Genomic DNA, 71,513 nt, shown 5'->3' on the forward strand with positions numbered 1-71,513 from the left:
GGAACTCGATGGAGTAGTCAGCGACCGACCGCCCTCCCTGCTGCAGGGCGAGCAGCCGACCCTCCGCCTCTCTGCCCCGCACGGGATGGTGGAACACTCGACGGAAGGCTGCCACGAAGTCAGGATAGGAGGTGCGGAGATTCGGCTTAGCGTCACTGGTCGCGATAGCCCACGACGCCGCCGGACCTGTTAAAAGACTCATGACATAAGCCACCTTGGCGGCGTCAGTAGCGTAGGCGGACGGCTGTTGGTCAAATATGAGCGAGCAACTGTGTAGGAAGTGTCCACACTGCCCGTGCTCACCCCCGTAACGAGGGGGATGTGGAAGCGAGGGCTCCCTCGACATAGTGGGGTACGAGGAGGGAGCCTCCGGGGTGGTAGGACGAAGCCCGGAAGGAGGTCTTTGTTCCTCCACCCGAAATAGGCGAGGTTCGAGATCATCGAACCGATGAGCCAGCATGGAGACCGCGCCGCGGAGTTCCGTAAGGGCTTGGCTGTGCTGACTCATTTGCCGCTCTTGTCGAGCAAGAGCGGACAAGATTCTTTCGGCGTCTGCGGGATCCATGGTGGCCGGAGAATTCTGTCACGTTGAGCCCGAGGCGGTGAGGAATCGCCTCGTGCACAACAGAAAAAAAGAGACGAGGTGGATCCCCGGAAAAAGCAGACAACGAAGGAATCTTGTAAGAAATAAAGGGTTTTAATAAAGAACAAAAAGAGCCCGAACAGGGAAAACGGTAACAGAAAACGCTGGTCAATTAAGGACCAGGACAATAAGGAAGATAACCGAAAACGCTCGCGAAACGATAAAGGGCGAGGAACTACCGAAATAGGAGAGTCGTAACGTTAAACCAATTTGGTTACAACACGAAATGCGCGAAGGTAGAGGCCGTAAGGCAATAGGGCAGCGAGAAATAATCAAGCGACGAGATTAGCGATAGCGAGCAATGGCACGGTATGGAATTCTCCGGCAGTGAGATGACTGCCGGAGTCGCTTAATAAAGGCAGGTAATCAGCCCGAAATTGAGAGCAGGTGCACCGAACAGGCGGAGGGAAAACTCCGCCACCTGTCAGCGAGCACGCGACGTGACAAGTGGTAGCAAATTTTTTGGCATGTTGTGTTCTTCTAAGATTATAAAAATGATTAGGAAGGGTTAAGATTGGTGAGCTTTGCAAAGTCATATACGCAGTTTGAGCAGTGGTTTAAGTTAGGCCCTATACTGCCCCCAGTATATTTTGCGGTCGACACACATCATGTATCTTCAAAATCAAGCCAAGTCAAGTACAACTTTATTGTCAAAGCACAGATGAAATTTCTTCTCTTTCACAACATACAACAAGAGGAGCTGCTGTGGGTGCCCGCGCCGCCATCAAAAGAAAAATAATTAAAAAAATAACCTTGCATCTTATCGCAAATTGGAAAAGCCAATTTAAAATGTAATTAACATAGTTTATATCGATCTTAAGATCCATGTACAAGTGCGCTTTATGTCCACACTAGTTGCACAGTTCAGTGCACTAGTAGAGTGATTGTGTTTCACCAGGTGTGTTTTTTTTGTCCAACGGATGTCCAATTACTATACGACATTTCTGCACACTCTCGGACGACTTTGTCACACATGGACAGCTATGTTACCAGTTACTCAAAGCTGTGTGCTCGTTGGCAAATGTGTGCTAGTCTACTGCTCATGACATCATGAAATTGTACCAGTGAACATACAGCGCATAGATGCCAACTCCCGCACAGTTTTTCTACATTTAACTTCGAACCTCTAACGATGAGTTAACCTCATGAGTAGTCCTATTAATATGCAGACATATTATATAGAGTTACTTGTAAGTAACTGACATTCGGCTACGAGTCAGTTCGGGTCATTCGGGAGGGGAAACTGGATATGTTGAATAAATGCTTAAATAGCCTTTGATACATGTCCCGATATATGCACACTTGATGTTGAAAAAGGCCCTTTGCCACGAAGGAGACTTGCTACAGAAGAGGAAAGAAAAAAAATTAAGAAGATTGGAGAGGCATCAGGAATCATGAGGCGGATAAGAAACCAAGTTGTGTTAATTTCATGGGCTGCCTCGGTGTGCCATAGGTGACAAAAGGGGAGCCGTCCAATATACGAGTGAGGGGTGCCCCTCCGCTCGCTCCCCTCCCTCCTACATCAGCATCCTCGGTGAGAATGAAATAAATAAACAATGAATGGTCCACTCTTCTCGCGCGCGCCTCATCCCATCTCATGCATGGCTGCCAGTAATGGTCTACTGGGTGTCAGCTTTTATTGGCACGGCACAAAGCAAGTGCCAAGACGCCCCGCCACACGCCGGGCCTGTGGATAAAAGCAAGCAAAATGCCTCAGTCGAGGACAGTGTAGTCATGTTGGGCTGGAACGAGGAAGTGCAGTGGAGAGGGGAGGGACTGAGGGCGCAGCTCCATGGGGCCGCAGCGCTGCGACCTTCTACACATGGAACCGGGGACAGTTGGAAGAACTTCATACTGCAAACTCAAGGAATAGCAGGTAAAGTGGCTTCCACTAACCTTTAGCTCAGTGAGAGTCTTGGCGGCTCTAAGACACGGGGGCAAGAGCTTGAGACGGGCACGGTCAGATCCTTTTAAAGGGTTTTTTGGGGAGGGCGCGTACCTGCTGGAAAAACCTCCTGCGGAGTTTGGTTGCAGGTGCTTTGTCTTCATCCCGTCTCATCCGCGGGCTTTTCTCTGCCGCCACATTGCACTGGCGTGCGATATTTTACTAAAAGCTGCAAATTACAAACGTTTTTTTGTGACACACTTTTCTTACACAAGAGCCATTGACATTAGAGGAATGTTTGGGGGCATTTCCCATTTTCCACATGGCTTTTTCTTTTAGGGAAAAAATATGGATCCATGTTTTCAAAATGTCTCATTAAAAAAATGTAAATAAAATAAGCGAAATTGTATTTTCATTCATCTTTCACAAATTTGATTGCTTTTTCGGACATCTTCATCTGTTTTTCTCCTTCTGTTGTAACACCTGTTGCAATGGGTGTGCCGTACCACCGCAGAGCGTTCGGTTCAAAACTTATCTTTGCAACTTTTTGGACATTATAAAGGTGCGAATTTTAGAATCTAGCAGTACGGCTTCCCGTGACTCTGAAAGATGATCCATATATGATGGCTTCCCGCACGTCTTAACTTGTTTCACTTTCTCATTAGGCTGTTGAAATGCTGTAAGTTGAAGACACCGGTGCACAATTGTACTTTTTGTAGGATTACTTGAATTATTTATAGAATGTTCAAAGTTTTAAAATTCTTTTCAATGAAAAATGAGCACCTCACGTTCTGCTTTTTTACTTTCGAAGCTGATGAAGTGTGTCCTGAAAAATACCTGGTCGATGGCAATTTACTCATTGTGACTTGATGGATCAATTTGACCATTTCTTTCATTTTGATTCCTATTTTAAAGAGCACTCTCCTTTGGTAATGTACAGCAAGTCACAAAAAGGAAGTTAATAATCCTATAAATTACTCTGGCAAAAATCTGACATTTTAAAAAAGAAAAACAAAAACGCAACACTTCCCAAAAAATAATTTCAGTTTTCCGTCTATTTAAAACTTGAAAACACACCTGCACAAAAGACTTTTTTTTGATCGATAGAAGCAGAAGTGCCTCAAGTGTGTGCGTCGTGTGTGCTGTCAGAAGAAAGAGAAGTAGGAGGGGAGCGGGCAGCACAAGACAGGCAGTTATTAAAATGATTGTACTGTCTGAATAGCAGACTAGTGAAGTGTGTCACATGCAAATGAAGGAAACTTCTCTTGAGTGCACCTCCGCTCCCCTGTCACCCCGGCACTGGGCCCCTGAAGAACACATCTGCTAACTCTGTCTGCCCGCTGATATCATCCATACATTTCGTGAATTACTGTAGTGACGCTCGACAGAAACACATGGTCACACGGGCTAGGAACAGACAACTCCCTGACTTTTTAATAGAACCGAGCGCTTCAATATGAGAGGATGAATTTTTAGGATGATTTTAAATTTGAATCCGTGTTTTGTAAATCACATAAAGTGTGTCTTTTGTGAAATGAAAAAAAAAATGGGGTCGGCACGAATACAAAAATGAATATTGCCTTTTCGTTTAACTGATGACATCATTAGAATATGGATTCATCATATAAAAATTCTAACCTTTATTTGTTTTCCATATTTTATAATTGATTGAAAAAAATTACTTGTCTTATTGGTTGGTTTTTATTTATGCTTCAAACGTCTAAATATTGAAATATGGTTTCATTTCATCTACTACGCTTCATTCATCATTTCTACTTGTGATACTTCAACAACGATCCGGGTCTCCGACGCATCGTTTGGTACATCCGATTTAATTCAATAAGATACAATATAAGAACTTTACCAAGACTTTTAAAATGAATATTTACTTTTGAATATACCATATAGAGGTGTCTATGTGTGCGTTAATTACGGTGTTGTAGATTGCAGTAGTCTAAAAGAGCAAAGTGGTGTTTCTAATTCTAGTTACCCAAATTACGGCATACCTCTCGATATGATAAAGTGCAGTTGCACACCACTGTAAAAAAAACAAAAAAACAAACATGAAATTTAAAACAATAAATTAAATTGAACTTCAACATCAGCTGAAATTATTGTATGCAGGGTTATTGTATTGAATTTCAATACATTGTGCAGATGTTCCTTTAATGTTGTTGGCGGTGAGTGGATACAGAATAATGCTTGCAATTTATTTGCTATCATAGTAACACACACGCACGCATGCACGCCTGTTTGTGAGCTTCTTTTCTGGTATCCAGAATTCACTGGTGTGGCCCTCAGTATCTGTTAACGGTTTCGTTCTTTCTCATCTCCACCCTTGTTGCTGGTGTAGCTGTTTGCACCTCTCTATGAGAAGATGCCCCCCCCCCCACCCGCCCCAACCCCACCAGCACATAAACACGTATAGACGCATGCAACCCTCTGTCAACCCACAAGCCTCTTCCTGCCTCTCCTCAGTGATACTCAGACCAAAACTTTTCCAGTGCCTCTCTATGCACGCACCCACACACACGCACACACGCAGACTTCCTGACTACTGAATGTGCACCACACTTTCCAGACGTCTTTGCAAGTAGGTTTTGGCTGAAAGCGTCAACGTGCCCCCACCAACACGGCCGTGATTCCCCTCGCACCATCTGGCCAGAAAAAGGGCACCAGAGAATACATACCCTCGCTTTTCGCCGTCCTCCAAACTCCAGATGCAGAAGAATGGTGGAGCATGCGACAGACTGCGCGATGCCCAGTAAATCATCTGCACCAGCGACCTTTGCCCCCCTTCCTCTCTTAACACTCGGGTGTCTGCACAAGCTCCTGACTTGACTCCGCAAAATACTGTTGTGTTGCGACACACAAGCCTGGTCGCTTCCCACTATTTGTTCCAAATGTGTGGAGCCATCTGTTAGTGAAACAGGAAGGCCTAGGTTCCCCTTCTCCCTTGGGCTTGTTTCGCTATTTTCAGGAGCTTCACTTCTCCCCGTGTGGCTGCTTGGACCAGGCGGCGGCCCCGGCGAGGGTTTCTTGAAGTGGCGGAGCCCAGGCCGAGGCTGACGGCCCCATCTGCTTCAGGCTTGAGGGCCATCCATTATTCATGGGGCCACGAGCACTGGTTACTCCTCAGATATTCAGCCCTGGCCGAAGGAGCGCCTCTGGACTCGGTTGCCTTCTCTTGCCTTCTCGAAAGAAGCGAGAAGGAGAACTTCTCCATCCGCCATCCTGTTCGTCTTTGCACTTCGAGGCTTTGTTCTCCACCTTCCAGTCACATTTGCTCTCTTGACTTCTTCCCCTCAATTGCAATCTATTCCACTCCCGCGATGTCAGTATTGCTGACACCCTTTGCCTCGCCTCGTCTTTTTGCTCCTCTTTCGGGTTCCGAATGTGACGGAGTCTGCGCCGACCGAGGCTGCGGACTCAGCGATGCATGCTCAGTAAATTAGAGAGAACATGAGCGTTGATCAGCTGAGCACGGCGAGCGACCACATCCTCCGTGACCTGAGGCCAGTTAATTTTCTGCTTAATTTTGCCGCGGTCACTTTGCATTTTTTAGACGATTACGTGGCAGGAAATTAACAATAAATAACAAATGTGGTCTGAAAGGCTGTCCCCGGCAAGCCCGCGATATGTCGGCGGGCCCATCAGCTGAAGCCGGGCCGCGCTCTGATCTCAGACTTGTAATGAAATTGTCTGTAATTCTTTGCAAACTAATGTGGGCGACAGAGGCGTCACTGTGCGGCGACAAGATTGATCTCACCGAGGTGACATCGCGAGAGTGCAACCTTTAACCCTCTCTGGCTTTGTGTAATGTTTCCTCTGCCTACTCCTGATTAAATGTACATACTTTCACATCGCAATCTGTCCCCCGTTAGAGTACTTGCACCGCATGGAGACGGAGGAGGCCCAGGAAATTGCCCCGATGCCAGGTAAGAGACTGCCGCATGATTGAGCTTTAACGTGCGACAAACAGCTTTTAAACCACCGGGAGGTAATTTTCGTCCTCTGAGAGAGGCGCTTGGGGTCCTCGCGGGGTGAGTGACGGGAGCTTTCTGATGTGTGTCGCAGAAGGCCGAGACAGCCCCCCTGCCAACGAAGCGGCCGAGGACGCAGAGGAGCCCATGGCTGTCCCGGAGGACCTGTCAGCAAGTTCTGCCCACCAGCAGCACAACAGAGGGGACAAAGGTATTACTGAGACATCCGTTTGCACATTTTCACCGTGCGTATGTGGGATTCGTCCAGTTTTCTTAATTGAAGTTCTGGCAGCATGGTGATCGAGTGGTTAGCATGCCCGCCTAACAGTCCGAGGTTAGGGTTCGAATCTCAGCTCCCACCTTCCTGTTTGGCGGGGGTATGCTCTCCCCCCGCTTACGTGGGATTTCTCCCAGTGCTCCGTCTTCCTCTTATGGCCCCGAAACACAATTCGGGTCATTCAAGAATGTAATTTGTCCATGTGCCTGACGATTGGCTGGGTGTACCCGCCCAGAGGCAAATGACAACCAACTCACCAGTGATCCTATTGAGTAAAAGCAACAAGGTTTAGTGAACACAAAGTCTTCTCATGTACATTCATTGTACCGGATATCATATTAATTTATAGTCCATTTTTATTATTTTAAACATCTTAATTAAATGTCCATATATTTCAGCGAGTGCCGAAGATTCAATCATAATATAACGACTCCCAAAGCAGCAGTTAAGTGAAACTCATGTCAGCTTTCATTTTTTTTCCCCCTCCAACATGACCCTTTTGCACATTAAGTGAGAAATATGTGCAGCTTATAATACCCCGGATCATTTACAGTCTCTAAAAAGAGCGTAATGGATGCATTTAGGTCACTGGAAAAAAGGTCTCCAAAAAAAACAAAAAATCTTCTGATCCATGGCATGTAATTAATAAGCCAAATCTTAAGGAATAGCTAATGTGGCCTTGATTTGAATCTGTCGACATCAAACCAGGGAATATCATGGTGAAGCGAAGGATGCTAGGGAGTTCCCATCTGTGCCGTATATTTACCTCAAGTCCCCTGAAATGTAATTACAATATTAAGCAAATGATTTTTTTTGGGGGGGGGGGGCTTTTAACAACGCACATCATTGACTTTATTGAATTTATGTAGTCCGTCACACATATTGCCCATGGGTGAGTGTAGATTGACTTGTAATTACTGGCCAGTCCAGGGTCTCCACTCCAGCTCACCCGTGACAGGATAAGCGGTAGAACAGGGATGTACGTTCAATCAAAAACTGCACAGTTTGTTGTTGGCGTCATGCAAAAAAAAATAAAAATAAAAAATAAAGCAAGCTTCGATCCTATCTGTGTTTTTCCATTCATCCAGATAACGGCAAAGATTAGCGCCACGCAGTGAGAAATGAAAAGCGAGAGGAAACTGAAATAGGATGTGTGAGAGTTTCCTCAGAAACAAGTTGCTGTCAGGCAGTTTCAACACTTTGGGAGATAAAGAGTTCAGGAGCAAGGCCAACAAGCTTGAGAGAATCATTGCACACCTGCAGACGCGCACGCACGCACACCCACACACACACCCACACCCACACACACGCACACGCACACACGCACACGCACACACACACACACAGGCACACAATTATAACTGCACAACTAATCTCGGGTGGCTGGTTGACATTTAGTAAAATAAGACACAAATGAATATGAATGAGCGGTTGTTAAATGTCCCTTGCTTCCCTAAAAAGTTTCTATAAAGCGGTGTAAGGATGCGTTTGTTTGTGTGTCGACAAGGTTACAGACAAAATACAAGAGGGGGCGGGGGGTAATACATTTCTCCTATATCTTTGTCGCAGGCAAACATGATCATTGTAATGCAGGTTCGGAAGCAACTGGCCACGGAGCGCTTCATGATTGTTGACAGCAATCTCAATTTGTGGCCCAAAAATGTTAAATCAATCTCTCAAGTATAATGGGAAAGCATCATCAGAGAATTTGGCCTTTATTATGCAGTACACTCCAATTTCTTTGTGATATTAATAGTTTTGATAATTATGAGAGCTCATTTTTTTATTGATATTGTCTTTGTTGTTGTTGTTGTCGTTGCAACTGTACTGTGTCACACTGAAAAGCTGCTTTGAAATGTTGCTTCTTGAATTGATCTCACTTGGAGTTGTTTAAAGTGAGTGGTTGAAATATTTTTATGTAAGCACAAAAGTTGAAAGGTAAAAGTGGGCTGCTTGTGTTTTGGATGTGTTAGTGCTGTCGTTGAATACATGGTTCCACAACCTTGCACACACGTTTCAGCCTTGTAACAGGAACCACCGGCAGGCTCGGCGTGTGTTTCCACACAGCAGACAAGAACACTTGCTATCTAACTTCCCATATCTGCTATCTATCAACACCAAAATGTGCCAATTACTTCTGCCACTGCTTCTCCTTTGTTTGCAAATCAAGGATAACATTTATCCACGCCGACCCACGACCGTTTTATTGCCGCGCAGTTTATTTGTCTACGAAGGGCTTGTGACGCTCGCTTCCCAACACACGCAAATCAGGATAGAGTATGTAAAGTCAAAGGCCTTCTTCCTATTCCCGCTTCGTTTGCAACTTCCCCATGTCCTCGAGCGGTTGGGCGCAGTCCGACGTTCACGGTTCCCTTCTGTCTGTTCCAATGAGCTCAACCGGATGGTCACACGAGAGGCTCGCGGGACTGCGGCAAACACAAAAACACAAAAGACATTTTGTTGGAAAAAGTGTTTTTGTTGAAAGATTTTACTTGCTGTCGCACGTCACGTAGATGAAGAAAACATGATTAGAGGATTTAAATGCATTACGTTACTAAATGTATATAAGATGTCCTTTATTTGTCCCACACTGAGGAAATTTACAATATTGTGTTACAACTTCAACAAGTTGTGCAAAACAGACGGCTACAGACAGACGCGAAAGCACCGTCACGTCTGCATATTCATGCTTATGCAGCACTTTCAAAATGTGTTATCATTGAAGAAATAAAAAGAAAGAAAGAAAGAAAGAAAGAAAGAAAGAAAGAAAGAAAGAAAGAAAGAAAGAAAGAAAGAAAGAAAGAAAGAAAGAAAGAAAGAAAGAAAGAAAGAAAGAAAGAAAGAAAGAAAGAAAGAAAGAAAGAAAGAAAGAAAGAAAGAAAGAAAGAAAGGAATATTACCATACAGTGTGCAGTCAGTTGGATCTACAATAAAAGGATAATCTCATCAGCAACCTGTAAACCATTTAATTTTATGATCTAGTTAATGACTATAGAAGTACTTTAGCAGCGCGGAAAAATAACATTAATGAAGGTTTTAATGAATCAGATGGGATTGTGAAAGGATCCGTTTACATTATGACACTTGTTGCTTGAATTATTTGAGAAAGTTAAAATTAAATCGAAATTCTTCATATGGGTTTCATATAAAACAGGATATCATTGTCTAAATGTGTCTGCTAATTTTTCCTGCTTTAGGTTTGTTTTAATCCCTCACAAAAAAAAGAAAACACGACTGCCTTTGCAAGAAGTAAAAACAACACCAGCAGGCTATTTAAAGGACCAAATGTAATGGCTTCTGGACAAATGCAATAACCTCGTGTTTGTTTTTCATTTTTTGTAATTGTGTGAAGTCGTCCCCTTTGCTTTCGTGTGACTTTCGTCTGTTCTTGACTCAATCAAAATATATATATATATATATATGATGAGAAAACCTCCCATACAGACAACAAATAATTGGATATATCGATGCACGTTCTCTCTCTAAATGTGAGGGTCAAGCAAACGGGAGAGCGAGGGAAAAAAAAGAAAAGTCAACCTATTTCAGTTACATGTTTGACAATTCCTTTCCCATGCTTCCCTTTCTGTCACTTCTCCATAATTCTTGGTATTTCAGTTAGACAGGCCCTTTTTTCTGAAGCTTCCCCTTTTCCATGGATTCCAAAATGTTTCACGATTTCCACTTCTTCCTCTTCGGTTGTAAAAGCACAGGGTTTGAAAGCGTGGGGAAATCAGGCTGTGAACATGACACGCAAACCGCAGCGCGGGGCGACTTGCATGATCAGTCTGTCAATTCTCTTAACAAAGTCCTGTGGTGGTAAAGAAGGAGAAGGTTGTTGCTCTTATATGCGAAAGGGCACTTCTCTTTTCTGGGAACACAACAAGTCAAATAAAAACCATGGCTCTAAGAGTTCGTTATCACCGCGCGCGCACCATGTATAACCGGTAATTTGCAGATTCTGACCGATTGAAACGAGGATGAAAATCAACAAGAACGTGCCCGGGTGTTTATCATACGCTGTCACCGCTGTACTCCTTCGTTTCACACTACTTCCTGTGTCTCTGTTTCCTGTTTATCTCGCTGTCATTTGTTTCACCAAACTATGATGGTGTGCGATGATCTCATCGCTGACATACTCAAACGCGCAGCGTGTCTTTTCCACCTGCAGATCACCACTTTACTTTCGTGACGCAGTGAAGAATGATCATAATCAAATGTTGAATTGCCCAAATCACTAGCGTTAAGTGAGGAAAATGTCTTAATGTGTAGGCAGTATTTTGGTCATGGAAGAAGTTTGCATTGTGCAATGCAAACTTGTTAAAACTTTGTAAAGCAATCTTATCTATACCAAATGAATGTTGTACTGTACACTATTTGTCTTAAACTATGTTTGTTCTAAGCAGGTAGCAATTTCAGTTTGAGACAAATAAACGAGATTTTAAAGCAAGTACAAAATACAGTAACCAAAAATAGTCAATGTGGAGCACTGATGTCAAAGTCAAGGCCCGGGGGTCAGATCTGGCCCGCCACATCATTTTATGTGGCCCGCGAAAGCAAATCAAGCATGTCAAGTTCCATGATGCTTGCTAAAGTCTGAACCAAAATTTCAAATTGTTATATGTCATCCACGATAACAGTCATTATTCTTGACTTCTGATTTTAAAATTGGTTATCCATCAATTTGTTGTGCGCTGTGTATGTAATATGTTGAGGTGATTAAACATTTATATGGTTTCCCAAAATTCATAACGGCCCTCCAAGGGAAACCGTAACTACAATGTCATTAACAGACAAACTTCAGACAGACTCACACAATCAAAAACAACAGAAATACTTCAGTCAGAAAGCAATTTTGGTGCCTAATACAAATCGAATACACTATTTGTCACAAAAGAAATTGATTACAAAGCTTTTTTAAGCAGGTAGATTATGCGCAGTACACACTTAAATGAATAAATATTAAGACTAAATACGAGACTAAAACACAAATAGGACTTTCAAGAAAGTCAAAATAGAGCAGTTATAAGGGTCATCGTCAGGCAAATTAGAAGCTGACCCAAGGTAAGCCTCTTCCGAAATGTTTAATTTAAATGCCTGAATAAGCTAACTTTTTTGGGTTTTTTTTGTTTGTTTGTTTTGCATTTTTACCATGTTCGCATTGTGTGTTGAGACAGGACACATTGTGTTTTTTAAGAATATCTCAGCACTCTTTTTGTACAGGTGAAGAGCCACATTTTTCTGGTGAAACGATTTACCTGTGTTCCCCCAGAAATATACTGATTCGCATCTTTTCATTATGCTACATTTACATCACCAGTGCTCACATCCATTTGCCTTCTTCATTTTTACATCTTTACAACATTTTCTGTGTATATATATATATATATATATATATATATATATATATATATGTAGAAGAGAGAGAGAGAGAGTGATGCACTAGCAGGTGCACATGGGGAGGGGGGCCCGCACATACCAGTGTACCAGGGTCGACATAGTCTCTGGGTCAGCGCTCGCTGCACTTGTGGGTTGTGGCACCCCTCGTGTTAGCTGGCCTTGCCACGCCGAGTTCCTCAATTCTGAACCATGCAGTTAGCATTTATACATTTGTGTATGTTTGTGCAGTAATACGAATGCATATGAAGGGTCTGAGTATAGGGGCGGAAGGACAAGTCTTTTTCACATCTGTTCTATTGCTGTGTTGTTTTACTATAATTGTTGTGATGATGATGATGATGATGATGACAGGGGTTGGTTGTTTGTTCGCTTGTGAAGCACTTTGGGTTGCATTTTTAGGTATGAAAGGTGCTATGCAAATAAAGTTTCATTTGATTTGATTTGATCCGAATTGGTGATAACTTGGAAGAAACATAATACTAAAAATTATGTGCGGTTCTGTCTGGCCTGACATACTCCACTAAGCTCATACAGTAAGTGGGGAGGAATTGATAGCATCACTGGCCCTCCCAATTCAGTGGTCAAGGCGCTTTAGGGTGAAAATAGCTCCTGATACATTACTATCATGATTTATTTTTTAATTATTATTATTTTTTGCCAGCGATAATATGGACAAATCTACAAACTAATTGAAATTTGTAATTTATTGTCATTGTCAAATTTTATGCTTCCAATACATTGCCGGTCAAAAGAATGACATAGTTCAGGTGTCGTTGGCGCCGCGCTCAAGAGGGTCACATTTGTACCTCCAAATTTATGTTGTAGTTCTGATTTACTACTGGTGTCTTTTTTGGGTAGAGGAGCGTGTTTTTGTGTACATCATGAATCAATGTACCGTAATTAGATAATGGCTGGCTTCCACTCATAATGGAATTACATATGCTGACATTTGATTCCTATTTGTCACATAGCAAGGTGGTGGTGGACCCCAAAAAGCAGGCAGGAGGGAGGAGCGGGTTGTATTTGAAGAATTGTATTGATAAAACACAGAAAATTAAATCCTAAGTAAACAAAGTTACAAAAAAAGTCACAAAAGTTAGTTTTAGCTTTATAAATGTATCATGAAGTAATGACACATCACGCTAATAGACTGCCCATATCTCGTTCTCTACAACATCATGACCGAATCTTGCTCTTCTTAATCTAAACCGTGGCCCTTCCCCTCCCCTTGCCCTCTTTTCCAGCCTGCAACATTAAAGTTGAGGCTCGCAGTGATGAGGAGAATGGGCTGTCCTGTGACATGAATGGCACGGAGGAGGAGGAGTGCGCGGAAGACTTGCGCATGATCGATGCCTCGGGGGCCAAGGTGAACGGCTCACAGCCGAGTCCCGAAGCCAAGGTCTTCTCCTCGGCTGGCGGCATCCGGCTATCCAACGGGAAGCTCAAGTGCGATATCTGTGGGATAATTTGTATTGGCCCCAATGTGTTGATGGTGCACAAGCGAAGCCACACTGGTAAGCCACCCGCAATAAATCATGCCCTCCATATGCACCCATGTTCAATGTTAGCATGAGAGGATGGATGAGGGGCGGCAAAGTGGCTCCGTCCCGTGTTTCCAAGTCTTCCTTAGATTTACAAATGAAGACATCAAAATTGGGTGTCTTCTTACTTTTTGGCATGAAAGTCATGTTAGAACTTGGCTTGAGTCTCTGTGCATTCTGTACCAACAATCATTATTGCGATAATACTTGTGTTTGGCTGTGTGTGTGCATGTGCATGTCCTATCATGTATGAAATCACCATTAGCATGCTCAAAAAAAAAAAAAAAAAAAAAAGAACTGACTATCATCACGTAACAGTAACTTATCACATTGTTGAGCAATCAAGCAGCAAATATTATCTAAAAAAAAAAAAACTTGCCAGTTGAGCAAAAAGTTTCCCGAGAGCAATTAAAAAGGATCTCCGTGCAGTCACAAATATAACTAGCTATTAAAAGTTTTTCAAAAATTGTGAATTGATATTCTAGCAGAATGAACCCAAACCAGTGGTGGGGAACATTTTTGAAAAAGGCACTTAACTGTCATGCTGTAGAAACTAATGACACTCAAAATGGAATAACGGAACAGTTGACTAATGTAAATGAAAGTACAATAAAGGATATAATGAAGTGCTGCCGATTTGAATAGAAAATATTCTGTGGTTGAGTCTTTGCTCCTGAAATGCATTTTTAATGAATTTCCTCTTTTCTATATTTTTGCTGCTTCACTGGTGACTCGTATTTTATTGAGGTGGAGGCTACGGAAAAAAAAGCTGTATTAAAAGGTTCTCACAGAATGCCACAACACTCGAGGAGGCTGGAGATTGGTTTATTCCAGGAGCGCTGATCAGGAAGACTGGCTCTCAACACAAAGTGTTTCCTTCACTTTATTCAAATGAGGCTGAATTTGCATTGTGATGTGCTGCTCTTATTTTAGAGATGAAGAAGAGGAAAAAATGAGATTTTCAGATCAAATTGACCCAGGCAATGGTGCATTACGGAACTGCCAGGCTCAGTCTGAGAGGCTCTTGTTCGATCAGAGCAGTAGGAGTTGATGGGGCAGGGGGAGCATGGAGAGATGGAGCATCACTGTGCCCACCCCCCCACCCCCCACACACACAGTGCCCCTGAGCTGCTTCATTATCTCACTTGTCCTCTTTCCTCGGATGCTTGTAACACAATGACCCCAGATTCCCGCTACTTCGGCATACACCTTTGGTCCGCGATCAGGGCAAATGTCATAAAAACATCCAGGTCAATACTTTGGTGTTTGTTGTTTTAGCAGCCACTTTATATGATCTTGCGTGTTGTTGTTTTTTTGCTCTCAGGAGAACGTCCTTTCCAGTGCAGCCAGTGCGGTGCTTCTTTCACCCAGAAGGGCAACCTGCTGCGTCACATCAAGCTCCACTCTGGAGAGAAACCCTTCAAGTGTCACCTTTGCAGCTACGCCTGTCGCAGGAGGGATGCTCTCACCGGACACCTGCGGACACATTCTGGTCAGTTACGTAAAATTCCGTCAGACGATATTGGATGGGTGCTACTTTCAGAAATGCAGGAATTGAGCTGGTAAATTTTTGTTGAATTTTACAAACCAACGACATCATATAGCTTCCAAATGCCAATATTTTCATTTAGAGGAGTTGACGCATTTAGATGCAATATTCAGCGTTATGAGGCAGTACTGAGACTTTTCCCAGAAGTCTGCCAAACAAATTTAGTTTTCATTAAATGCCCATGTAACCTTTCTTACTTTATTTTTTTCTTTCTATTTCTTCAAAATGTTCTAAAATACCACAACGGCTCAGCAGGTAGACTACTAATGCATGAGACAGTGCTGTAATGCATTTACATTTGAGGCTATTGGGGTAATTTCATAATAAGTGTGCTGTGAGGGGACATTCTATTAAAAAACATGGAATGTGACCTACTGATTTTGTAAAAATGTATTTTGGGGGTATTTATTGTCACTCACCACAAATTTGAATCTGTGGTTTATGCTTAACATAAAAGCAATTTGGAAAAATACACTTGTGTTGTGTCAACATTGTACTTAGGAGAGAAGAACAGATGAAGAAAACAAAATGCGTTTAATGGTCTACATGCTTTTAAAATGATTTTTGACTTGACTTGTCTAATCAAACTAAATATAAGAAAACTAAAGCTAACTTTTTAAAATGTGCACCATTTAGACTACTGAAGGTTTCCTGGAATGGAAATAAGATACATTTTGATACCTGAAAAAGACAGTAGACATTACATCCCATTAAAAAAACAACACATATTACAATAAATGGTTTCATAAAAATCACCCACTGAGTACAATTTGACTTTTTAACTCAATACTACTGACTCAAGACAATTACAAAGTCGATTAAAAATCACTTTCTTTTCATTGCAGGGGTTGTTGATTGTTTATTGTTGTTTTGCAGTTGGAAAACCCCACAAGTGTGCTTACTGTGGACGGAGTTACAAGCAGCGCAGCTCTTTGGAGGAGCACAAGGAGCGCTGTCACAACTACCTTCAGTGCATGGGCTTGCAGAACAGCATCTACACAGGTCGGTGCCTCGTGTGTGTGTGTCTGTCCCCTTTCACTCAAATATCCATGACCTATTTTACTTAATTTAATCAGCACACCACAGTTGAGAAGCAGCAATAGTTCAGGTTGTAGTAATACATATAGGTTATATGCGAGTGTATTTGCTATCTGATGAACCTTGAACCTGTGCATCCATCCCCGCATCACAGACTATGTGTAAACGTGAGCTGAAACTAAAACCTGTGTAGATTTCCTGTGTTCTAGATGTAAAAGGACATTCATCAAAATAGCGCTCTTGTCAGCGGAATACTAAAACTGTACCAACAAAGAGGCCCTCCTACACTAGTACTCACTTTTCAACCAACGGCACCTATTTTGACACTAAAACCTCCTTCTCTGTCTTGCTTTCCAGTAGTAAAGGAAGAAAGCAGCCAGAATGAACAGAGGGAAGACTTAAACCAGATGGGATCTGACAGAGCCTTGGTGCTAGACAGGCTAGCTAATAATGTAGCTAAGCGTAAGAGCACTATGCCACAGAAGTTTGTGGGTAAGGGCTGAAATCTGCTTCCTTTGTGTCAAGACATTTACAGTAAAGGTAGCCTCGTCATAGGTCAATAAATTGTTTAGCAATTGCTATTCATTTTTTTTCTAATAAATTCATGTGCTTGATGATTAGAAGTAACCTACAGATAGGGAGCTGATATCAAGCTCTACTGTTGCTTGCTGTAAAAGGTAGCAATCGCTTCAGAATTATTTTCCTGACCGGCGGCTTGCTTAGACATTGAACAGAACAGACTCAGACTGAGTCTCACAGGAGTTTGAACTTGACAAAGTGTGAGCTTACACTTGTTGTGGAAAAAGGTTAATCCACAGTTTACAATGAGAAATCAGCCTGTGACTTGTTTAAGTTGTGTCCATTTCAGTACTTTTAAGTTTGCTGTGCTTTTATCTAAAATTAGCAATGTGGTCTGGAATGGTCATGTGAGAGAATAACTAAAACGGCATTTAGCTCAAGATTTGTTGTCTCAGGATGTAGATGATCATTTTTTGCATCTGTGACAACCAACATGTGTGTGTTTCCTCAGGTGAAAAGCGCCTGTCAGACCTTTCCTACGATGGAGCACCTGGTGAGCTGATTCAGCCTCACGTCATCGACCAGGCCATCAACAGTGCCATCAGCTACTTGGGGGCAGAGTCGCTACGGCCCTTGGTCCAGCCCTCCCCAGCGTCGTCTTCTGACGTGGGCATGGGTTCCGTCTACCCCCTGCACAAAGTGGTCCCGGATCCCCAATCGGGAATGGGCCACAGCCTGTCAGCCAAGGACAGTGCGGCTGAAAACCTGCTTCTGCTCTCCAAGTCCAAGTCTGCCTCCAGCGAGAAGGATGGCTCTCCGAGCCACAGCGGCCAAGACTCCACTGACACGGAGAGCAACAGTGGCGATCGGGCAGGCGGGGCGGCCTCCGGCCTCATCTATCTGACCAACCACATCACCTCGGGGGTGCGGAATGGCACGCTGCCCCACGTGAAGGAGGAGCAGCAGCGACAGTATGAGGCCATCCGGGCAAGCATGGAGATGGCGTCGGAGGGCTTCAAGGTGATGACGGCAGACGGTGAGCAGGTGCGGGCGTACAGGTGTGAACATTGTCGCGTCCTCTTCCTGGACCACGTCATGTACACCATACACATGGGCTGCCACGGCTTCAGAGACCCCTTTGAATGCAATCTCTGTGGCCATCGCAGTCAAGACCGATATGAGTTCTCTTCGCACATAACACGAGGGGAGCATCGCTACTGAACCCTGATGCTCACAACAGACACGTGCGCGCATAGGAAATCCATCGTGTATAATACACCGCTGACGTGTGAAAATGTGATTTTTATACACTGAGCATGTTTGTTGAAAACAAAAAAGTTTAAAAGCCCTCCGAATCTCATTTCAAATATTAAACTTGGAGAAAAAAAAAAGCAAGCAAATTAAATGGTGTTCAGTCAAGACAAAGTGGCAGAATGTGGTGCCGAAACAGCATCCACCTCCTACAGTATGTAAATGGTCTTCTGTTGCATTATGTGTTTGTATGGAACACTTTTTCCCTATCACAAGCAGCAACTTTATTTTCTTGTTTTTGACTCAAGAAAAAAGACAAAAAAACATCTTTGTATTTAAAAGCCTGTTCACTTATGGAGATGCAAGCTACCGTAATGATCTGTACAAAATACAAATCAATCAAAAATGTCAATGTAGATAATAACTCTTCATCGAGTTCATTTTACAACCTGTATTCTTATACCAACTCACATATTATTTATGACATTTAACTTGCCCATTTTGTTTTGTTTACTTTGTATTTATTACAGTGATCGGTGTTTGTCAATAGAATAGTGGCCACTCCACCTGTTCAACTGTATTCAATGTGTTTATGGTGAAAACAATTACTGCTGCTGTAAGGCAAAGATGGGAAAAATATACTGGAAAATGTATTTCATTTCTTTCAAATTAGAATAGTTTTGCTCTCAAGATCACACACAGCCTTTTGTGACTTAGTGGGAGTTTCTTGCTTACAAAATATCAATAAAGGATATTTTCTATAAGCGACAAAATTGTCGAATTCATTTGTTTTCCAGTGAAAAATCATTATGAGATTATGAAAGTTAAAATTTGGGCAAGTCAGGAGAATTCTTCAGTCACCATATGTATTGTACATACGGAAATAAGGATAATAATCATAATAACAATAATAATCCTAAAGGGTTGTGTGGAACTGTCCATAGTAAAATATAATTGATCCTCCAAAATATAAGGCATAAAAAGGCATAAAGATTTTAACTTAGAGTCTCCGGTGTCAAATGTTACCTAAGGTTTTTCCTCGGTGGAATTCGTCTGGCAAGAGGTGAGCGACATGAAATTACATCATCCATCCATGATCCATCCATCCATTTTCTCGACCATTTATCCTCTTCCAGCTGAATTCTGGCACATGGTGGGGCATAGTACCACCGGCCCGTTTGCCAATTGTGGGGCATGTATAGACAAGCAAGCATTCACACTGACATCAAAGGACAAGGGGTACCTGAAGAAAAGCAGCATATGGAGAACAACCAAAGCGCAGGAAGGCCGCAGCCCAGATTTGAACCTCTAACATCAGAACTGTGAGGTGGATGCACGAACCATTCATTGATCATTCCATGATGACAAAACAGAACAGCATTGCAAGCAGCATGAATAAATTAGTAAATAAAGGAATTCAATATTTGCCTTTGTTTGCGCAGTGAAAGACATACTGAAACTATACAGTACCTTGACGAATTATTTAAATGATCACTGCAAATTACACTACTGTGCTTGGCCTATCCCATTTCTTTTGTTTTGCTTAATTCTTTGAGTTTCATGAGAAAATGATACGCAGGAAACAAAGGCCACGAAACCATTCGACTCACATTCATCCTGCATTGACGTCATTAGGTTGCCTGCCTTTTGGAATCAAAATGTAAGCGTAGTCAAGACAATGAAATCACGAATTATATAATTATAGTGTTTGGAGTTAGAAAAGGTGCTTAGATTCAAATTTATTACATTTAGAAGCTGATGAGTCCATTGGATGGCATGCCCTCGGAAAGAGCAGCAGAGAGCTGGGAACACAGAAGTTTAATCAGGACACACTAGGCCGGACAGGGCTTGCAGCACCGCGCCTGACTGTGGAGGACTGCTCAGGCTGCTACCGGCATTGTGATGTGACACCATTGTTCCAGAGGGTAGCAGTGTGATTTAGCAGAAATGGGAAGCAGCTGTGGGCAGCATCGAGGCCCCACGCTTGACTGGGACCCAAAAGGGGAGTCCCTACATTTGCATGAGAGGGCCGATCCAGCAAGGCCTGCTATACAATTCCACATCTCACTTCCCCCTACATCTTAAAATACTGTACTCCCTAAAAGCAACAGTATGTGGTCATTTCACCTTAAAATTGACACCTTCAAAATTACCTGGATGTTACACTGGGTTGGAGAAGGACGCTCTGTCTTGCAGGTATACTCATGTAAAAAATAAAATAAAAAAATAGAAGTTCTAATTGGACTCCTATTGAAGTAAAAGTAGAATCTGAAATCTACTTGAGTGCAAACGTAAATAATTAAGTTTTACAGTGAAAAGTAAACAAAAGCCATTCTGGTAACTTGACACAATAGATACTTTTACTGTATTAACTTTCATAGAACTCAAAGTAAGAAGAAAAACATAAATCACTTGGATGAGGAATATACTTTTTTGCTATAATTCCAAAAGGTATGTTTTCCGCAAACACAACACTGCTCATCACCAAATGAACACATACAGTAAGAGTGAAGCTCGGTGGTGGCTGCATCATGCTTTGGGTTTGCTTTCTTCAGATGGAGCTACCGCCTACATATCAAAGTGGAATTAGGAACAGCCTATGAGACCATCTAAATTTTATTTGGGGTTCATCTGAGACCCTTTAAATTGTGGCAGCTGTGTATTGAATCCTAAAGTGAGTTGGAATGTGATTGGTTAATTCTGAACACAGCCACATCCCATTGTAAGAGGGTGTGCACTGTGCACATTAATTGTTTAGTTTTATTTGTCCTCTCGAATTGAGCTCTACAGGTAATACAGAAAGTCACAGTAAAAAAAAAGTACATATCCTTTTTTTTACAACCTGGATCTGGGGTGTGTACGCTTTTTATACCCGCTGTATTGCCTTTTTTATACACCAAGTTGTCATCAACAGAGGATGAAAAAGTAACCAGACTATCTTGACAAAGAAAGGACAAGATAAAATTAAGACGTAAAAGTAGAACATTGAGGGAAAAATCAAAAATCTATTGTACAGATACCTGAAAAATCTGAGTACAGTAACAAAGTATTTGTAGTTAGTGATTTACAGGCAATCGGTAAATATTTTGTCATTGCCTCTGCATCTCACCAAATTTAAGGTCCGGATAAGACCAATGGACCAGCCGAGACACCTCTCCTCAAGGCGATTTCGACAATCATCCGTAATGGCAACGAAATCATGGCAGAGTTCGAGAGCAACAGATTAAAAGATGATCGTAAACTGCTTTGGGGTTCGACACATCGTGAACTGGAGAAGGCACTTTTCATTTGCTGACTGGAAGATGAAGGTGAAATAGGAACATTAGTTTCATGGCTAATAAAAATCATTTTTTCTTCATATACTGTACACATATTTGTAATTGACATGTTTATAATGTACAACATCTTCATGTTTTTACATCTATAAATGTTCATATTGTATTAAACATCATAGTTGGTGGCCATTTTATTGGAAATGGTTACAACAAACTCCCGTTATAACGTGCAGATTCATTGTGTTGTAGCGATGTGTTTATTTGAACCAACAATTTGTTTACTTCCATCAGAAATAACCCAGAATTTTACCCCAATACAAAAAATCCCAAAATTGACTTAATTAAACAAGACAACTGATTTTAGAGTGTAGCATTTGAATTGGGACCAGAGTTTTGCACAGTATTTTAACTTGCCGCAGCCCAAAGCAATGAGAAATAATGAAAACATCATAAGACATGATGTTCTCACACAAAATATTTCTGGTGGTGAATAGTATGAATTTTCATTGCCGTTTTCTGATGTGGATATCTTTTCTATTCACAAATTCTTACTAATGTATTTATATACTGTATGCTACAGTCATTTTGAGTGAAATTTACTTCCTGCAGTGTGAACTTGATTCTGCACTGCCAAGCATTGTGTCCCATGAATGCAAAGTGACAGGAAAGACATTTAAATGTTGGCATTGCAAATTTGTTCACGCTTTTCGCGATGCTTCTTGAGATGTGCCTGTGACAGGGGGGATGTATTTGTACACAAGCGGACTTGTCTGTAAAATGAGAAAACACAAAACAAGCAATTGGCTTCAGGTTAAACTGCTATGTTGGTCCAGTATTTGTGGATGCATTCTCTTTGTTGTATAAGCCTGAAACAAATTGACCAAAAGGAGAATTCAGGCCTGAAGGGAAATTCACATTAGTGTGTCGTTAACTTCCCAAATACCTTGTGTTCAACCTTTAAAGTAACCAAAATGAAATTGAAAATTTGACAGAAAGATACAAGGGTGACATTGAAAAAAAATTAAATAAAAATGTAATAGCTCCTTAGTTAACGTCATGTGTCTGACAAAGGAGACATGGTCATCTTTCATTGACTGTTAAAAAGTAACATTTGATGATTTATATAAATATTGCCATGAGTGGTTAATAAAAGGCATTTGTTGAACTGTTAGGAATGAAACCATGAATTAAAAATATGCACTTTATTGGTGCGTGTACATACTTTTACGTTAACAAGCTCAGATTTGACTAGTGCATTGCCACCGTAGAAATTACGAAAACAAGCTAACACCATATGTCACAGTTTGGAGTCCATACTCAGCGGATCCCAAGCAGCACCAGAGGAATTCTGTGCATCTGTCCCAGTCCAGCTGTGAGGTGTCCCTGTGATGCCAGCTGGAGGGGCGGGGGGGTTGTGTGACCAATGTCGCTGCTGGCGAAACCAACAAAGTTTAAATACAGTGGCCAGCCACACAAGTCTTCAATATTTATGAGGGGCTTGACAAAAAGATGAAAAATAAATGAAAGTCTTTTTTCATGGCCTTCCAGATTTGCAAAGATCATTTCATTAAAAATACATGACAATTTTATGCACTCTATAATTGTCCCCTTGCAGAGGGGCGTGCGTGTGACTGACGAGACCCTTGGCTGAAAACCCTTCATCAGATTGCGGTCAGCTTCACTTTCTTAAGACTGGTGGGCAAAAATGTGGCAGGAATCATGTTTGTCAGTACTCTGAATATTGTGGAAGAATTTGCTCACTGAGCGGGATGTGTTGCAGTAACGATTGTCCTGTGCTGTCCACTGCTGTCTTCATTAATAAGAGGAAGAGAGGAACACAAGAGGACAGTTCTTAGGATACTGTGTGTGTTACTCAATTTCCGTGGAGATGATTAACACATCCATCTTGTGAAGCGTGCTTGCCAGTGTCAGACAGATTTAAGAGGCACATATATTTGACACAATACAGTGGTTTATTCTATATGCATTGCTTAAAAAAGTATAGGCTTACAGTGCCGTGTGCGTTTTATTTGATTTCATTTTAGAAAACACTGCAACACAAACTTTAAATAACAAGTCTTACATTGGAACATTTGTGTACATCCTATTAGTATTTCAGAAACAAAAAAACTAAACTTAAACATCAACGTGTGCTCAGTTGCCAGAGAAAGAATATTTATCCAACTGTCAGCGAGGATGGCAATTATTTATGAAGCGATGTAAATTCCAAGCCACTTGTGTTAAATAAAGGTGTATTTTCTTAAATTAAGGCCGTTATCGACCACTTCCAAATGTCTTATTCCACTCCTCATACAACTCCAGGTCCTTAGATGAGACGCTGGGTCGCACCGTCTTCAGAGCATTTTGGAAGTCGCTGTAGAGGATTGGCCGTACCTGAGCCGGCGTGATGGTGGCAATGTCGCCTAGCTGGATGCTGCGAATGGGTCCTAAGGCCGCCTCCCTACACAGTTGTGTCATGTCTGCCCCGGAGAAGCCGTCTGTGTTTGCTACAATGCACTCCAGATCCTCCGCTCTCAGCTGGTTCTTTTCTCGAGACAGGAGGTTGGTTACGATCAGCTGCCGGGCGGCACCTTCGGGAAGGGGAATGTACAACCTCTTAGCGAAGCGACGACGGGCAGCCTCGTCTATTTCCTGAGGTCGGTTGGTGGCCCCCACTACCAGGATGCGGTCCTCTGCAGCCGTGGCGGCACCATCCAGCTGAACCAGAAACTCCGTCTTGATTCTGCGTGAGGAGTCGTGCTCGCCGTCAGTGCGCTGAGACAGCAACGAGTCAATTTCATCGACGAAAATGACAGCAGGTTGGTGACAGCGGGCGATGGCAAATAAGGCCCGCACCATTTTTTCACTCTCACCCATCCATTTGGATGTGAGCGATGACGCGCTGATGCTGAAGAATGTGGCACCTGACTGGCAAGCAATACATTTGCCTATTAACGTCTTGCCAGTCCCAGGAGGTCCAAACAGCAAGATTCCCTTAGGTGGACCCCGGAGGCTTGTAAAGATGTCAGGTCTCAACATTGGCCAAACAACAATCTCCTTTATGGCGGTCTTAGCAAACTCCAGGCCTGCTATGTCCTCCCACACCACAGGGGGTCCGTGGTCCATGATCTCACTCATGATCAACTCCACTATCTTTGGCTCAAAGTTTTTCAGATGTTCATTGTTGGAGTTTGGTCTTGGCGCACCCTCCTCTTCGTCCTGCCGCGGCATAGGCGACACAAATTTAGGAAAAGCATTTCGAGGCCTGTTAGCTCCCAGGGATTTCTTCACAGTTGCTGCCGCGGCAGAACTGGCACCTCTTTGGGGCTGATGGAAATTTTTCTTTTGATCAACAATTAGCTGCTCACGGGCTGATTTGAAGTTACATGGGGGTCTTATGTCGCCCCCTGCTTGTGGCCCCCTGCCTTCACTTGCATCTGGATTGTAAAAATTCTTCCGCTTCGATGGATTGGAGGTAGGAAAGAAGCTGGGTTGATGGTTGCTGCCTACAGGGCGTGTGTTGCTCTCAGGAGGAACTGATGAGGGATGACTAAACACCGACTGTACTCTGGCGTTTGGACGGGAATATGAGTAGATATTATCTGAAAGGCACTCAGAGGTTTTTGGTCGATCTACAGAAACAGTGGCTAGGCTATTAACCTCTATTTTGGCCTGTGGTGGAAAATCAAGTCTATAGGTTGTGCCCTCTGACCTGCCTGCAGCGGTGGAAGCAGACAAGGAGCTGCTGATGTTGCTGCTCTCTTGTCCAACAGATATGTTAACATCTGCTGGTGCCACAAGGGAGTTTTCTCCCCCTGCACTTGCTTGAATCATCTTCTGCACGCAGGGCAAGTCGAGCATGTGCTCCAAGGTGAGGGACGACTCCCATTTGACGCTGTGATTCTTCTGATTACGGGCCAGATGAAGCGCGCTCTCTGCATAGTTGTTAAGCCCCGTGCGGGGTTCATCTGAGTCCAGCACTGCAGCATAGCGCTCCGAGTTGGTCCTGAGCAGGATACCCATGGCGGCCTCAGAGAGGTTGGAACTTGCCCATGCATACTGAATGGAGAGGATGTGGGCCCGGTAGGCATCGGCCGTCTGTTCAGGTGTACAATTGCCAGATGAAATGTCAAAGGACCTCCTCTGCCATTCGTCCAGGTGCGTGCCACTCATGCCTGGGCTGCTCCAGCCTGGTGAAGAAGATGGGGCATAAGTGATGAAAAATGCAACACCTCAGCAAAAGCCATGATTTCAGGTAATCTGCAGCTTTATGATCGTGCAAACACAATGTCAAATTCTCCTATAGATCACAGATAATGTTACAACTTAGTGGATTTAATGTAAGTAGTTTGACACTATCAAAATGCTGCTTTATTGATAACAGTCTATTCACTTCGTTGGAATTTCACAACCGATTAATTGACAGGTTATATAAATTAACTTCAACAGTAGACTCTGTGGACTGATGTGCGAACCAGTTCACGCGCGTACGCAACAGTCTGCTTACAATGTAAACATCAAGGTTCGCAAGGCAAAGCGTCCAAAAAAAGCACCTCACTTACTCTTGGCGGTATGCCCTCACGACTTTGTTACGAAATATAAATACCACACCCGCAAGTATTAGTCGTATGAAACGCAAAGCTTAAAACGTGTGCTTGCTGAACTATTTGTTGCCGCCACCCTTCGCTTCCTGTAAGCATCACTTCCGGTCACGGTGAACGTAGGTTTCCTCCCCAAACAGGCAGACAAACAGACTTACAATATTCAGTCGGAAAATGAAAATTATATTAACGCCAATCGACGATGCGTTACGTAAATTTAAAAATACGTAAATTATTATGTCAAAATTTTAAACATCACCTCGAGGAAATTCGACATATGTGAATACTTCACCTTATTTTTATTTTCGCTCATTCACAAACACTTAACACTTATTTTCAACGCTGAATTTTGTTCACTTACCGAAGCACTTCATATCACAAAGTAAAGTTTCGACTGTGCGAACACCATCGACTTTTGTGTGAAACCTGTAGTGCCATCTTGTGTTGGAAAAGCATAAAGCCGTATTGGTCAATGTGCCTTTCCTATTTCACTTTGCATTCTGGGAAATGAAGTGCACATGACGTCAAACATCCAATTTTACACGAACTAACAAAGAATATGCTTTAAAAAAGACGTCAAATATGTATATGAATGATGTGTACAACCATTTTAGTATAGTTATTGATATATATCCAGGTTTTAAATATGTATGAATGTGATTTTAAATACAAACAAAAACTACACTAACCGAGCGACTTGTAATCTTGCGACGGCAGGCGATAGCCTCAGACTGGGAACGCATGTCGTTGTAGAGTAAATAAATACCATTCTTGATAGCCCGTACATAACTAGCCATTTAGTTAGATGTCTTAGTTTCGAACTGTTTATTGAGGATCGTATCATATTTTAAATTAAGTCAGAGAAATTAGCAGCAGTCCATTTGAGCCAAAAAACCGGATGCTGACAGCTATTCGGCCCATGTTGGACAAGTCTGTGGAACTGCTGTCTGCTCCCAGTCACACCCTTGTGTGTTACTGGACACTGCTGGGTCAGTGTCTCTTGAGTGATAAGCCGTTTTTAAATATTCACAGTTAATAATTCGTTGTAACGTCGTGGCGGCATGCCTGCATTTGGTATAGATCTTTTGATTCGGGTGTGAAGGGAACGTTTGGAAGGGATATGACTGACTCATCGTCACCATGGCCCGGTCCGGTCAGAGGAGATAACACTTGACCCTCTGTGTGCTGCTCTGCCTCCCAGACAAGTTGCTCCCTAGCAAGGAAAGTTGTTTTGGTTCAAAGTATTTGCAACGATTTTCACAATTCCATCCAACGTGGGACAATGGCTTCTCAGATGTACACTTTTGTTACCCGGGACGACAACAGCACCATTTATGCAGAAGTTTCCAAAATCCTCCTTTCTACTGGGCAGTGGAAGAGGCTGAAAAGAGATAACCCCAGATTCAATTTGATGCTTGGAGAACGGAATCGTCTACCATATGGGCGTCTAGGTAGTGTATGTTTTCCCCTTTCGTTATTTTGCTGAAAACAGTCTCTGCATGCGCTCCATTTGTTGTCCACCCACTCAGAACGAGACAGCTGCTGTGACTGTGCAGCCCAAGCGTCGTGTGGATGGTGGTCAATGCTTCCACCACTTACTGTGCAATTTGTTAACATTCAAATCTTTGGGTTGAAATGTTTCGACTGGAACTTTAGGTCATGAACCAGGACTGGTACAGCTGGTCAATTACTACAGAGGGGCAGACAAGCTTTGCAGGAAGGCGTCTTTGGTCAAGTATGTATATTTCATACAATTGCCTTTTTGATGTTAGCAACATGTTTTGTTCCGCCAATGAATTATTCAAAGTGTTTACATTAGCTGACGGTCAACCACTTTTAAATCATCAGGCTAATAAAGACCAGCCCAGAGCTCTCTGATGCATCCAACTGGTTCCCGGAATCCTACATCATCTATCCCACCAACCTCAACACTCCTGTGGCTCCTGCGACAAATGGTCTCAGCCATCTGAAGAGCAATCCCAAGACGGATGAGCGAGAAGTTTTCTTGGCATCTTATCATTCCAAAAAAGAAAGTGGAGAGGGGACTGTGTGGATAGCCAAGTCATCTGCTGGAGCTAAAGGTAGAATATTACACATTTTGTCTGATTCAAACGTATCAATCATGCCTAAGCACATGGAATCTTAACAGGAGAAAGCCTGAATCAGTTCTGACTCTAAGATTTATCAATGAGAACGTTTTTTTAAATCTTAAATAGTGAGTGAGTGTCTGCCTCCACAAGCAAGCAAATCTGGAAGACTTTTCCACATGTGTGGCACTTGACCACTGAAGATTAATCCTACCATTACACTTTCATAGACTCTGGGAACCACAAGTAAATGTGAACTTTGGGAGCATAGTGTTTTAATCGGTTGATAAGTCACACAAATTCTTAGCTACAGTGCTTTGAAATAGTATTTTCCCCTTTCCCGATTTCTGTGTTCTTTGCATATTTATCACATGCAAAGATTCCAGTTCATCAAACCCACGGACAATTTAAAGTCTTTCATAAACCTAGCATGCGTGTCATTCATTGGGCAAGTGCAATAATAACCCCTTAGAACAGAATGACGACATACAGATAAGCTGTCAGGTTGGTAAGGTGCCCCAAGAAAGCAATCAAATTGATGTGATTCCTCTTGTATCTCTAATGTCTTCCGGGAAGTCAAAAATCACTTGATTTGTCACTAGTAATAATAATTATAGTAGTCGCTAGAGCATAGTTGAAAAATCTGCTATCTCGTGCAAGACAGACTTGCATCCAAATTGATGTCATGTCCTCCAACAAAGGTAAGCTCTTTGTCCTCCCTAGTAAATCAATTCAGCACACTGGTTGAACTACTTGAGTGTGAAACAAGTGTGTACTATCAGTATTTTTCCCCTCTATTAATGCCACTATTGACCTACCTGTACTCGATTAAACTTTACTAATAAACGACGGTGCCTCACTAGTAACACTGCTAGACCCAACTAGTACGTATGTCTCAAACAGTAGCAGCTTAATGGACCCTAGTTTTCTCATTAGTAGTTTTGCCTCACTATTAGGCATGTATCCCTAAAGTTATCCAACGAGTGTGCAGAAGTGTCATACATACAGCATGGGGGGTGGGAGGGGCCTTAGCCGTTTGACAGTCATTCTACGAGTGCTCACTCGTTGTTCTTACTAGTGAAGGCAAAGAGCATACGAATACATTGACCTTCAAGAAATAGAATAAGAGCTCATACAACTTTCCATATTGACATGCATCTTAGAACAACATTTCTTCCAACAGGTGCTGGTATTCTGATATCACACGATGCAAACCAACTACTGCAATACATTGACAATCAAGGACAGGTTCATGTTATTCAGAAGTACCTGGAGAAACCTTTACTTCTGCAGCCTGGACATCGCAAGTTTGACATCAGGCATGTCTTGAATGTTTTTGAGAAGCTCGCAGAGCTCTACATCACTCCACACTAACAGTTTATGATATGGTGTTACCAGGAGCTGGGTCCTTGTGGACCACCATTACAACATCTATTTGTATCGGGAGGGCGTGCTGCGGACTTCCTCCGAGCCGTACAACAGCTCTGACCTCCAAGACATGACCAGCCACCTGACCAACCACTGCATCCAGAAGGAGCACTCCCAGAACTACGGTCGCTATGAGGAAGGCAACGAGATGTTCTTTGACGAGTTTCGTCTGTACCTGCTCAACACTCACAATGTCACCCTGGAGTCCACCATATTACCTCAGATCAAGCAAATCATCAAGTAGGGTGCACATTGCTTTTTTTAAAACACATTTTTACTGACAAAACTGTTGAAAAAGAATTTACTAACAAAGAATTGTGGCCACATGTCACAATTGTATCTTTTAAAAAGAAAATATCGATACAATATGTATGTAGCGGATATAGTGACTAAGACCTGCTGCGAATAGCAAAAAAATGAAGAAAGTAGACGCCACCCCAGCTTTTTTTTTTACAGCTTCATATGTTATAAGTTTAAAATCCACCATATCCCAATAAGCGCACACAGGTAGCTGCCAAGCCGTGAAGAAACTCGTTGTGTGCGCAGCAGTGTGTGAACGAGCCAACATCCAAAGGTCGTGCTCACATACAGATGACTGGCCCTTCTGAGACTCAGCTATTCGTATACAAGCAATTCCCTTTTGCACGTGGACAGCACTTGTTGCAACTTCCTACTGTTATTCCATGATGGCATTTGACCCATAAACTTATACACATGTTTTGTAACCGTTGGTTATTGACACATGGTGCTTTGCACACAGAGTGGAAAATGCTGGAGGCTGTTCATTGCATAAATCGTGAAGTTATTCATTTTGTGTTCGGACGGGAGATCAATTTGGAAAGAGATTGGAAACAAAAAATGAAAGTGCTTTAATTTACTGTAATTATTAAATACAGCCATTTTTGTCACATTTTAGACAAGATTTAACCATCTACATTGGTAGTCTTCTTAATTTCATCCTCTGTGCAGTGCACAAGTATCTCTGTCAACAAGACAGCCTGAGTACCGTTCTCACCAAGATCGTGCTTAACAGCTGTTCTTGGAGTTGAAAGCTGGGCTTGAATGAATGTGGGAGCCGGTAAGAGCCAATCCCCTGTGAAGTACACCCAGGCGACCCGAATGACAGTGAATTATCGATCCTTTTTAATGTTGACAACCCCCGCTGTCCCAACCACCTGACGTCAACAGTGCTGTGCTGTTTAAAAAGCCAACACAGGACACAACCAAAAAAGGCTTTTAAAGAAAACCGCTGGAAATCTTCACTGAGGTCCTTGAACCATTCCATTGGTCGATTCAACTTTTTTTTTGCCCGTTAATATTGACATAATTTCACACTTGTTATTTACGATTTGCCTGAAATGCCTGTTTCTGAATAGAAGATGAAACCTTTTGGTTTTGTGGTTGTGCAGGAGCTGTTTGTCATGCATTGAACCAGCGATCAGCACCAAGCATCTTTCCTACCAGAGCTTTCAGCTGTTTGGATTCGACTTCATGGTGGACGTGAACTTCAAAGTGTGGCTCATTGAGATCAACGGAGCACCAGCCTGTGCACAGTCAGTAACAACACGTATTTGCAAAAAAATCCCCAACGTTTTTGCAAGTGTAATTATCACGACTGTTAAGTGGCCTTAATTTAATAGCCAGAGGGGTAAATGGTATTCACTAAAGTCACTTTTTGGATGAAATTATACCTGTCACAAAATAGTTTTAATTCAACATGCTTTTGACTATCACTTGAGTCTTATTATTCCAAAGTAACCATACTCTTACATTCATACTCTGACTGACACTGTTCTGTCTTTATGTTGTCCTTCTAGGAAGCTGTACCCTGAGCTTTGTCAAGGCATTGTGGATGTCGCCATTTCCAGTGTCTTTACCCTGAACAATAGTGGTGACTGTTCGTCTTCGCCTTATTCTTCCTCTCCATCCTCCCTGTTCTCGACCAACGTTTGCTCCTCACCCAAACTGAGAGGGCCGCTTCACATTGGCCCTTTTACTCGACTTTAAGCACAAGGCCAATCACCCTCCCTTGTCGTCTCTGCTGAAGGAGAAGCAAAGGCCATCAAATTGTAATCTCAGCATTTATTGTCCCTCGTTTGTCACGCATGTGTGTATTCGATCTGCAGATGGTGTACTCTTTGTTGATTTGAAAAGCAAAACAAAATGAAGAGGTGCCAACCATTCTGTGAGTGTCCTTTACAGCCAAGAATTCTTACTTTGCTCCCCGACAGATAGTTAGGAGTCTTGAGAAAGTGTAGCTGCTCAAGATTAAACTTGTGCCTTACATCTCCAGCCGTGAAACTGCCAACGTAACAACCCACCAATTTGTGTTGGGAGGTGCACGTTGGCAATACATTCAGCAGAGGGAGATAGTGAGCAGGGAGGAGATCTAGGTTACTGCAACTTTATCCAGTGAACTACTCGCACTGGTTCCAGTTAAATTGAACTGTCCGTTATTTCATCAACCAAGTACTGATTTTTTTTTCCCTTTAGACATATTAGTAATTAGCCGGAATATAATATTGTTGGTTTCCTATTCCTAATCTATTTTAGTCTTCAATGTTTGCTTCTGATATATTCTTAGTTGTTATTGTTTGTCAAAGGTCAACAATTTATTTAATTTTAACTCACTCACTCTTTTCGTTTATTCTACAGAATGGAGATTGGGCCTGTGGGCACCTTCAATAAGAATATCTGGATTAGTCATAGAAACCACTGTGTTTCAGATTTATTTATGAATAACAAAATATAAGTAATCCCGTGTTCATTAGAACGGCCCCGTTGTAGCTGAAAAGATGAAAGATGAAAAAGCTGTTGTGTAATCATAGCTAGGCTTTTCATGTTATTTTGCTGACAAGTTGGTAAAAATTGTTTTGTATGTTCTGTTTTAGCAAAAATGTTGATTGCTTTCCCCAAACCCCCCGAAGGCAAAAGGTGTCTGAGAGGAGATTTTGTGCGTGTGTGTATTTTCTTTTAAAAAGCATTTGTGTCCCCTTAAATTGGTCTATATTTCTTTGTCAATAAAACCTTACATTTAAATGTTTTTTTTAATTGTACATCATGATTTCATGTTTGTTTCACTGTTTTATATATCTTCTTCCCAACCAAAGATGAAATGCTGTATGTTAAATGGATTCTCAAGTCATGTGCTTCAATCTGAATAAGTCAATGAGCTGATCTGAAATTGAGCGTCATCGAAGGATGTGGTGTTGTGTTTTCGTTTGCTGGTGTGATTTTTCAAATGTTGCATGGTCGTGTGTCTAACTGTATTACAGAATAAAAACATGATCCCCGCAGTAGCCTCTCATTCAACGAACCTTAAAATAATGACCTGAATGCCATCTATGGCATTGTTCTGTTGAGGGCTGCAAATCATATTTTAGCTTCTTGATCAAACAAGTCTTTAATAACTTTGTCAAGTGAAGCTCCTGCTGGAGAAGTTTTACTTCCAGTCGAACCCGGGAGCCGGCCCATCATCCAATTTAATAAGAAAGAATTGCATTGAGGTGTTCGCATGCATTTGAAATGTTTGGCTTCATTCGACTTCTTGCAAGAGTTTTATCATTCGGCGCTTGTGATTCTTGTGCTAACGTCCCATACAATGCCGCCAGAGGGGGACTCCAATCCAGCGAAAGCACAAATGGTGCTCGTGTTTCATTCACTCATTCACTAATACTACAGGTGTCAAACTCAAAGCTACTCAGGTCTGGCTTTCCATCTCATGTGGCCTGCAAAAGTTTGCCCACAATTTTCCCATGACTGGTTCAAATCTAGATTAAGTACAACTAAAGTAAACGCAGAGTCAATTAAGTATCATAGGGTGATGACTCTATCAGGTCAGATACAAGAAGTGTGGTGGCCCATATTGGAGTCACTCACGCAGTTTTTAAACTGTTTATGAAAATTAATTCAATCTAAATCCGGGCAGAAAGTCTTTGAATAAATCATTGTTATTTGAAAGTAATACAACCATTTAGGGAATGCTGTAAGAATACTGTAAGAAAAGTGAAAGAGTGGATATTGGTCTGACATGTCAGTTTTTAAAGTAACAGTAACAGTAACAGAGTGGTTAATCATATAAAATTAATCCATCTATCGATTTTATAATTTTATTCTCACGAGGGTCGCGGGCCATAATCAAATGAATAGGATGGATAGCAAACGCGCATCATCGACCACAAAATGTCGCAATATTCCTCGCTGGTGACGTCACATTCGTAAACATCAAAAGCACCACTGGTGCAGGGACTTCTCGCCGGGTGCGGTGGCGCGTACCTGTAATCCAAGTTCCCGGGAGGCTGAGGCTGCCGGATCGTGTGAGCTCGGGGGTTCTGAGCTGCAGCGGACTATGTCGAGCGGGTGTCCGCGCTAAGTTCGGTATCGATATGGTGCTCCCGGGGGAGCTCGGGACCACCAGGTCGTCTGAGGAGGGGTGCACCGGCCCAGGTCGGAAACGGAGCAGGTCAAAACCCCCGTACCGCACAGTAGCGGGATCGCACCTGTGAATAGACGCTGCAGTGCAGCCTGAGCAATACAGCGGGACACAGTCTTTTACACTTCGTATGTAAATCCCCAAAACTATTATATTGTTGAAAGTCGATGCTTGGCAGGGCAACCAACTCTTTAGTGGGAAACAAGCAACCATTTCTAAATGTAAATAAACTGACAACAATGAGAACAAAATGTGTCGAAAATGTGACGTCACGTGCGTGATAGTAAAAAAGCACCACAGGTGATGTGCTTCCAAGCCGGGGACGTGGCGCGTACCTGTAATCCAAGCTACCGGGAGGCTGAGGCTGGCGGATCGTCTGAGCTCGGGGGTTCTGAGCTGCAGCGGACTATGTCGAGCGGGTGTCCGCGCTAAGTTCGGTATCGATATGGTGCTCCCGGGGGAGCTCGGGACCACCAGGTCGCCTAAGGAGGGGTGCACCGGCCCAGGCCGGAAACGGAGCAGGTCAAATCCCCCGTACCGCCCAGTAGCGTGTTCGCACCTGTGAATAGACGCTGCAGTGCAGCCTGAGCAATACAGCGGGACACAGTCTTTTACACTTCGTATGTAAATCCCCAAAACTATTATATTGTTGAAAGTCGATGCTTGGCAGGGCAACCAACGCTTTAGTGGGAAGCAAGCAACCATTTCTAAATGTAAATAAACTGACAACAGTAAGAAAGAAATGTGTCGCAACTGTGACGTCACGTGCGCGATAGTCAAAAACACCACAGTCGTTGTGCTTTCTCGCCGGGTGCGGTGGCGCGTACCTGTAATCCAAGCTACCGGGAGGCTGAGGCTGGCGGATCGTGTGAGCTCGGGGGTTCTGAGCTGCAGCGGACTATGTCGAGCGGGTGTCCGGGCTAAGTTCGGTATCGATATGGTGCTCCCGGGGGAGCTCGGGACCACCAGGTCGCCTAAGGAGGGGTGCACCGCCCCAGGTCGGAAACGGAGCAGGTCAAAGCCCCCGTACCGCCCAGTAGCGGGTTCGCGCCTGTGAGTAGACGCTGCGGTGCAGCCTGAGCAACACAGCGGGACACAGTCTTTTACACTTCGTTTCGGTTTACAACAAGCACACAGCCTGGTCGTTCATTTTATTTTAGCATTGCACTACACAGAAACACAAAATTTTCTTCTTCACAAAGCACACTTTTTGTTTGTCTTATACTGCCTCCTCCTGGGGGAAGATACGCTGTGGAAGATACACAGTGTTTGGGTTTTTCATCACTGCTCCCTCCTGGAAAAGAAACACAACTACACAGTATAAGAATGAAAACACTCAACCATAACTAAATAAATTCACACAAAATAAAAATGCGATCACCAGATTTGAGTGTGGGACAGCGGTTACTAGTCTATTGACTATCCAGAACAAAATGAGTTGTTTCATCTAGTGAAATCTATTTTGACTGGCAGTGATGCTCTGGTTACTGTTCAGCTTCCGAGGGGGTCCACGTGTATAAAACATGTTTCATACACTCACCTAACACACAGATTCACAGACTTCCTCACATGACAATCACCCTTTTTATTCACACACATATTATTGTTATCGCATCGTCATAATCATTATCCTAACAATGACAAGGACACAAGTTAATTTTATGTTTCATGTTAACTGTTTTGTTAAGCGCTTTGTTACAGCTGCCGCTGTTGTGAAAGCGCTATATAAATCAGCATGTATTGTATTGCAATTTTTTAAAAATCATAAAAAACGAAAGAATACATACCCCCCCCAACCCAAAAGGACTAAAAACAAAACAAAACGCCATAACATACAAAAGGGCAGCCATTAAGTCTTTGTCCTGAAAAACAGCACATACCCAAAGTTATTCTATCTTGGTCATGCAAATGCAGTACAGTACTCCATTTCCTCGCATGCTCACATACGTTGATTTTGGTTGCAGCTATTATCCTTTCTAAATGATATTGATAATATTTCCTATTCTTCAAGTGTTTTAAACATAAATTTGATATAGTTTTTGCTTTAATGATGAACATTGTGTCCCCAAAATAATATTGTGTTTAAACCAGGTGTGCATTTCTTTTCAGAAACACCTAACATAATATTCTGTGTTGTTGAGTTGTAAGCCTTCATCAAGCACAGGAATTGGAGAGCCTGCTAAAATATACAAAGAATGTCACGTGAACGTGTGATAAAAGCAAAGCTTGTGGGGCAGTAAAAAAAAACTAATAAAATGATCATAATAATAATCGTTTTAAGACATAGAACTCTCAACGTGTAACGCTGCAGTTACGTTCAAGAAGATGCCTTTCCGTGAAATTGACAATCATTTTCAATGAGTCATACTGATTTAAAAAAAACAACAATTCTACAGCCACTCAACGCTAATTTCATATCATTTTCATTCAACACAAGGTAACTGAGTCAAATTCCTTATTTTGGTATTCATATGTTCTGAAAACATCAGCATAATTGGTTTGGCATTGACAGTGTATGACTGAATTCATCCACAGTGTACTAATAACAGGCTGGTTTGGTAGGCCATTGCGTGATTTTAAGCAACCTTAAATTTTCTCATGAAGCTTTCAGACAGTTTTCTGGGTGAGAGAAAAACCAAGTTAATGAATTGCTGATTACTAATGTGGGTATCTGGGTAGTTGAAATTCCTTCAGTGTTGGGACTAAATCAATCAATGCTTATGATTTAGTTTCATGTGTATACCCTTCTCAGCTGGTGGTAAATTCTTTCTACCTGGGGGAATCTAATATCATCATGGTTTTTTATGAGCTCCTCTTCAAATCCTTTCAGAGGACACATCAACCATTTGATCAAAAGCATTGTCTGGGCTGAAAGAATGGCCACTAACACAAACTAAAATAAAACGTACAAAATACAAATATTTAAACATTAATACACTGACAATATTAGGCAAGGTCGAGCTGTGAAAAAAATGTATGTATTTTATTACACAACCTTGTTCAAATCTGTCCACAGTGTATCTTCCCCCAGGAGGAGGCAGTGTAAGACAAACAAAAATTGTGCTTTGTGAAGAAGAAAGTTTTGTGTTTCTGTGTGGTGCAACACTAAAATATGAACGACCAGGCTGTGTGCTTGTAGTAAACCGAAACGAAGTGTAAAAAAACTGTGTCCCGCTGTGTTGCTCAGGCTGCACCGCAGCGTCTACTCACAGGCGCGAACCCGCTACTGGGCAGTACGGGGGCTTTGACCTGCTCCGTTTCCGGCCTGGGCCGGTGCACCCCTCCTTAGGCGACCTGGTGGTCCCGAGCTCCCCCGGGAACACCATATCGATACCGAATTTAGCGCGGACACCCGCTCGACATAGTCCGCTGCAGCTCAGAACCCCCGAGCTCACACGATCCGCCAGCCTCAGCCTCCCGGTAGCTTGGATTACAGGTACGCGCCACCGCACCCGGCGAGAAAGCACAACGACTGTGGTGTTTTTGACTATCGCGCACGTGACGTCACAGTTGCGACACATTTCTTTCTTACTGTTGTCAGTTTATTTACATTTAGAAATGGTTGCTTGCTTCCCACTAAAGCGTTGGTTGCCCTGCCAAGCATCGACTTTCAACAATATAATAGTTTTGGGGATTTACATACGAAGTGTAAAAGACTGTGTCCCGCTGTATTGCTCAGGCTGCACTGCAGCGTCTATTCACAGGTGCGAACACGCTACTGGGCGGTACGGGGGATTTGACCTGCTCCGTTTCCGGCCTGGGCCGGTGCACCCCTCCTTAGGCGACCTGGTGGTCCCGAGCTCCCCCGGGAGCACCATATCGATACCGAACTTAGCGCGGACACCCGCTCGACATAGTCCGCTGCAGCTCAGAACCCCCGAGCTCAGACGATCCGCCAGCCTCAGCCTCCCGGTAGCTTGGATTACAGGTACGCGCCACCGCACCCGGCGAGAAAGCACAACGACTGTGGTGTTTTTGACTATCGCGCACGTGACGTCACAGTTGCGACACATTTCTTTCTTACTGTTGTCAGTTTATTTACATTTAGAAATGGTTGCTTGCTTCCCACTAAAGCGTTGGTTGCCCTGCCAAGCATCGACTTTCAACAATATAATAGTTTTGGGGATTTACATACGAAGTGTAAAAGACTGTGTCCCGCTGTATTGCTCAGGCTGCACTGCAGCGTCTATTCACAGGTGCGAACACGCTACTGGGCGGTACGGGGGATTTGACCTGCTCCGTTTCCGGCCTGGGCCGGTGCACCCCTCCTTAGGCGACCTGGTGGTCCCGAGCTCCCCCGGGAGCACCATATCGATACCGAACTTAGCGCGGACACCCGCTCGACATAGTCCGCTGCAGCTCAGAACCCCCGAGCTCACACGATCCGGCAGCCTCAGCCTCCCGGGAACTTGGATTACAGGTACGCGCCACCGCACCCGGCGAGAAGTCCCTGCACCAGTGGTGCTTTTGATGTTTACGAATGTGACGTCACCAGCGAGGAATATTGTGACATCTTGTGGTACATGATGCGCGTTTGCTATCCATCCTATTCATTTGATTATGGCCCGCGACCGTCGTGAGGATGAGAAGATTATAAAAATGGATCAATGGATACATTTGATTTCCTATTCATTAGATATGATTGATGATCAATAAACTCTTAAAAAATGAAGAGCCAGATGTCTTCGCCATAAGATATCAGGCCAATATCCACTCGTTCACTTTTCTTACAATATTCTTGTGAAAGCAGTTACTTAATGGTTGTGTGACTTTCAAATTACAATGAGCTATTTAACGTCTTTATGTCCGGAGGTAGAGTGAATTCATTATAATCAACCATTGCAAATCACTGCTTGAGTGACTCAAGTATGGGACAGCTACACTTTTTGTACTTTAACTGATGTGTTCCATGAGGAACCCTCATAATCACCCTATCATAATATATAATTTCCAATGTGATTACTTGAGTTGTTATAATTGTTAGCTTGCTTTGTTAGGCTACAAGGTGGCTGAAAATAGAAAAAATAAATTTTATTAATACTGTTATCTCGACTCATTCAGGTCCTGGCAGATTTTGAGTGAGGAAATAAAAAAACAAGGAAAAGCAACTCCAAATGCTGGCAGTGGGAATTTGTTCTCCCAAAGAAATCAGGAAATGTGTCCGGTATGTTTCTTCCAGACCTAAGACTAATTGGACACACTTTCTTCTTCATGAGTCTGTTGTCGATATCTACTTCCTAAACAAGGTTCCACAACCACTGCACACAAAAACCGGGATGTTCTCAACGTTGTGCTTCTGTTGTACATTCTGGTCGCTTTGTCTATCAGCCTGTATTGACTCCAGTGCTGTCTCTTGAGTTTGTCCATCATCTCCTGATGTTTTGTTAGAAGAGTCACTACTGCGCCAACGCCCCGTGTCTGCTGTTCCATTAGAGGAGCACGATGAGTGCATAATGAGGTTGTAGGAAGGCCTGTCGTCATCCTCGCTGTCTGAGATGAGCTCCTCTTCAAATCCTTCAATCGGGCACACCAGCATCTGATCAAAAGCGTTGTCCACACTGAAAAAGAGCAGCCAGTCACTAATGCAACCTGAAAACAAACAACATATTTCAACAATGAAACAATGACCATTTGAGGCAGAGGTCACAACAAGTAATTGCCTACAGGGCCCCAGAATCTATAATTTTGCTGCCTCTGTCACTCAACATGATTGATTTTCCATACTTTTTCTTAGAAGTTGTTCTTTTTTGTTGTGTACTTAGAAGTAAAATCATATGGAAATGAATAGAAATGTATTTGTATATTTTTAGCCATTCACCGATCCTCCACACCAGGGGTCACCACCATGGTGCCCGCAGGCACCAGATCGCTCTCACATCAGTAGCCTGTTCCAAAAATAGCTCACCAGTGATGGGGCGGTATTATTTTCTGGGAATGTTTGAGTGATTATTTGAAAAATTAAAGCGGTACAGATTTATTGAGAAGTGGAATTGCATCTTGACCTTTATCTATTTCCTAATTATTCAGAGAAATCGGGGAGGCACGGTGGTGAATGGTGAGCACATCTACCTCACAGTGCAGAGGTCATGGGTTTGAGAAAAAGCTCTCCTACCAAGACCACATATTGGAGCCATTCAGGCCAATATAAAATCTCAATTTCCTTTTGACTTTTGAGAAAGTAGTTGCTGAAAAAGTTGTTTTTTTATCACACAATGATGCATTTAGGGGCTCTTTTGTGATTTAGAGTGCTTCATTGTGTGACAAATTTCCATTGCACTAGTCTTTATCTTTAAACTAAGAGAAACATGAAGAGATGTATACATATGTGTGTGTGTATGTATATATATATATATATATATATCACAAGCTCTTCATGAAATCTGACAGGGTTCGCCGCATGTTTCATCCATAATAACTGTGTTGAATGAAGACCGATTTCTTTCTTTTTACTATTTTATCTACATTATTTTCTATCAAATTATTACTATATATGTTTTATGTTCAATAAACGACAAACCAACCAACCATGTAATACGTTTAATTGACTTACTATGAGCTGGTGTGACTCTCATGAACCAGATGAGCCATAGAGACATAGCGATGTTTGAGTGCCTCCGTCGGAGCAATTCTTCTCTCAGCTTGAATGTTTAGAAGACTTTTTAGAAAGCTAACAAATTCATTCTGATCTTCAAATTCGCTGAGCACCTCTTTTGCATCCTCTTGGCTCTGCTGAGTGTCAAACAAAGATGGCTGATCCAGTATTGGACTACAGTATGAAGAGCTCTTTTCTAAAACGAGAACAACTGATTGATAAAAATGGACCCTGCCATGTCTTTCTACTGTGTTGAGGACACTGTTATCTTTTACTGAACATGTTCAAACAGAGGCAAATAATTGTTTGAATGGACTAAAATTACAAAGTAGTATTTGTTAAATATACTGGTCAATTTTCTTATGAGTAATAATTATCACCAACATCATTCAGCATTTTGGAAAAGAGTTCTTCAAATTCGAGTAGTCATGCATTCGTTCTTTTTTCTTAAAAATGGACCACTTACAGTTCTCAAGGCATCTAGAGATTTTAGTCGTATCTTCCATGTTTTCGTCTCTTCCCCATTCGTAAGCTTATATTCATTTGGAGTCTAGGACAACAAAAAAAAAACCATTTTCAAACAGATGTTTAAAATTTAAGACCGTTTTGCATCACTACCTTTAGTTTCCACTGTTCAAAGTTTAAGTGGGTGAAATACTTCTGGCTGTATTTGCCTGCTAAGAGGAGCGAGTCGGCTGGCTGCCCCCGTATTTGTATGATGGTTCTCATCTTGGGGGACAAAAGCATGTTCGCTGTCATCGGGCATTCTCTTACTTCATAGCTTTACAGAATATCAGGAAGAACAGGTGACGCGTTCTGTCTTGTTTACCATCTGGTACTCGCAATTGGTTGCAAAAAGGTGATTGCCAATGTGCAAGAAAGTGAGAGCACAGCCAAGACCCCACATGTCCACTTGCTCAGAGATTGGGAGGCCAAGGGTAACCTCAGGTGCTCTGTTTGCAAGACCAGCAGAAACAAGTACATTTGAATCTCATTTTGAACACTTTGTTAACAGATAGATCCAGTGGAACCTCTAAAGTTGAATGCACACAAAGTTGATGCAATGCTGTAAAGAATGAATCTGTGCCAAATAAAATGCATCAAAACAAATCACATTACACTGACATTCGTCAGCGGTGGGCGCAAGAATTAAAACGGCAACATATGCTGTATGGAATCGCTGATGGGGTAGTAGTGGTACACTCGCCTGACTTGTGTGTAGCATCGGTTCACACTCCGTGGGTGTGTATGGTTGATCATTTTTATATGTCCCTTGTGACTGACTGGCGGCCACTTTGGGGGTTAGTACGCCTTTGGCCCCATGCCAGCTGTGTTAGACTCCAGCAACTGCCGCGACCCTCTTCGGGATAAGCGGTGTTGAAAATGGATGGATGGATGTTGTATGGATTTGGGAGTGAAACACTCTTAATATTGTAAGTGAAACATTGCTCTCTGATGGCAGCAGTGATAATTGTGATTGACTGGCAACCACTCGAGGTTGTACATGGCCTCTTGTCCAAAATCAGCTGGGAAAGACTCCTGCCCAATTGTGACTCGAATGGGAACTCGCGGAATAGAAATTGATAGATGAACAGAACTGACCCGACAACAGCAAAGTACGTTTCAAGGGAACTTCCCAAGCGCATTACCCTCTTTGACACAGTAAAAAGAGGACTTGTTGTTTAAACATGTACAATAACATGCAAACCGCACCAACGGCTTTGATTCTCTTAGCATTATGTTGTTCAGGTCATGCATGGTAGACTGATTGGACGCTCTAAATTGTCCCTAGGTGTGAATGTGAGCGAGGATGGTTGTTCGTCTCTGTGTGCCCTGCGATTGGCTGGCAACTGATCCAGGGTGCCCCCCGCCTACTGCCCGAAGACGGCTGGGATAGGCTCCAGCACCCCCGCGACCCTAGTGAGGATCAAGCGGTTCGGAAAATGGATGGATGGATGGAAGGTCAATACTGTTTTTTTTTTTTAATGTTAAAACGACTGTGAACTGAGTTTGGACTGCTTCTCGTCCTATAATACACTGTATTTGTTTGCAACCGAATGAACCTGTCCGAGAACTCCTCTTCAAGGTCTTACACGGGTTAATTTGGTTGACCCTGGGATGGAATCCCGTGTTGGCCCGAATATAAGACGGTGTTTTTTGCATTGAAATAAAGTGGGGGTCGTCCTATATTCGGGTCCTACACATTATACCCATTCAGGACGCTAGATGGCGCCAGATATCATTGAAGCGAATGCTGAACTTGACTCCACAGGCCAACGTGAACCACTGTCACAAAGAATAAAAATTAAAATAGCAGTAGCACGAAGAAGAAAAAAATAGCGGTAAGAAAGAAAAGAGAAGAAAATAGTAGAAGAGATAACAGAAAATGGAAAAACGTAGCGACAATCTGGAGAAAAGTGGGTCAAAGATCGGCCAGGTTAACTGGCAGCTAAGGAGAAGTTATGATGTAATTTACATTTCAAAAAACAAAAAAAATTCATTTACAAATGTGATTGCACTTTAGTTTACATATTTAAATGTTCAGATATTAAGATTTGAATGAGGCAAAATAACATGCTCTTTCTCTCAAATATGTTCGAATCAATTGTTTCAGATTTACTGTAATTATTTTCTGTATAAAAATGAATTTGGTGTTCAAAAAGTCTTTTTTTAAACTTGAGTCTTTAAAAAGATTCGGGCTAAGACATTCGGGCCGATACTTCATTTCCCATTTCAAATGGGATGACTTTTCTTAAAATCATATGGACAAATCAACCATGAATGCGGCCAACCTTAGAGGTTCAATACACACAAACTGAGCGGAATGAAACCTACCGGTACCCCATAGGCTGTATGGTCATTCCAAGGGTCACTGCAGAGGTCTGGAGGGAGCAGCCAAAATCTATTAATTTAACCCTGAAGGGCTCACATGAATGGTTCACCAGCATGATGTTATCAGGCTTCAGGTCAGCGTGAATGATTCGGATACCTTTCAGGGCCTCAAAGGCTGTAAGCAACTTTATGGTGAGAGGAAGAAATAAACACAGACGCAATCCTTGAACACATCACAATTTCAAAGCGGCATTTTAAATTTGTGCAAATCCAACAATTTCAAGAAATGCAATATCTAGTAGAACTCTGATATGACTAAATGATCACTTTACCTGATGCGCAATCGGCCGTATCTCACTGACAGACAATGGCTTCTTCCGTTTCTTGACAACAAAATCGAAAAGGCTCATGTCTAGCATTTCAAAAGCCAAACACGTATACCCTTCATGCTCAAAGTTTTCAATAAACTTCACAATGCTCTTCTTTACCGGGTCCAGAACACTGACAATCTCAAGTATTTTGATCTGTGGAGAAAATAAAACAAATGCGTGACCTCTAAACACTTCATTGGGTAATCACTCCATGTGGATGTCGGATATTATACCTCCATTTTGGATATCACATTTGACTTGGTTTTAAGGACTTTGAGGGCTACGCTCTGCAATGTTCCTAAGTTTACACAATGGGCAACTTTTCCAAAGCTTCCTTCGCCAATTAAGTCCTTAACCAGGTAGGTACTTGTTTTACTGCTCAGGATGTTGGACTGTAGCTTTTCAAATGATTTCGTTTTTTTCTTCTGATCTGCAAATGGCAATAGACTTATCAATTACAGTGGGCATGCAAAGGTAAAAAATGATTACTTGCTCACAGTGGATGCGACGAGCAGAATCACCTACCAGTTTCATCTGGTGAGTGTTGAATATTTGAGTTGATACCCATTGCCATTTTATGATTTTTATATTACATTTAAAAAAATAAATCTTAGTAAGAAAATCCTCTTTTGTACTATTTCCTTGTGTCAAGAAGAGCACATCCAGCACCATAACCACTCTATGATGTCATGCCATGTGATCATGAACGTGACGTCATAATCCATGATGACGCTTACAAGTGAGAGGTGTGTGTGCGTTGTCATTTTTAAGAATCTAGGATTGACGTTAAACTTGCTATCCACTTACTGCCTGTGGTAGACAAAGGCATTTAAAAGACACAATGACATTGATAGAGGTATGTATGCATTTTATTCTCATATTTCAGAACAACCTTGGCAAATAAAAAGCCATTTGACAAAATATGGGGTTGACATTTGGTCAATTTATAAAATTTATATCTACGGTTGTCACTGATTTAGTTGTGCCAAAACGTCTTCCAGGTCCAAGACGGTGGAAAGCGTATAGTCAGGTGTCACTGAATCAAGAGGCAGAGCAACACCTGCACTGTTAATCCAAACTGTAGCACGTACTTGTGCATTGACCCCTCCCTGGATGTCAGTGTCCAGTGAGTCTCCAACCATTATGCAATCCTGGGGTTCCACCTGCAGCAAATCAAAACACAATCTGAAGATGGAGGGGAAGGGTTTCTGCTCAGCATGATCTCCGCCGACTACAATCCTATCAAAAAAGTTTTCACAACCGACTGCCTCCACTTTCTCCCTTTGTGTTTGAGTATTGCCGTTGGTCAGGAGCAGCAGCTTGTATTTCCTCCGAAGCTGTTTCAGAAGACTTGCTACCTCAGGGGACAGACTAAGCAGCTCCAGTCGACTATTTTTCCACAGATAGTAGCACTGAGCTGCCAGAGAGGGTGATGAAGGGCTCTCCACACTTTCCTTAATGCTGTCTTCCCAGTGACCCACTCGGATCTCATCTATAGATCTGCCATCTGCAGGATCAAACTTCTCGTGCATAAGTTTCTGCTTGAACTTATCACAAATGTTGGGGATGGTGTCATCGTCAATAGCCAGTGAGGTCTTCAAAAGTTCAGAGGTCTGTAAAAGCCACATACAGCATTTTAATTACAACATGCAAGTAAATCACAAAAGTATCCAGACATTTTTTAAATGAAGTACTCAAGTTAAAAATACTGTATAATACAATAACCGTAACATACAATTAGACCTCCATATGAGACTCATTATCGGTCCACAGATTCCTCAATCACGTGATGTTTTAATTAACATAAGAAAAAGCAGCAGCATCTGATAAATTGGCAAACTAATAGTTATCTATGTAACAATGCACTAGAACCCGTACGTTTAAATAGAATGACTACAAAAATGGAACAAGAATGACAGGGCATCTTCATGATTGGGAGCAAAAGAAAGAGTAGTAGAAAGTTAAATTATTTGTGCGCGATGAATATTGTGTTTCCCACTGAATTTGAACGCAACCCGTCCGGTCCAAAACAAAATAGATTGGTAGTCACTTGGCATTGAAACAAAAATACACTTTTAGCAGAGAAAATCCACCTTTTGTATCGCAAAATGGCCTGCCCGATTTGTTTCAATGAGCGTGTTGTCCAAGTCAAATAATATAGCCTTTACAGAGTTACCGTCCATTGCGAGGTAAAACAGGGAGCACGGAAGCGTTTCAGTGAGTTACGGAAGTAACTGTGATAGGACGGACGCTTGTTGACCTGGGAATTGTATTTTTTTTCGGTAAATAAATCGCACTTTCATTTTACATCCACTTGAGGGCGTTAATAAGCCAAAATGACCATTATCCAACGTTCAATTCTAATATCCCACCATCCTTTTTAATAAATCAGGAAGTTATCACGACACTGAGTTGTGAGTGTCAAAGTCAAGCCCCAGGAAACAGATCTGGCCCGCTCCGTATGTATGTGCGTGTGTATGAATATGTATATGTACGTGTGCGTGTGCGTGTGTGTGATATGGGTTTTGAATATGGTAGTATTGATATCATTGTGATTTTTAACGTGTACAACAAGACCAGATTTAAAAAAACTAATTTTAATTAAGCCATGTTTAAAAAAAATAATGCAGAAAAATAAGCCTGCTCAGTTTTATTCTAATAATAACTAAAATTAATAAAGTTATTTAGTCTCAAGATGGCACCATAGTCGGCAGCTGTCTGCAAGACCTTTTCAAGAGCTCTGCTTTTTTGTTGTTTTTGTCTTTTGTTTTGTCATATGCTGTTTGTTGTGGACTGTTTCTAGCATTTTGGCCACGACATTCGAAGGAGAATCTGTCCTAGATGCTTGCGCCTTCTTGGCAGCACGCGTGTACCAGCACTGATTTTGATGTGGGGAATGTCGGCGCTATTCGACTGTCACCGCTTGACAGCCTAGGGAGCGCTTGCGTTTTTTGCATCTGTAATGGTCAGCATTTTTCACAGCTCGTTTTGTTCAACAAAGATGTTGGCGCTGTCGGACAGTCTGTGTTGGTGCGGCTGTATGGATAGCTGCTGGAGCTGAGGATGAGGAGAGAGGATGCGTACTCGGAACAGAGAGTCTGTTCTGCAAAGCGCTTTCTTACAGCTGCAGATATTGTGGAAGTAAATAAAGATGTATTGTAGTCTATTGGATTGTTCGTATTGCATTTAGATGCTGTTTTCCTACTAGACGTTGACACGCATGTCAGTATGCATTTGATCAGATATGTATAAATCCATCCTTCCATTTTCTAATCCGCTAAAGATCACGAGTGTCGTGGGTATGCTGGCGCCTATCCCAGCTGTCTTTGGGCAATAGGTGGGGTACACCCTGAGCTGGTTGCCAGCCAGTCACAGGGTATCAATCAATCAATCGATGTTAATGTTCGCAAACATGATTTTGTTCTTACAACTTATTAATCTGTGACACAGTCGTGCAAAATCCAAACATACTTGAGTTCTTATGCAACCAACTCATTCTTTCCTATGGCAACGAGCCAGCAGTTCACACGCAACTACATACAAAGCTTATTTCTCGCCCAAACCAACACAACAGGCTCTTCTCACATTACATGAGATCATCCGTTAGAGTATCGCTCAGGTGCTTGCGTGAGTGCTTCACATGGCCTTTAAAAAAAATACCACAGATAAGATATAAGCCAAGAAACAGTGTGAGATGTCTAACTTGCTACTGTCTATCAGAACAAACAACGCCTGCCTTTTGCACGCGAGGTGAGAACTAAGCTTACTTAAGGAGGAGGCGTGCAGCAACTCGAAGCTCAAAATTGAATCTTAAAAATGATGTGAAAAATGAGCGTGTGCAAAACTGCTGGAACTAAAAAGTGCATTTGAAATGAAGTGAAGGAACTGTGCGAAAATTCAAAGAAAGTTCGAGCTTATGCAGGAATACCTTTCCTACCACCTTCCTGTATCGTGTCTCGGGTCAAGGGCGCGCCAGAGCTTATCTCAGCTGACTTTGGGCAAAAGGTGAGGTACACTCCGGTCGGATCACCATCAATCATTCATCATACAACACATTCACAGATGTTTGACTGTAAGGCAGACGTGCTTGCCGCACGTACTACTTGTGCTGCACACACGGAACGCGACTACTTTTATCTTTGTGGTTGGTAACACAGTCACGCACTATTTCTCAGGTCGCTGTGAGTCACCCACATCAATCGAATTGTTAAAGGTGCTGTTCCTTCTTTTATAATAAACATGTTACAATGCTTAATTTGTAACTAAGGGGGCTGGGAGGGCCTCTATGGGTATTGTACAGTATATGAGAGCATAAACAGGGAAGGTCATAGATATTTCTCAGTATAAGTCATCGAGACAGGTGAGTCTATATGACTTCAACTGAAGGATCTTCAAGGACATCTGAACGGAAAAGAGCCACAATTGTGTTTCAGTTACTGACCAGTGAATGCCACTTCCTAGGAGACAATTTGATGTACAATATTTATTTGGGCTATTCTTGCCAATATGCTTCCCATCTTTTACTGAGCCAGCACCCATTTTTCACGTCAGGGCACATGACACAAAACATAAATTTGCATACCACAAAAATACTCAAAGAAACCCACGACTTATTATTTTACTGGCGTAGATGGATGAGCGAAGATGACATAATATTAACTCAGAATTTTCAGACTACTTAAATGATATTGGATAATATCTTGCAGCCGGCATCCATTATCATCTCTCCCCGGTTGGTAATCACTGGCACATCTCTGTCTTTGGTTGCTATAAATAAGTTTTGAAGATAAACTCCATCTGGAATGGAAAAAGAACTCAGCTGCGCTGTCTTTGTCACGATTCTCCCATTGAGCTTTGCTTCTTATGGAGACTTATGCACGTACACATGAGCACGTACACACGAGCAGGCATGCACATGCACACACGTGTTGGTCGTCCACCCAAACGAAAACAACATGATCTGGGGCAAGATGGTGCCTCTTTAAGCGGTTACAAAACACTTTTTCCTCCAATGATATGCCTATGTAAGATTTGTCAAAGGGTTTTTCTTCTTATTTATGTTGTACTGCATAAAATGACACCACTTGGTTTTGGACCTGAACAAAAGTGGACATGCTTTTGAAGTTCTTTTAGAATTTCACAATGTTAGAACGTGATAGGTTAGGCCCTCAGTTTCCCAGGGATTACAAAAGCCCCCCCCCCCTCCCCCTCTCTCCCCTTGGCCCCCTTCTGATACACCTGAATTCTCCTGACCGGCCACTGAACCAGCACGGTGTGTGTGGGGTGAGCTGTCGTACAGTAGTGAGGTTGAGTGGGTGGTAAGATTAGCGAGATGATCCCTTTTGAAGTTTATATTTAGGAAAAATAGGAAATTGCGCAATCTTTCAAAGAAGTTGCGACTGGGTCATGTCCTGTCAGTGGAGTGGGGGGGCAACAAATTCAGTTTTATAGTGGTAATTTTACAGTTTGAGCCCTGCAAGTCCCAGGGACCCACTGATCAGAATAGTATGAGTCCCATTATGCATTTAGAGAGTCCCAGATTTCGAAGTCGGAAATGGTCTACTTATTCAATTGCAAATGATAAGAATACAAACAACAACAATATACATTGATAATAGGTTTATTTATTCTAAACAAATGCTGCAAAAATTTAAATAATTCAGGCATACAAGAATTGCAAAGAAATAGGTTCTTATTTCATCCCGTGGTTCAGTCTTTGAGTTCAAATCTCTGCAATAAACTTTCGCACCACTTGTTTGGAACACTTGTTTGGAACACTTGTTTGGAACACTTGTTTTAATGTTACACAACTTGGCAATCGTCTGCTTTCCACACAGTGAAGGGCGATCTCGCCAATCTCGTCTTGTCTCGCGAGAACAGAAATCTTGTCACGTGAGATTAATTAATGCAAAATCAAAACAACAATGGCGGCGATTCAAACTGCTTCGTTGCTGGAAAAAAAAGATTTACAAAAGTTATTTATGAATTTTTATTTTTTTTTACAAAGAAATTTCCTTGTGTCCCAAAAACACACATTATTTGGAACTGTGTATCTGGCGGGAAAATTATGCATATAGGACGCAGGACACAGAGGTAACGAGATGGCTGGGTTTAGGTAGGTAGGTTTTTGCTGCAGTGCCGTGTGAGGGATTGAAAGTAACTGGCATTCAATGTTGGTTTTTGGCCTTACCGCTTACATGCAGTGATTTCTCCAGATTCTCTGAACCTTTTGATGATATTCTGAACAGTGAAACCCCAAATTTCCTACATTAAGGAATATTGTCCCTTAAACGGTTGGACTATTTTCTCACGCAGTTGTTCACAAAGAGGTGAACCTCGCCCCATCTTTGCTTGTGAATGACTTAATAATTCCGCGAAGCTCCTTTTATAATTGCACCCACGTCTTCCTGTTCACCTGTGGGATATTCTAAGAAGGTGTTTGATAAGCAATCTCAACATCTTCGTCTTCTTTGCCTCCTGTCTCAGCTTTTTTGGAATGTCTTGCAGCCATAAAATTCTAAGTTAATGATTATTTGCTAAAAACAACCATAATCACGTTGAACATTAAATATCTTGTTTGTAGATTATAGGTTGTATTCTGTTTTTATTTATGTTGCACACAATTTCCCAACTTCATCGTAATTGGAGTTTGTTTTTTCATTCATGATGCAGTTTTTTGACTGGTGCGATTTATAATCCAAAAAGCACGGCACTTTGATCGATATGGCCAGTGGGTAAAAATAGAACTGCATTAAAGATCCAAACTAGGTCTCACAATTTTTCCCCCTATACAAATACAAAAAAGGCAAATAAAAATCAAACAGAATTTTATTTATATAGCATGACCGTGACCTTGACCTTGACCTCATCTCTATTTAAAATGCAACACAGTGCTTTACAGAGATAAAACATTTTTTTACAATTCTGTTTTCGACAATAGGGCATGTGTGTGTGTGTGTGTGTGTGTGTGTGTGTGTATGTGTGCGTGCGTGTGTGTGATCCACATGCGTGAATGCATATGCAACATCTCTTTTGTCCTTTCACTGTATGCCATATATCCCCATGTTTTAGGCTGACCTGAACAGGACGAAGCACAATAGGTTGGGACATGACTGGGTGACGGCTCACATATGGGGCCCTATTTTTATGCCTGGTCCAAGTCGTGTATACATGTGTGACAAGCCTTCCCTCTCCCTCACCAACAGCGATAGCTGTGCAGTGATGTGCAGTTAGTGGTGTCCTCAGTTGATGCTCAGCTGACCTCAGCTGGTCGAGATGTAATGTTTTCTTGACTTTGATTGTTTTTCATTGACAGACAGCTCTTTTGTTTTCACGTTGGTTACACAACTAACAAAATCTTCACAAGCAAAAGCAAAATATGAAACTGACCTCATGTATTTGGCGCCATTAATTGTTTGACTCAACAAGTGGAATAGGACACTCACTTAACCCTTTCAGAGACAGCGGTTGCTACATTGGACAACTTACTATGTTATCGGCTTACGGGGTGCATGAAAGGGTTAAAATGCAGTGTTTAGTTAAATAAAGCTAAAAATAAAAACAAAGTTGCACATCATATCCAGACATACAGTACATACCAGGTTGAATGGCTTGTTTTTCTTTTGGTGTCAAACCCAAATGTTCATAGTTGACAGCAAAAATAATGTATTGGCCTCATTGTTCCAATTTGCTATTTCAACCACTTTTCATCATCTGTGTGTTTTGAGCAACCAATATATCCTGCAGCACAAAGTGCAACCTTTCTCTGTCAATTCCAAAACACAAACACTTCTACATGAATGGTTGAAATAAAAAAGCAACAATATTTCCTGGAAGGTTGTTTTCATAAGTTATATTGGAATGATGTGTCTTTCTTTTGTTCCATGTAAGCATTGGAGCATCTACTGTATTAATAGCACTTCCGTGTGGAAATTTTGACACCATTGGGTAATGCACTGGTTTGTCTTGGAAGGATGTTTTGAAAGTTGAGATTATCCAGTGACAGTCATCAGACCTTTGAAGACATGCTCTTGTCGAACATGTCTCACATAATCAAACAAAAGAAAATTCACAGACTGATTAATTCATACCCACCTAAGTGTGGCGGTATTCTAATCTGACATCCAACTTTAAAGTGTTGGAAATGTCATTTGAAAGGACACAACCTAGTTGTAATTAACTACCGCACATTCCCAGATTATCATGTTTGACTTTCTTTGCCCCACCAGACTCAACTACTCCGGGTGATGCCCGAGGCCGAGGTAACGAAGCCTTTGTTTTGTTTTGTTTTTTGAGCTGTGTGATTGGTTCAGGATGTACAATGCAGTGACGTTGGCAGCGGAGAAAACAGATGGCCTCAGCTGTTATACTGACAGCTGCAGGTGCTGACATTTTCCATGTGAAGTGCTTTTTGTCTTCCTTAAGGAGGGGTGATGATGACCTGCCATGCTCTGTGTCAGTTGCTAAACTTTGAAGAAGGCATCCAGGTGGAAGGTCTGACATTTATCCAGATAAGACATGACTCCTTATGGATGTTATGTGTTTTTATTACTTACTTGTGTCGCTTCACTGTGAGCTCACCCACCGTGCAGCCCACTTTGAAGTTTCACAATCGAAGCTGACTACAATTTGCTCTGGTTTTGGTTCTGAATGTGGAGATAGGATTCAGCTACTGTTCAGTGCAGGGGTGGGTCCTGTCTAGTGCGATACGGGGCCGTTGGCCACACCTAAAACCTTGAAAACTCCTAAAAAAATTGCTTTATCAGCTTTAACAGAAAGCTGTTCTGTCACAGTTTTCCAAAGTAACTTGAAAATGTTAACAATATACTCGAACCTCGTCACAACGTACCTCGAGGGACATAATGAATCTGTACGTTATAACGGTACTTTGTTGTCACCATCTCCAATATCTCCATCTCCAATGACCACCAACTACGATGTATAATACCGTATGAACATTTATAGATGTAAAAACATGAATATGTTATACAGTATAAACATGTCAATTACAAATATGTGTATATGAAGAAAAACATTTTATAAGAGATGAAACAAACTACTGTAGCGTTCCTACTTCAGCTTTGAAAACATTCAGTCAGCAAATGTTACTCGCCATAGGCAACCCGCCAGTGCCGCCGATGAAGCCAACTGTCATCAATTCAGGATGTGTCGCGCCCCGAAGCCATTTACGATCATCTTTCAATCTGTTGGCCTCGAACTCTGCCATGATTTTGTTTCCATTATGGATGATAGTCGAAATGGTTGACTTTGCCAATTTGAAGGCTCCGTCTGCGAGACTCCCCTTTTTTTGAAAGGGAGAGACAATTTCAGCCTTCACAGCCTTCTATTTATCAGACATGTGTTCAGAGAATGTGCTCAGGACCGCACCGTGTCTACGGAAATACGCCAATGTACGAGTTGTGCGGTAACGTTGCTAAGCAACAGAGAGGAATCCCGCACTGTACATTTTCTTCATAAGCAAGGTCGCGGTGGCAGTTAGCTTACCATGCTTTGTTGTAACAAAGGTATTTTTAATATTTTGTGGGTCAAATCTGGTTGTTATAATGATGGTTATGTGATAAAATTGTTCATTGTAAGCAGAATTGGCACATGGAAAATGAATTACCGGTTCCTGAAATCGGGAGTTTGAAATGTAATCATTATCGTGGCGAAAATGTTGTAAACGGGGTATATTGAAACAAAGTTTGCCCGTATATTGCTTGCTTGACTGATTTTAGCGTATTTAATGAATTTAATGAACTTGTGAGGGCCGCATTCATAAAAATGCGGCCCTCACACGAATAAGTTTGGACACCCCTGCATTATCTGATCCGAGGGTCGCGAATGTGGTGGCGCCTATCCCAGCTGTCTTCAGACAGTAGGCGGGGTACACCCTGAATCGCAGAAGTTAAATAAATATGAATGGGCTAATCGCAGGGCACACACATAAACAAACAACCATTTGTGCTCACAAGCATACCAAGAGACAGTTTGCTCTGTTCAATCAGCCTGCCATGGATGTTTTTGGAATGTGGGAGGAAACTGGAGTACTCAGAGGAAACCCACACAGGCATGGGGAGAACATCCAAATGCCACACAGGAAGGGTGGGAACAGATTCAAACCCATGAACTCCGTACCCATTAAAATCAATTACAGTTTAAAAAAAAATCCATTACATCATCAAACTCGCCTTCACAAAATCTTTCTTACAGCAGTTTGAAGTCACAAATGATCGGTCACCAGTCACGAGAAGAAGATTAAGTTGTTCAGTTAAAATGAAATTCAAATGGAAACAAAAAAATATTTGTTATTGTGTATCAATGTTTTTTGTTTGTTTGTTTTTTAATACAGAACAATATGGTTATTTACCCTCTTACAAGCGCATCTCAAAATGGTTTATGGTTTTTTTTTTTGGGTGATGGGACACTTTCATATTCGGTAGCATTACTCATTTCCAGACAATTTAGCTTGAGCACTGAACTTCCTAAGCATTTTGAAGTTTGCAGTTTCAATAATTTCATCAGAGTGTTAATTTCAACACTATAAGAGTCCTTTAAGCACACACTTATGATCCTGCAGTAAAGTTCTGCATTCTTCTTGCATCAACATCTATTCTTCTCACTATTCCTATCAGTGCTCTCAGAAGTAACCTTAGGGTACAAATACCGAGTTGAGAAAATTTTCAGGTCATTTTCAGTGAGTAAGACATCTGGTGATGAGTAAGTTGAGGTAACAAGTCATGGTTTTCCAAAGTGTGTTGAAAGCAAATGGTGACGCAAACTATAGTTGCATTCCTGGAATAAAATGCATGAGTCAAATTGTCTAGCAAGCAGAACAGTGTGTTTGGAACACATAATTATTGTGTCTTATTGCCTAATACAGTACTACCACTGGATTGTCTTTCTCAAAACGTGTATCACTTAACAAGTTTTTGTAGTAGGTCTGTATGATGAGGCTGAATCTCCAGGAAACTCAGGATTTGTTACATTTGCTACAACATACTGGGAAAACAGACATCATGAGATGACATCATTATTATTGTTAAAAGGCCACTTGGATCTTCATCAGTAAAGGCAATTAGTATTTATTTTAGAATTTTATGAGTCCAACTTGTTCCAACACGATTGTGCCCCAGCGCAAGCAAAGTCCTCAAGGGATGGCTGGATGAGTTTCCATCAAATGTCTTGCGCACACTCAGGACTATTGAGATCATCATGGACTTCAGGAAACATTGTTTGCCACAGCGAAGTTTCCGGGAATTACGTCTCTCAACATTAACTTTGTCCCGGAAAAAGGCCCAGCAGAAGGTATTGTTCCCGCGGCTGCTGAGGAAGCATGGCCTGCCACAGAAGCTGTTGAAATAGTTCTATACAGCAGTCCTGTGTTCTTCCATCACAGTCTGATTTGGCAGTGCCACAAAGGACAAACTCCCACTTCACCGGACAGTTCCGCCTGCCAATCCTAACCATTTCTGATGACTTGTATGCTACAAGAACTAAGACAAGGGCAGGCAAAATTCTCTTGGACCCTCCACATCCTGGTCACCACCTCTTCCAGCTCCTTCCCTCAGATTGGCAGTATCGACCACATTAAAAAAAAAACTCATTCAAATTGCATTTTCCTTCTTGCAGTTAACTTCCTAAAGATTTGACTTATAATTCCTATTTGTCAATGTCTGCCAAATTTTAACAATTTTGCACATCTTGATTGTAACTACCGTATTCATTGCTATACTGTAGCTTTGTCACTCTGCGTAGACCTAGTTTACCAGACAATATTTAGCTGATACCACTGATGACCTTGTGTGACATCTTGCATGAAAGCAGTGGTGCAGGAAGAAAAGTAGCACACATTGAAGTCATTTAGCGACAAGTAAACAAATGAAAACAATGGTTTGTCGCGACATTCAGAGGAAAGCAAAAAGGGAGGAGACAAGAACATGCACGTAAAGAATGAACATGACTCTATCTGCAAATTGATAATTGCTCAACACATTTTCCATGAGTCCCCTCTTTTCTGCTTGGCTCTCGACGAAGGCGGACACTTTTTTGCACAGCTCCCGCCCTCTCCCCAACCCTCTTCTTGCTCGCCACTTAGTCTTTGTGCTGTCTTTGTCTAACTTTTCCTAGCCTCCTACCGTATTTTTTCATCCGAGGAACTAACCATGGAATTAGTTGGCTGGTCTCTCCATGTAATCGCCAAAATTATTTCGACGAAAAGAGCAGGCAGTGGGGAGCCTGCTTGCCCTCCGGGGACATTTGCTGCCGGATACGCCCTGGATCCATGGAGAAAGTGGAGACCGGTGTGCCTGGCAATACTGTCTGTGGAGGATGTGGAAGATATCTACATTATTGGACTTTTGATAACAGGAATGCTGCTGTTTGGTGTTGGCAGCTTTCTGTTCGATCGCAAAATTCGACCGACGAGAGCGGCTTTATTGGAAGTGAAGAAGCTGCCGGTCATTCTGGATGGTTTGGCGCGAATGTCCAACACTCAGACTCAAGCGGTGACTGAGCTCAACCGCAATATTGATTTCGGTTTTGGAGCGACTCCGCGTGATCGACAACACCATGGAGAAGTTGGAATCCGCGCTGCGGTAAGAATTTTCGGATCCGACTGATCGGTGCCAGTGAAGAGATACAGACCAAGGACTCAAGGCTGTCTGGAATTGTTGGCGGCCGTCCCTCCAAAACAAACAACGCTATCTGGCCTTTCCCCTGGATGGAAGTACGCATGGAGTCTAGCCCCCCCCACCCCCCCCCACCCCCTCCTTCTCGGCCATGGACTGATAAGCCGGGACTGTCTTCATGATGAGCAGACCTCGACGAAGCAGCTATGACCTGTACACGCATACACATACACAACTGGACAATCACACGCGCATACATATCCTTATTATCACCGTCTTCATCGCTCTGATTCTTATCCCCCGTGACGTAGTATTATCTGCAGAGCGCATCGGGGACCGTGCAGCTGTTCAGGAAGCTACGTCACGGTCGCCCCCTCCCGCTCCCCCTTCCCATCCATCCGCCCTCTCATTACATGTTATGTCTTGTGACTTGTTGTAACTGTCATATGGTTATTTATGTGCTTGGGTCTTTTTTTATCCTGGACTTAAATTATCCTCAGAAGAGGATAGTTCGAGCGTGTTTTTTTTTCCCTCTCCCTACCCAGTGTTTTCCTTTCTGAACTCTGACTGTAAATTTCCCCATTGCGGGACAAATAAAGGATATCTTTAAAGCAGGCTCGAGCTGAAGATATTTGCTTCCAAGATTACATTGATACAGCAATTTTTACTATGGAGGTCCATTTTTGATGTCCAAAGTACTGTACACATTTTGCTAGGTATGATGTAGTGTTCCCATTTGAACCTATGTACAAATAAATACTGTTTATGGTTGTTAAATGTACACAAATGGTCCAAACAAGGAAATGGACCGTTTCAGTACCATTTTGTATATATATACTTCTAACGTGTCTGTAACTTGTCAAATGTTTTTGGAAAGAGTCCAATGTTTATAGAAAAACAAAAAAAGAATCATAACCAGTTTCCTGATCCTAGAATGTATTGTGGCATGCAATAATGAAGCCTTTCCAACATAAAGTCATCAATCATTATTAATGTTTAAGTTATGTGATGTATCCCAGAGGCCATTAATGTTTCTTCATCAGGCACAATGCCCAAATTTTTTTCTCTCCTCAGGCAAAGAAGGGGGGCTTGCCCGAAGTGTGGGGGTGCTGAGAAAATTTAATGACTACGCTAACTTGAGCTGTTCTTTCGTTTTTTCTTTCAATAAAATTATGCAACACACGAAAGCATGTTCGTACGGAAGCGTGGAATTGCCAACATTTTTGACTGAAACGTGTTTGTAAAGTACAGTATGGTCAAACATATTTATAAAATTTAGGCTAAATGCTAAAAACATAGAATTTTTCCCCATAATGCGGAGGGAGGTTCTCCCGAGTGTTGGCGCATCGGTCTTAGATATCATCAACAGCAGCCTCTCTTCTGGTGTAGTTCCCCAATAGTTTAAACATGCTGTGGTCCAACCCTTGATCAAGAAACCTAGTCTTGATCCAGAGGTGTTGTCAAGTTTCAGGCCCATTTCCAAACTGACTTTCATTTTCTAAATTCTCGAAAAAGTGGTGCACATGCAGTTGAAACTTTTCTTAGATGAACATAACATCTTGGAGGTCTTCCAGTCAGATTTCAAGATGATGCATAGCACGGAGTCAGCCCTGTTACGCGTTTCTAATGACATCCTCCTGGCAAATGACTCTGGAGACCACGTGTGTCTAGTTGTATTGGACTTAAATGCAGCATTTGATACAGTGGATCACAGTATTCTGCTGACTCGTTTGCAGCACTTGGTGGACATTGGCGGCAGTGCTCTTGAGTGGTTTAGGTCCTATCTAGCTGACAGAACCTTTTGTGTCAGCCTTGGCTGCTCTTAGTCACGCACTGCTCCCTTGTCATGTGGTGTTCCACAGGGCTTAATTCTGGGGTCTCTGCTGTTCTCGCTGTATCTGCTCCCATTGGGTTCCATCTTAAGGAAACATGGTATTCCCTTCCACTGCTATGCAGATGACTGCCAGATCTATGTCCCACTGAGCAAGAAAGACACCTCCTCATCAAGGCCTCTCCTATCCTGTCTGGAAGAAATCAAAACCTGGATGGCACAAAATTTCTTGAAATTCAACGAAAAGAAGATAGAGGTAATATTGTTTGGTCCCAGTGGCCCTTGTACATTCCATCCTGTAGACTTGGGCCCCCTGTCTCCTTATCTTAAGTCAACAGTCTCAAACTTGGGCCTTAAACTGGACAGTGATTTCAAACTCGATCGGCAAATTGGTGCCGTTGTTAAATAAAGCTTATTTCACCTTAGACAGCTGGCCAAAATAAAACCTCTCCTCTCACACGAACACTTTGAGACAGTAATTCATGCCTTTGTCACATCCCGGCTCGATTACTGCAATGCCCTTTACTTTGGAGTCAGCCAGTCCTCCATTAAGCGCCTTCAGCTGGTCCAGAATGCCGCTGCTCGCCTCTTGACTGGTACTCGTAAGAGGGAGCACATAACTCCTACTCTGGCATCCTTTCACTGGCTCTCCATTCATTTTAGTTATTTTCAAGATCCTCCTCTTTGTTTTCAAATCTCTGAATAATCTCGCGCCACCTTACCTCTCTGAGCTCATCCGCCACTACACACCTGACCGGCACCTCAGGTCTGTGGACCAGACATTATTAGAAGTACCAAGAACTAAACTGAGGCTCAGAGGGGATTGAGCCTTTTCTGTTGCTGGTCCCTCTCTCTGGTATGACCTCCCACTGAACATTCGGCAAGCCTCCTTGCTGCCCATCTTCAAAGCCCTCCTTAAAACTCACTTGTATTCTTTGGCATTCGACTCAGCATGACTTAGATTTGTTCTTGGTTTTACTGTTTGGTGCTTTCTACCGCCTTTATTACCGATTTGTCTGACTGTTTATTGTGCATGTTAAATTGCTTCATGTACAGCACTTTGTATGCAGCGATGGCTGTTTGAAAGTGCTCTAAAAATACTGTTGACTTGACTTGACTATACGTGTGAAAATTAAACAAGCAAATATTATTTATGAGTAACTGTCTGCAGTGCATGATTTCCGTTTGGCATTTCTTCCCATAATGGCATGGGGTACGTTTGTGGCATTATAGGAAAAAAATGTTGTTAGTATTTAGCAATTCATTCGCATATTGGATAGGATTGGATTGAATGTGTTTGCAAAATATTCAAACATGTACTAACTCGAACCTAATGCACAATTAACTGAAAGACTCACCGCACCCAACCCTGCCCTCACAAACACACAGTGTACAGCTGCTGCACAAACACGGAAACAGGAATTGTATTGGAAGTGAATGGCTACTTGTGAACTTTTTTTGTGTGTTTTTAAACTAAAATGAATCCATCCACTTTCAAATCTGCTTTCTCCTCACAAGGGTCACACAGACAAAGAGTTATTTGTCCTGTTTTGCAAAGGATAGAGAATATATGCCTGTGAGTACATTCATATTGTCTGTCTACAAGTGTTGCTTCACAACACGGAACAGTCAGTTCTATTAGCCTGCTCATGGTGATTTGCAATGGTCGCTAGCATTAAGCTAAACAGACTCAAGGTAACTGTATTGTATGTGGTTGTTTTAAATGCACGTGTAATCCTCTTTGTTTTAGGTTCAGTTTGACTGTAAATTTCAACTGGGAGTGGCAATAGACAGCTTGAAGATTTTTTTTCAAGGGGGAAGAATTGTTCACTAACTGCCAAACCTCTACTTTTTCTGAAGTGGGTTGAGTTCACTGCCAACATACAGCACTCTTGTCAAATTTCTACCTGAATATAAAAACTAAATGTCAGAACAATGGATCTGTCAAAACTCCCAAGTTGGGTCACTTGTACCTAGAGACACCATTACAGTGAAATTTATAATTACTGAACTTCTGATTTTTATGCTGCACAAAGAATTCGCTGGCTTCATGATTGAAAAAAAAAGGGTCATGCTGCTGATCACAGAAACTGATGTTTTTGCTGCAGTGTTGTTGGGGAAAAACAAGTATGGCGCTAGACTTCCAACACAGTTGTTCACAGTTCAATCTAGCGAGTGGATGTGTTTGCCCTTCTGAATATCCCTCTACTTTTTATTTACTTTGTTAACATTTGAGACATCTGATAATGTATCTGGAAAAAAATAATCTGCAGAATACGTTCACGTAATTGATAGGTGTCAAAAAAATACCAAGCTTGTCAGAATAAATCTACAAGACAATGTCTTGTCTGTCATCTTCTTTCTTAATTCATTTAATGTTTTTTTTTATATTTCATTTCATTTACACAACTACAACGGATCACTGCCTAATGTTCATTGTTTGCATTTAGGAATGTTCTCCGCCACTTGTTCACACTTTTTAGTTTATCTCTTGACATCTGCACACTGTGATGTACCGGTACTCTTCCAGGAATTGGAGTAAAATCTTGATATCCACTCAAGCTCAACGGTTATCTGATGCAACAATCTCTTAATAGCTCCTTCGAAGAGATCATTTATGGATATAGCACTACCTCTGCATATTCTCCGCTCCCTTGCATGATCTTTCGTGAGAAGCCACATGCAACATAGTTGTGTGGCACAGCGGCTGCATGCAATCATTGTGATGTAACAATAGCTCGCCGACGCCTCATTTTACCGCTGAACAATCATCTTCAGAATAGACTGTAGCCGAGGTGGAGTCATGCTATTCAGAACTCATGAAAACAGGTTTGCCATAATTGCAAAAAACAAACAAACAAAAAAATCCCCGAAAAAAGGTGTTTGCATGCAAAGACTTTGGAAATTATTGGGCATTGCGTGCATCTCGGACTAAAACCTCATCAGTCCAGTTTGGTATCTTTTAGCACAATCCATTACGTGGTTACAGGAATGTAAACTACAAAGAATGTCGCTCATGTCAGACAGCCATGCATGCTGAAAAGAACACAGAGATCTTTATGAATGGAAATGCTTTTCTTCATTCATAAATCCTCCTCAATGTAAAGACATTGTACAATCAAGAAGAATAGAAATTTAGCACATGTTTTTGCTCCCATTTCTCATGGGATGAACTCAAACAGTGGAAGGAACATTTGTTTATTTTTTATTTATTTTTTTTGCAACGGCCTTCACCCTGGGCGGGTTGAACCGGCTTCTTCCTTGGCGCGCACGACATCCCTGATCATGGCGGCCCAAGCGCGGCGATCCTGTGCCAGGTCAACCGACAGCTTCAGCCAATCCTGGTTCCACCGTCTCAGACCCACCACCAAGGGGCCGGAAAGATACGCGAGGTCTTCTTTCATCGTGGTGGCCCAGGTCTTGACTTGTCCACCACGCCGCTTGCGCCAGGCTTGCAAAGGAGCAGGGAGGAGAACATCCCTGATCAACTCGCCCTCCTGGTGGCGTGACGCATGCCCGAACCAACGGACCAACCAAGTTGTCTGTTTTGCTGCACTGACCAATTTTGTAAGACTTCCAATACTTTTCAAAAGTGAGAAAGAGTTGTCAGGTAACTATTAGCCTTAATAACCCCCTTAACATCATTCATCGCAGAATCTGACTGCGTTTTTTGGACAGTGTCCTTACTGTCATCTCTAATGACCCAGTAAAAAATTGCATCAACTTTTGAGCTGAATGGAGAAAGCTTATGGAGGTTGGCTGCCGTTATGTTAGCAATGCCTCTGGAGGAAATTATTAAGTATTTCGGAGATCGCTTTCATTGTAATTCACGGGCAACAACTCAAGTGGATATTCTGGCAAACTAGCATGCTAATTGCACACTCCTTCAAAATCTGCGACATGTGTGGTACTGCACACTATGAAAAATAACTCTGCACATTTTAGAGTGGCCTTTCATTTTGGGCAGACTAAGGCACACATAACACTGAGTAAAAATGTCACTGGCATTTTGACATGCCACAGCTGTGAAGTGGATGTATTATCGTGGCAAAACAGAATTAGGCATAGTCGCATTGAAGAGAAATAGACCTTTAGTGTCCATAGAAAATGTCTTTGAGTTCGGACCATCAGAAAAAGGAGCAAAAAAAAAAAAAAAGCAGTGTTTAAATTGTATACAGCACATATGTGCAACAATAAAACTGTTGTCCCTACACCTAGAATGCAAATTGAAACAAGAAACACAAACATGCACGAACCCTTAACATTTTACCTCAAGCCAAAAGCTGAGCATATACCCCCAAGCAACTGAGGACAAAAGTAGGAAAAGTGCATTTGCAATTGTTTCCATCCCATCGGTCCAAACGCAGACCAAAGGCAGAAAAAGGAAACGTACTGCCCAATATGTTCCTCCACTTTGTGAAAGCTATATGGGACTGTCAGCACTTATCAGAACCCTGCTGAGACTTAAGTAATCCTGAGTGACGGCTCAGCTCTCACCTCTCAAAGGGCGTACCAGAGCCATGACAACTTTCCTTTTTTTCCCCCCCTGTCTCAAAGTTCAATCATTGAAACAAAGCAATCCTATAGTACATTGGCGAGCACAGCACACACAAAGACATCAAATGGACAATGTAGAAGAGTTTTTGGTGCATGGAGCATATAAAACCACCAGGCAACTCTAACAGGCTCTCATTGTCAGAAGAGCCAGCAGTTTGAGGTCACACTGTCAATCCTGGGACGAGCGAGGGACACTAGGATGTAATTAGAATTCTCTCTGGGTTATTAGAGCATGTCTCCCTTTGTGCCTTCAAGTGTACACAAACACAGTCCAAGAATGGGAACTTTCATGCATTTTCATCTCATTTAGGCCTGTCAACACTGCTACTGAATGCTCAAATTTCAACATACTAACCATGGGAGTCACTCAGCGAGACATCCAACAGAAATGCTTCAATGTGGTCAGCAACGCACCTGCACACGGGCGTGATGTTGATGTTTTCATGCACTTGGATAACTTCAATATTAGATATTGGTTGATATTTTGGAAAATATTGCACACTGACTAGTAGTTTAGATTTGTTAAAAAGTATGAAATTGACCAAATAGTGAAATAGGAGGTTCTGGCCAGACGCCAGCAAATTCGGGTAATTTACATGTTCGGTATATTATTCATTAGACAAAATATAATGACGAACAATGAAAAACAAAGTAATAACATCAAGAACTATCACAAAAGGAATCAAGAAAATATCTGTCTTCGGCCTTCCTTTGTGGAGTTTGCATGTTCTCCCCGTGCCCGCGTGGCTTTTCTCCGGGTGCTCCAGTTTCCTCCCTCATTCCAAAAACATGCATGGCAGGTTAATGGAACACTCTAAATTCTCCCTAGGTGTGAGTGTGAGCGCTGATGGTTGTTCATCTATGTGTGCCCTCCAATTGGTTGGCAACCAGTTCAGGGGTTACCCCTCCAACTGCCCGAAGAAAGCTGGGATAGGCTCCAGTAAGTCCCGTGACCTTTGTGAGGAAAAGCGGAACAGAAAATGAATGGAATGATGGATGGAAGACTAGCCATTATATTCTCCTGGAATAGAATATTAAAAAACTATGCTCTTATCTGGTGAGTGTAGCTTAGCGTCTGTTTTAAACATTCATCACAATGATCTTTCCAATTGGGCCAGCATATGCGTTGTGATTTAGAAATCAGGGAAGCTTCTAAAGTGACCATCGATGCGAAATATTGGACTGCTTACTCTCCCATGTCGCCAGGATGCTTGTACTGGTTTTCCCATTGATTTTCCAATTGTGCCAAGCCCCCCCCCCCCTCCCGATCCCTCGCCCACATGTTGAAGAGCACTGACACACAATGTTGTGGCAACATGATTAGACTGTCTGTCTGACAGCTCGTTAGCAGCCTCGAACAACTCAGCTCACACCAGCATGAGCATACTTCCTGCTTAACTATTTCGAGCCATGTCTATACTCTAGTAGAAAGTAGCATAAAGACGTTATGTCACTATAAGTATTAATGAGAGCCACAAAAGTATGTTCAATCATAACATAGCATCAGTTCAATTTCCTCTTCCATGTTTATCATCACAAATTGTCTTTTTGCCATCACTGGAAAGAGATAACACAAAAAGCCAAAGTACAAGAAAAGTAGATTCACATTATCCTTATAGGTGCTCACAGAACAAATCTTGCATGATGACGGTTTATCTTCCGGAACTTTCTGAGCCTTTTCACACATTTCATATTTTTTCAAAAGTTGCAGAACAGAGCCCCAGAGGAACGCTTTCGAGCAACAGTACATTGATGCTGCCTGCCTATTGTTCAGTTTGTCACACGCAACTGAACTGGGTCATGCGAGACATCAAAACACCAAGTTCCTTAAATTCTTCGATGAAGCCTTGACAGGATGTATATGGGGATCTATTCCCTGAAATAAACAAATAAATAAATACATGTGGGAGGTGTCTCAGGAGACTTGCAACTTCAAATCAAGATGTGCTGGATGCATTAAACAATTGGGTCAACAAGAGGGAGTAATTTTACATGAGTCACAGCTTCGGAATCCTTTAATGACACTTAATTGCTCTCATCATTTCCGAGACGAACCTGGATTGCCTATTTTTGTCATATACGATAAGTGTGTAACAGGCTGAACAGTCTGTTGTGTTAGCACTAGCCTTAGCACGTAGCGTTACACTAAAATAAAATGATCAAACAATTCCTTTTACAAGCCATGGTGATCTCAAGCCACCATTTATTTTAGTGTAAATAACAGACTCAGAAGAGAGGGATTTAAAAATGGTGTAGATAACTGCATTGCAATATTCAAACTTCTTTTTTTTTAATATACCGGTCGTCTTGATTTGATTCCAATTTGTTGAAATTGCACATTTCCACTGAAGACATGATTTGGAAATTACAGTAAATGTAAACGTTTAACTATGTAGATTTACTGCCATGACAACACCGGTAAACAGCTTGTAATGTTTTACTGTGGCCCAATAGGTGACTTGTTGAGTGTTGCCGCTGTTACTGAATGTGCCATCTTATATATTTTTTTTAAATTATTATTTTTCTTAAAATACTTTTGCATCATTTGATGCTTGCTGATACTGTATAATAACGGCAATAAATAAACATTGGTATCTTGGTCTCAATGGCAATTTAAAGTGCGTGCCTTACATTTACAAGACATCGACGCACAGTCAGTATAGGTATTGTGAAAATGAAAATGTAAAATCCGAAAATGATACAGTATGCACTTGTTGACTTAACTTGACTTGAAATTGAACACACAAACATGCTCAATTAATTGTCATTCTCACTCCATGCATTGCCATCTGAAGTTGAACAAAATGACTTCCAGCCAAGTAAGATTCATTGCTTGGAAAATGCAATAAAAGATGGCCAAAATGAGAAAATGCAATGTAAATGTGTATCTCTGTAACATTCAGCCAACCTGCAGCGGTGATGATGTCATTGAGACTTCTGAAATGCAGAAATTCATATTCCTCTGGCGAGCGATGTGAGTAAGGAGAAAATAAAACAATGCCACTTGAAATTAATTCAGTCAAAAAAAACAAAAAACAAAATGACCCAGCCATTATTTTCCTTATGATACTTGTAATCTGACATCAATTTCCAGAAAGTGTAAACAAATGGAGACATACTGTCCGACTAAACTACTGTGATCTGCCTGTAACATTCAATTCCTTGTGCCGCCAAATCAGATCATCCCACTGTTGTGGCTGAGCATTTTATACACCCTTTGTTTTCACATGACTGGCAAAATAAGTCACACTTCAGAGGATAAACACCGCATTTGTTTGGGTTTCTCCAGCCATGAATACACAAGCTGGACAATAGATGGTAAAATGATACCGATGGCTGAGATCATTTGAGTTATTTGTATTTTGTGGACATTGTTCAGATATGAACTTAATGACATACAACATAAGAAGTCATAAGAAACTGCGTTATTATTAACAATAGTTTCCATTCATTAAAGGACTAAAGGGGGCTTAACAAAAACCAAAGGGGGTTATTAAAATGTGGAATATCTTCTGAGCACCATGTAGCTCATGTTGGCCACTAGAAAGCGGGATGGTAAACTTCGGATGCAGAGAAATGCCCAAATGCCTTTTGGTGGAGGTGGATGTCACCAGCTGATTAGCTGGTAATGAAAACTGCATAAGGTACAGAAAGTGCAGAAATGGGGAAAAACTGTTGAACTAAAGATAAAGAGTTGTTTAGATACAAGGAGCCTATTAAAAATACAATTGTAACGGCTAATTGGAAAGTAGTAACTAGTATTTTTCTGTGTTGCAGAGCAGTGATATACATTACAGCATTATTTGCAACTCCAGCAGATTTTTTGAAACACGTTTTTTTTTTCTCATAGAGATCTGCTGTTTAAAAAAAAAGGTAAATCGTAGCAGGACCATCCATCCATCCATCCATCTATTTTCGAATCTGCTTGGCCTCACAGGGTCGTGGGTGCGCTGGAGCTATCCCAGCTGTCTTTGGGCAGTATGCAGGAGGACAGCCTGAACTGGTTGCCAGCCAATCGCATGGCACACACAGAAATAACAACCATTTGCGCTTGCACGCACATCTAGGGACCATTTAAAGTGTTCCATCACCCTTCCGTGCATATTTTTGAAATGTGGGAGGAAACCAAAGTACTCGGAGAACAACCACGCAGGCACGGGGAGAACATGCAAACTCCACACAAGGAAGGCCGGAGCCGGACTCGAACCCTGCACCTTTGCACTGTGAGGCGCATTTTCCTCATCAATCGACTACCGTGCCGCCCCATAGTTATGATAATCCCAATAATTCGGATCCAAATATTTTAAGGGGAATGAGAAACATCCATTAGAAACGCCATGCAAATGAATTTGTGCATTGGGCCCCAATTTGGTTAGTGGCAGCCCTGTACTCTTTGTACGTACTTTGTATAATCATGATGCTCCTGACCAGAAAGAAGGCGTCCCAATAATTATTTGGTGCATCTTTCGCTTTGTACCTGCTGCACTGTTGCAGGAAGTGGTTTTGCAAAAGTCCTCTGTAATATGGACTCCAAGGAGTTTGAAACTGAAGACTAATTCCGGAGCCTTGTCAATGATGAGCACAGTGTCAGTCACTACCAAATCCCCGCACAGTTTTGGTTTAAAATAACATCACTGCAAGACAGACATGGCAGGATTTTCACCTTAGCTCGAAAGGTTGACTCATCATGGCCGTTGATCAGCATCACTTGTGTCATCGCAAAACCTTAATGAAGGTCATCGGGGTAAGAATAAATAAATAAATAAATAAAGGACAAACAGCACAGAGCTCAGCTCATATCCTTGCCAAATGCTGATGTTCAGGGTGATGGCCTGAATGTGTGGGGTGGTTGGTCAGAAAATCCAGATTGCAGCTGCGGACAGTTGAACTCAGGCCAAACTATTGTAGCTATGACACCAGTCGCCAGAGAATGATGGTAACCCTGAATTCAAGGTTTTGTTTTTCTTTGTGTTAAAGCGCGTTTAAAGTTTAATGCTTATTGTTCCCTTTGCCGACCTGATTTCCAAACTGATGTTGGTCCAGAGAAGCATGCCGTCCATCGAGTGTTTTGTAGTGTGAAACAACGTCAGCATTTCTCATCATTTTACACTCAGTGAAGCTGTTGCAATCGGCCTGTAGTCATTTGAACCACTTACATCTTTTTGGGGAAAAGGTTTTAATGAACACCTCCCGCCTAGTAGTCAGAATCACATTTCAAATGTAATTCTGCCTAAATGCTGCAATCACATTTCCTGGGGCAGCATCAGGTCTTGTTTCTCTCCACATTTGAACTCACACAGTGCTGTCTTCACCTCACTTTCAGAATGAATGGCAGCTTGAAATCCTTGCATGCAGGACGATGAAAGACAAACCAGTTATTGTGTTATGAGGAATCTGTCCCCCAAAATGAGGAAACCTGTGATGTTCCATTCAAATTGTGGGGTACTAATCACTTAGGCAGGATACAGTCTCTCTCACTTTCAACTTTCTCACACAATATAAAATTGCATCTAAAACAAATTTAAGGATTGTGAGAAAAGTTGACGTACACACCTTGGTCATGTTGTAGTTGGAAGGATTTAAGGCTCCATGGAACATAGTGGCCCAAAGCGAGTTGCCTTGCGTGATGCCGCAAAATTCCACTATTTAATTTTGCCTTTTGCAAGTTTTCCATCTTTATAAAAGTGGACAAATAAAGAAGTTAGGAACCTTTTAAGTTCAAAGGCTTCATGTAATTTATTGGAAGAAGATTCAACATTAGGCTTTTGAAATGTTTTCCTTAATCCCAATAAAATCGACTGCCTTGATGCCTTATGTCACTGTTTCAACTTCTTTAAAAGCCATTGTATCCATTACAACATGTTCATGCTGTGCCGCACACACGAAACAGCACCTTGCGTGACTTCCACCTCTGCAGGCTGCCACCCATTTAGCTTGACTGTCTGTCATCATTACGTTTGAGTAAAACTTCCAAAGACAATGCATGGGGTGTGGGGGTTGAGGAGAGGCATTCTCCTTTGGAGTGCTGTCTCACCTCTGACTTCTCACAGAGGGAAAGAGGTACACACCAGAGAGAAGATCATCACTAAGCTTCTGTGACTTTTAATGACAGGTCCGGTTTGGGTTACAATAGCAACACTGTCATCCTGCAGAGATTAGGTCAGATTAGACTTCACTGGGCACTGGAAGGAGCTGCGGCAGCTTTTCCTGCTTTGTATCTTTAAGCCTGGCTACCGGATAAGGTTTTGTGCATGGGGTTCACTTAATGTCAACCAGTGGTCAACAGTCAAGGCCAGTCAGGACTTCTCTGCCTTAACACCATCAGACGTGCATTGACCTAATTTCTTGTTTCATGAAATTGTATTTATTGATTTATTCCCAAAAGTCATTTTTTTTCTTCTTATTTTCTTCATGTTGTAGCATTTCTCTTGGTTGCACTGGTCTCACAACATGTGGATGTTAGTTTTTACACACAATGCTTGGTTTTCGCTCACATATTCGAGGGCCCGCACGCGGAAGGAAAGTACAAAGAGAGCCCTTATCCATTGTTATCGTTATCGGTTATCTGTCTACTTATGTCTAACTTGGTGAAAAAGGTCACTATAAGGACAACTGTCCAGTCCATCGACTCATTGGAAACAGTTTGCCGAAGTTGATCCAGTGGTACCTCGACTTACGAACGTCTCTTAATACGAAATTAGTTATGAAACGCTTCAACAAGAAAATATTGCCTCTTGTTACAAAAGAAATTTCAAGATAAGAACGGTAAAAATAGCTACTCGCAGCTCCGAGTTTCCTGAACACAACATACTAATAGCTGCTTTGCCATTGGTTATTACCAAGCATCTTCCCGTCATCCTATTGGCTAAGAGGGACCTCTACCAGATGTGTCTGTGTGTAGATAGATAGAAAGATAGATATGTGTCTAAGCAGTGTCATTCGCCCCTCGGGCCATGAGGTGCTCCAGTAGTTTACATAAATCAATCAAAGAATCACCCAGAAAAAGTGTCCACCAGTCGGACGGGCGCTCACTATGCTCATGTTTGCCTTGGACATTTTCAAAGGATTGTTAAGAGCCGACAAACGCAAATACCCTTGGATCAGTTCTTTACAAAGATCGAGCCAAAAAGGACTTCTGAGAGAGAACATGAACTAAAGAGGGCAAAAAAAACCCCGATGAGGATGCAGTTAAAAGTTAAATGCCCATCAGTTTTATTCTTTATTCTATTCTTTGTGTTTTACATTATACACAACTCTCATTTATTGTGCAATAATCTAATTGTAACATGTATTTGTTCCATATTTTGATGCATTTTTATGCTTTTGACATTTTTGTCTGAATTTTGGGGGTTTGGAACGGATTAAGGCATTTACATGAAAAACACCGCTCCACTTACAAAATTTTCTAGTGAAGAAATTTCTTCCAGGCGGCCCGGTAGTCCAGTGGTTAGCACGTCGGCTTCACAGTGCAGAGGTACCGGGTTCGATTCCAGCTCCGGCCTCCCTGTGTGGAGTTTGCATGTTCTCCCCAGGCCTGCGTAGGTTTTCTCCGGGTTCTCCGGTTTCCTCCCACATTCCAAAAACATGCGTGGCAGGCTGATTGAACACTCTAAATTGTCCCTAGGTGTGAGTGTGAGCGTGAATGGTTGTTCGTCTCTGTGTGCCCTGCGATTGGCTGGCAACCGATTCAGGGTGTCCCCCGCCTACTGCCCGAAGACAGCTGGGATAGGCTCCAGCACCCCCCGCGACCCTAGTGAGGATCAAGCGGCTCGGAGAGCAAGGAGAGCAAGAAATTTCTTCCAGAACAAATTAATTTCGTAAGTAGATGTGAAGTTCGTAAACTCGTAAATTTGGTTGGATGGAAAGACGACGGGAAAATGCACACTCCTTGGACAAATTTTCAAAATCATATGAAGCCAGTTTGTTCCACAAACTGAGCTATCACATTGTGAATAATTTCATTGCAAAGAAGAGTCCCTACACTCGGGGGGGACTTTGATGCTGTCAAGAGTCCTATAATTACTGGTACTTTGTGTCCAGATGTTGGGATAAACTTGTCTCGTCGTATGTCGTCAAAGCTTTTTAAGTTAGCGCTTTGCTTGCTAGCCGCTAACAAAGAGACACGCTTGTTTGTAACACATAATGGTTTTAACGATTATTTTGCGTCTATTATGGTACTCACTAGACCGCCAGCTCGAGCCTGAAAATGGTGAATAAATATGACATCACACGGTGGGGGTTCTGTTTAGAATCCCAGATGATATTTTCGATGTCCAAATGTTGCACCTTGCTTTATTATAAATGTACATTCATGTGAATATCCAGCCCATGTCTCACCCTCACCAGCATTAAGAGCTATGGAAATTTAAAAAATATACTGTATACATGTATACATCAATACCTTAGCCACCGTCACCTATGGAAGCAAAACACCTCAACCTTCATGAAATCATCATCACACACAAGTTATTCTCCATGAAGCCCCTTCAATTAAAATAATGATGGATGACAACTGTTGTCAGACAGCAGCAGAGAAGATGCCAGCAAAGCCTTTTTAACTGGCATGGATTTGAAATGCGCAGTCATGTGGTTCGACTCTTATTAAGCCCCCCTATTCTTTGCAAAGAAGTAGCAAGAGTTCAACTGGATTGAAAAGGTTTTCCTCCAGTTAAACAAAACCAAAAAAAAGTCTGGCCTGCACTTCCATTTGGAATTCAAAGGGGAAAATGCCCTTTCAGTGTGAGAATCAAGGGGATATGCCTTCACGGGCTGCTGATTACGCTTTGGCAAGGGCC

General features: G+C 42.1%; 5 protein-coding genes and 1 long non-coding RNA gene across 7 annotated transcripts; 2 read left to right on the plus strand and 4 right to left on the minus strand.

The window, feature by feature from the left end:
- Window positions 1-1,271: 1,271 nt before the first annotated feature.
- Window positions 1,272-4,281, minus strand: LOC127610864 (uncharacterized). The gene is made up of 2 exons (XR_007965054.1): window positions 2,540-4,281; window positions 1,272-2,330 (listed from the first exon to the last, which is right to left on the minus strand). It is a non-coding gene; the product is annotated as an uncharacterized LOC127610864 (long non-coding RNA).
- On the plus strand, window positions 2,245-18,856 carry ikzf1 (IKAROS family zinc finger 1 (Ikaros)). The gene is given in 9 exon segments (XM_052081340.1): window positions 2,245-2,306; window positions 2,308-2,519; window positions 6,413-6,466; window positions 6,606-6,722; window positions 13,430-13,699; window positions 15,051-15,218; window positions 16,152-16,277; window positions 16,671-16,805; window positions 17,344-18,856. Coding segments are annotated over 9 exon segments (1,854 nt in total). The 3' UTR covers window positions 18,054-18,856.
- A 4,454-nt stretch (window positions 18,857-23,310) lies between these two features.
- Window positions 23,311-26,511, minus strand: fignl1 (fidgetin-like 1). Of its 2 annotated transcripts, none has more exons than XM_052079390.1 (2): window positions 26,321-26,511; window positions 23,311-25,548 (listed from the first exon to the last, which is right to left on the minus strand). In XM_052079390.1, the coding sequence occupies exons 1-2, from the start codon at window positions 26,331-26,333 to the stop codon at window positions 23,633-23,635; spliced, it is 1,929 nt and encodes a 642-aa protein (XP_051935350.1). In that variant the 5' UTR covers window positions 26,334-26,511; the 3' UTR covers window positions 23,311-23,632. The 2 variants fall into 2 exon arrangements, with proteins under 2 accessions (XP_051935350.1, XP_051935351.1); XM_052079391.1 differs by lacking the exon at window positions 26,321-26,511 and adding an exon at window positions 25,921-26,077.
- A 206-nt stretch (window positions 26,512-26,717) lies between these two features.
- Window positions 26,718-32,770, plus strand: ttl (tubulin tyrosine ligase). The gene is made up of 7 exons (XM_052079392.1): window positions 26,718-27,410; window positions 27,616-27,694; window positions 27,808-28,040; window positions 29,230-29,365; window positions 29,445-29,714; window positions 30,884-31,027; window positions 31,292-32,770. The coding sequence occupies exons 1-7, from the start codon at window positions 27,242-27,244 to the stop codon at window positions 31,479-31,481; spliced, it is 1,221 nt and encodes a 406-aa protein (XP_051935352.1). The 5' UTR covers window positions 26,718-27,241; the 3' UTR covers window positions 31,482-32,770.
- Window positions 32,771-39,136: 6,366 nt separating this feature from the next.
- Window positions 39,137-44,305, minus strand: LOC127610799 (homeodomain-interacting protein kinase 1-like). Its single transcript, XM_052081241.1, has 9 exons — window positions 44,227-44,305; window positions 43,935-44,131; window positions 43,663-43,854; window positions 43,334-43,515; window positions 41,328-41,451; window positions 41,117-41,227; window positions 40,965-41,048; window positions 40,457-40,632; window positions 39,137-39,464 (listed from the first exon to the last, which is right to left on the minus strand). The coding sequence occupies exons 1-9, from the start codon at window positions 44,273-44,275 to the stop codon at window positions 39,137-39,139; spliced, it is 1,443 nt and encodes a 480-aa protein (XP_051937201.1). The 5' UTR covers window positions 44,276-44,305.
- Window positions 44,306-44,552: 247 nt separating this feature from the next.
- nanp (N-acetylneuraminic acid phosphatase) lies at window positions 44,553-45,956 on the minus strand. The gene is made up of 2 exons (XM_052079479.1): window positions 45,795-45,956; window positions 44,553-45,314 (listed from the first exon to the last, which is right to left on the minus strand). The coding sequence occupies exons 1-2, from the start codon at window positions 45,882-45,884 to the stop codon at window positions 44,670-44,672; spliced, it is 735 nt and encodes a 244-aa protein (XP_051935439.1). The 5' UTR covers window positions 45,885-45,956; the 3' UTR covers window positions 44,553-44,669.
- Between the last annotated feature and the right edge of the window lie 25,557 nt (window positions 45,957-71,513).

The sequence above is a fragment of the Hippocampus zosterae genome, chromosome 11, assembly GCF_025434085.1.
Source record: "Hippocampus zosterae strain Florida chromosome 11, ASM2543408v3, whole genome shotgun sequence".
In the NCBI taxonomy this organism is placed as follows: Eukaryota; Metazoa; Chordata; class Actinopteri; order Syngnathiformes; family Syngnathidae; genus Hippocampus; species Hippocampus zosterae.

Coding starts and splice junctions, on each gene's coding strand:
- ttl (XM_052079392.1), top strand. CDS start 27,242: ATGGCTTCTCAGATGTACACTTTTGTTACCCGGGACGACAACAGCACC. Junction 29,715..30,883: donor CAGATCAAGCAAATCATCAA/GTAGGGTGCACA, acceptor GTGGTTGTGCAG/GAGCTGTTTGTCATGCATTG. Junction 31,028..31,291: donor GGAGCACCAGCCTGTGCACA/GTCAGTAACAAC, acceptor TTGTCCTTCTAG/GAAGCTGTACCCTGAGCTTT.
- LOC127610799 (XM_052081241.1), bottom strand. CDS start 44,275: ATGGCAATGGGTATCAACTCAAATATTCAACACTCACCAGATGAAACT. Junction 40,633..40,964: donor CTCTAGATGCCTTGAGAACT/GTAAGTGGTCCA, acceptor GACACTCAGCAG/AGCCAAGAGGATGCAAAAGA. Junction 39,465..40,456: donor GAGAGTCACACCAGCTCATA/GTAAGTCAATTA, acceptor GCTCTTTTTCAG/TGTGGACAACGCTTTTGATC.
- nanp (XM_052079479.1), bottom strand. CDS start 45,884: ATGGACGGTAACTCTGTAAAGGCTATATTATTTGACTTGGACAACACG. Junction 45,315..45,794: donor GCCATTTTGCGATACAAAAG/GTGGATTTTCTC, acceptor TGGCTTTTACAG/ACCTCTGAACTTTTGAAGAC.